The following is a 71,844-nucleotide window of genomic DNA, read 5'->3' on the forward strand; positions in this document are numbered from 1 at the left end:
TTTAAGTCCTCGGCGTCTCCTTTTCTTATGAATTAAGTTATTATTTGCGTTCTTCCAAGCATCTCGTACGGTCGAGGTCATAAGATATTGCTTATACAGGGTTGCTACTTTTTCTAGCACAATCTCTCCTCCGTTCTTCAACAGGTCTGCTGTTATCTGATCCTCACCAGCTGCTTTTCCGGTTATCATTGCTCCTAAAGCTTTATTCAATTCCTCCTTCGTTACTGGCGATTGACGCATTGTTCTTCACTGTTGTTTCTTTCATTAACGTTCAGATTGCAGTGGTTACTGCATATACTCTTCGGCTATTTTAACTACTATCCGCATTTCGATGACATTGCCCTCCTCGTCTTTTAAGGCATATATCTGAAATTCGCCTATGCCTAGTTTCCTCTTCCCCACTTTTCGGCTACCTCCGTTCTTCAGAGCATGCTCAAATGCGAACATACTAGCATCGGTATGAACTTATGTTGGTGTGGTGCGCTCGAAATTCCGGAGGACGGGTTGGGAGGCCAACAGAAACTTGAGCTCGCAGAAGGAGGCATCGCACCCGGGAGTCCATTCAAACGAAGCTCCTTTGTAAAGGCACGTCAGCGGATAGGCAATGTCAGCAAAGCGGTGAATACAACGCCGGAAATAGGAACATAACTAAAGAAACTGCGAACCTCTTGACTTTCCGTGGTCTTAAAATGACTTCACAGCCACTGTTTTGTGAGGATATGGCTTCACGCCCTCCTCATCGATGACATGGACGAGCATTAACGCTTTACGCTCGCCAAATTGCCACTTCTTCAAATTGAGGACCAGGCCGGCATTATGCAAAACACGAGCTAGCTAAGCGGCCGCTATTCTTGTCTAACGTTTTATCAAAAAAGATGACGTCATTAAGATACCACAGACAGATGTCACATTTCATACCGAGCAATACCGTGTTCATAGATCTCTCAAAATTCGAAGGCGGATTGCGAAGTGCAAACAGCTTTGGAAAGTCCGTGGAAGTATCAACAAAAAATCATTCAAGTTAACAGACGCTACCTGCAGAGATTTTTGGCAGGAGTCATGTGCATTACTACGCCATGCAGCAAAAATTATACGAAAAGGCTATCCATGACATCGCACAGCACACGGGCGCCTTGGCGTTTTTCCTCCATAAAAACGCGGCGGCTGCGTTTTTATGGAGGAAAAACGCCAAGGAGCCCGTGTGCTGTGCGATGTCAGTGCACGTTAAAGATCCCCAGGAGGTCAAAATTATTCTGGAGACCTCCACTACGGCACCTCTCTCTTCCTTTTTTCTTTCACTCCCTCCATTATCTCTTCCCTTGGCGCGGTCCAGGTGTCCAACAGTATATGAGACAGATACTGCGCCATTTCCTTTCCGCAAAAACCAATTATTAAATTATTATGCCTCATTTCGCGAGTGAAAAGGGAGATATCAAAGGCAATATTCATGGGCTATACACCTCATTGTTCACTTTTCACGATAACCTGAAATCTGTTAGTTCTTTACATGATGCGAGATTACGAATGAGCAGTAGATAAGTATGTCTCATGAGTAGCCCTTCGTGGTAAATTAGATTTCGGGTAAATTAGATTTTGTGCCATGGTAAACATTTGTGCTAATTTCCATACGTTGGAACAAAGCAGCACATGTCTGAAGAGATCCAAGCACGGCAGCTTAGTGCCTTTGAGAACAATTAGGGCACGCGCTGCACACAACGCCCATACTTTAACAATACTGTAACGCTCGCCAGAACCGCTCTGCCGCACTGAGCCCCCCCCCCCCCCCCCACTCCAAAAAAAAAATTTTTGAGCTCTCGTAATTATTCATTGTTTCATGAATGGTTTGCAGGAGCTAATAAGAGTAAAATAACCACAAGCGTACCTCTACTTATTGCTTACAGAAACGCAAAATCCTACTTGGGAGAGACCAAATATTGTAAAGCGTTGTGCAATGTATCAACATGCCAATTCATGTCGTTTCGCATTACTCCAACTGTTTATTCGTTCCCAAAACGCTGCGTGAGACATTTCGCACTGCTACTTGGTGCAGCTTCTTGGAATTCCATGATCTCAATCGAAAACGACGTACAAGAGCGGAAGCCCTATTTACATAGTTCCCGCTGGGTTGGGTAAGTTCCAGCTTGCTGCGTTATCGAAGGGGATATGTGACGCAGTTCTGGGAAAAGGGTTCGTTGTGGCTGTCCTAGCATGAAAGCGTTTATAATGGTGTTACGAGACATGTATAGTATGACGCATATTTGTGGTTATATTCTGCGCATCTCTCTATCGCGTGATTAGTAGAGTGAATAGCTCCAGAGGCTAGTAGCCGTTAGGAAAGTCTGCCTGATCACGTAGTTGATCAAATTCTAAGGTTGTTCATACTTTATTAGAGAAAACATACCTTCCTAAATACCTTCTAAGTAACGGAGAGTAATTTAATCGCTGGGTAATTTTTCAAGTCCCTGAGGTCTCCTTCCTTAAGAATGCTAGCGTTCTTGCAAGCTTCCGGCACGTTCGAGGTCATAAGGCATTGCATATAGAGGGCAGTTACTTTTTAGCTTTACAATTATCCACCCCCCTTCAGCGCATCTCCTATCATGAGTTGATCCTCTCCAGCCGCGTTCCCCATTCACTGCTGCTAAGGCTTTCTTTTCTCGCGCTTTCTTTACTTAGGGTTTGCGCGGCTGTTGGTGTTTTGCGCTGCTTCCCCTCTCATTGGCTCCTGTAGATATTTGTGCAGAATTTTTTGGCTACTAGCTATGCCATCCTGCGTCCGCTGCAGAGCACCATTCCTATTTTCTCCAGTCTTCACCATGCCACTGTTAACGCACAATACTGAGTCAATTTCATTTCTAGACTCAACTTTGTTGCTCTTCCTCGTCCCCTTACTCTTCTAGCGTTTACGGAAGAAGGCATTCATGATCCACAAATTATGTCTCTCATCGAAATCCAAAACTATGCTATACTCGCCCAGTTCCTGATCTCCGGCCTGCTCTTTCCTACCTTGGCATTGGAGCCACCCTTCAGTGCTGTGTACACTTTTTCCTTTGCTCTTACAGCTGCCGCGGAGGCTCCGTGGTTATGGTTCTCTGCTACTGATACGAAAGACGCCGGCTCGATACCAGCCTCGGTGGGTGCTTTTCGGTGCAGGCTAAATCAGCGCACGTTAAATAACCGCAGGTAGTTACATTTATCCTGAGACTTCAAATATGACGTCCCTCTTAGCGTGAGTCACTTTGGGACTTTAATCCCTATAAATCAAGCCAAACCATGACATTCAAGCTTACAGAATACACTTGATATACTGTCTTAAGCACATAGCAATATTGCCGCGCATCTTGGTTCTGCTTGTTCTTTCACGCTCACAGCCGACGGTAGGCGGCTTTATCATTCTGGTTTTGACACGAGATGCGACCAGGCGTATTTCGGTTGATCATGGCCACGAAGAACTGCTTCCACATTTTCCCAGAATGTTGTTGTTTCTTTTGCTTCCTAATCTCGAAGGTACCTTGCCAGTTTTAAATTTAGCGCTGCCAAGAAATGCAGGCCTTCTGCTTGACGACCGCCGAGCACGTTTGTTGCCACGCCGGCACCGAGTCATTCAATCCTTTGCGGGCGCAAGTCATCCCAATAAAGAATTTGCTTTTAGAAGCACTTTTCGATTTCATCACTGCCTGGACTACAGTCACCAGTACTTGATATGTGGTGGAGATGCTAACGGCTGTCCTTGTTGCCCTCAACCCCTGGGAGCCACCAAAGCATCCTGAGCCGTCTCGAAGAAGCAGATCACGAGAAAGCCACAGAAGCCGTCGCAACTGAAAACAGAGTACGAGGCAGCAGTCGTCTTCAGAGGCGTTCACCTGAATAACGACTGCTACCAGACCCCACGCGAGCAAAGAAGGACTCCTCGGCGCTGACGCCAACCATGGATGGCTACGACACCACCTCCAATTTCTTTTACCAGCCGCGACAGCCACCCACGTTCATTGCTTCCCCGGGCGAGGATCCTTAAGATTGGCTGGGCCAGTTTGAGCGCGTCGCCGTATTCAACAGTTGGGTGACCAGACCAATGTGAGCCGCGTTTTCTTCGTCCTGGGAGGCCCAGCTATAATTGGTTCGAAAACCACGAAGCTTCTCTGGCCACGTGGCCATCATTCAAATGATAGTTCCTGGAGGCATTCACAAGCATCCTAAAGGTGCACTAAAGAGGAATCGGAACTTGTATTTTTACCGAGCGAACTCTATATACACGTTACGGATATTCCTAAATACTTCGAAATGTCCTTTGCAGCCGATTGTCCCAATTAAATCTGATTAAACGTCCCGGCTCCCGCCTTTCTTTAACTCAACGCGGTAGGCAGGAGGAGTCAACCAACGGGTTAGTGTCCCGTGGCGGCTTCGCTTTCGCTTTTATTTTCTTTTCTAAGTTTCTGTGATTAAAAAGTTTAAGTCGCAGACAATATAGCCGCAAATTACACTCACGGAAATAAAAATACACGTGGACTCTTTGATTTACGTATCACTCCGCCGATGGCAGAGCGGCAAGCCGCCACGAGAATGGCTGACGCGTTGGTTGACTCCTCCTGCCTACCGCGTTGAGTTCAAAAAGAAAGGCGGTAACAGGGACGTTTAATTTGATTTAATTAAGGCAATATGCCGCACAGAACAATAAATCGAAGTTTCTAAGAATGCCCGGAACTTGTAGAGTTCCCGCGGTAAAAATGCGAGTTCAGATTCCTCTTTAGTGCACCTTTATGGAAAGAAAAAACGCAGCTGCTCCTACAGTCTCGCATCCAGCACCCAAATGAGACAGTGGGCGCATACGTACAAGACATGAAGAGCGTTTTTCGACGTGTCGACCTGTCATTACGGATAAACAGAAGGTGGAGCTTTTCATGCGTGGTGCTAAAAAGGCACGTATTGGTGTTCTGACCCGCAATCCACCGAGGACCGTCGCTGAATTCACCACCGAAGCAGCTACAATTGAGAAATCGTTGGTTGCAAGAGCCACCCCGTTATTTCCCTCCCCAGCTCCAAATGATCACAATAGCCCTCTCGGATCAAACAGCATTCAAAGGCTACCTGTGGGATCTCAACAGCTAGGTTTCACGGAAAGAGCTGCTTCGCCTGTTACCATCTTCCCACCAGCCTCAAGTAGCGACCCTTTAGGAATTTGTCCGGGAGAAAGTGCAGCATGCACTTGGCTCCCCATTATCGGCGCCTGCAGGTAATGCTCAAGCCATGACCTACGCCGCTGCAGTACGCAGTCCTCAGCCCCTACGACACATCCCAAGTCCTCCTCTTGGACGTGAACCAGCTGTTCCCGTTGGAAGCAAGAAATACGAACAACGCTCAAGGCCCAGGAAATGCGACGCCTGGACGTCTTCTGACAAACGCTCGCTGTGCTTCCCTTGCAGTGAAGCCGGCCGCATTCTTCGTTACTGCCCGCACCGACGTATCGGTCTTCATGGTTTTGCCGTTGAAGCACCCCGAGCACGCTTCGGCCAAAGCCAGCAAGAAATCGCCGATTTATGATAAATAACAAATCGACTGCCTGCGTCGAGAGGAGCATGTGCATAACCACCTTTCTCGCTCAGCGTCAACGTCAGCCTCGCGCTTCGCGTCGCCACACTGCAGCTACGTAGTGGCTCTTCGCCGAGGGTCCCCCAGCCTCGGCTGAAGAAACTAAAGAAAGCAATCTATGGGGGTGAGTTTGCTCACCAGCGAAACGATGAAGATCCTCCAGAGACCAAGGCTGATGCCGCACCAACTAGACATGGACCGACTCTAGGTTGAAGCTGCCAAAAAAAGAGCCCTTACTACACGCCCTACCCACGATTCACATGCTCGACGAAGCCGTGACCCGACGGCGAGGACGACGTGCAAGAGCCAGAACATTTAACTTGGAAGTGTCTATCGATGGCCTGAAAGTTACTACTCTAGTCAAGACAGGAGCGGATTATCCGGTGAGGAACGGAACATTCGCCAAGCAGGTGAGGAATGTCAGGACCGCTTGGGACGGCGCACAAATTCGGACTGCAGGGGGTCACCCCACTACGCAATCAGGACGAGGCACAGCGCGAGTGACTTTCAAAGGACACACCTATCCTGCGACCCTCCTATTGTTCCAGCAATGTTCCCGTGACGCCATATAGGGCATGGGTTTTCTAAATGAACATGAGGCGATCATCAACCTCCGATCCAAGCTCATCACACTTCCGACAGACGAAGCCATCTCTTTGATGGCAACCATGGAGCAGCATGTCCTGAGTATCCTGGATGAACAAGAAGACGTTCCAACCCGATCAAGCATCGTGGTCACCGCAGGTGCCATGAGAGCCACGAATATGGAAGCTCTCATCGAGGGGAACACGCGGTTGCTTCTAGAGCTGGGAATCCGCATAGCAAGAGGCACTGCACATTCCGCAAAGGCCAAGCTGAAGTGCGGCTGACAAACTTCAGCGAAGAATGCCGGCACCTTAAAAAAAGGAGCCACGATTGCTTTCTTCGATGAACTCTCCGAAGTTCGCGGGGCATTCGCCTTATTCGAAACCGAGAATATTCACTGAAGCAAGATCTCAAGCATGTCCTGGACATAAACCCAGGTCAGCCCTGGAACAGACAAAACCAGGTCAGCAATCCGCTTAGAAGCTACAGCGATAGCTTCCCGTCATCGCCAAAGGTCCGACATACGCTGACTGCCAAGCATTGCACTGTAACCAACCAGCACTCCCGATCTCTCCGCCAAAGCCCCTACCGTGTGTCGCCGCGGGAACTACAGGTCATCTGGGACCAAATGAAAAAAATGCTTCGCGACGAGGTCATCCAGCTATCTAAGTGCCCCTGCGCGTCACCGATTGTTCTACCGAGGAAGAAAGACGGCGCACTTCGATTTTGCGTCAGTTACCGCCGCTTGAACAAGATAACAAAGAAGGACGTCTACCCCCTCCCCCACATCAACGACACACTGTACCGTACTAGGGATCTCTGATCAGTTCATTCTGCACTTTCCAGTGTTCGGCATGCACACTGCGGCAGCCGTGAGAGTGAAGTCTAGCCGAATGCCTTAAAGTTAACGAAAGCGCGCCTATTTATGCAATGCCAATTTTGTCCATGCAGGCCAAGCTACGAAGGCATCCAAGAGGGACCGAACATATCAGTAAGGCTGAAGAAGAGCTCAAGGGGACTGCAGCGCGTCAAGAAACGAATCCAGTGAGGGGTGCTCCCCACACAAAAGAGAATCGCCCGATCGAGGCAGCGCTCAATAAACCCAAAATGACCAGGGGTGGCCAGCGCGCTCTTCAGCTGGACAAAAAGCGCCCTAAAGAGGAAGGGGGGGGTAGGGGGGAGGCTTTCCTTGTGTCACGAAAACAAGAAGCGCTACTAAGCTTGCTGCCGATCTAAAAGTACTAGCGGAAGAACGAGGACTCCCGTCCACTGGTACCCACTTCAAGAGTTTGGCTATCATCGTCTAGAGGTTATCTAGGCATGTCCTGCGCCCTGAGTGCATTATATTTCAAGAGTACAACTCTCAATGGCGAGAAAAACTCTGTCATTTTAACTGTACACGCATTCATTGTGTTTATTTCTCCCAGAATCGTGCAGCGCCCAACGGCTTTACTGCAGAAGGAATGACCGTGTATCATACGCTACTCAGGTCCGAAAGAAAAAATACAATGCCGCCAAAGTGTTAGCAGGAAATAACATGCAGGCAATACAGGATAACGGCATGCCACGTCACAATATAAGGTACAGAAACAATCCTCGGTGGAACATTAAACGCCATCAGGAAGTAACCTGTTCCAGTCATTATTAGTCAGTGAAAAAAACGGACTCCTGAAATGCGCCTATGCGACATTTACCGCTGCCGATATTCGGCAGAAACTCATGCTGTTTCCGTGATACGAGAAAGTGCCCAGACAAGTTTTGTAAAGCATTTCAGTTCCTTGTATGTTCCAGACGGCCAATAGTACATCATTTCGCGCATAATTCTTGACACGACTGAAGCACGGTTCGCTTAACACTGTTACACGCGACACTAAAAAAAAACGGACTCCTGAAATGCGCCTATGCGACATTTACCGTCGCTGATATTCGGCAGAAACTCATGCTGTTTCCGTGATACGAGAAAGTGCCCAGACAAGTTTTGTAAAACATTTCAGTTCCTTGTATGTTCCAGACGGCCAATAGTACATCATTTCGCGCATAATTCTTGACACGGCTGAAACACGGTTCGCTTAACACTGTTACACGCGACACTAAAAAAAAAACGACTTAGAAGCCCCGAACCCGTACTTCACCGCATAAAAGGGTTGCACAATTAAGAGCGATATTTTAAGTAATAATGGTTAAATAGAGTTCAAAGCAACCTGAAATTACAACAGTTTCGCGACCAATAATCAAACCATTTGAATTTTACTGTGAAGACACTCGTTTGGAAAACTGCTGGCAACGTTGAACAGAGACCTTAGCTTCCCAGGGATTACACCACGCAAAAAAATGAAGGTGCACTTAATTCTCCTTAAGTGCGCAAATTGAAAGGATGATTTGGAGTTGCGTTTCCTCCTCTGTTAGTAATGGAATTACTCATTGACGGTAAATATTCAATTAATAAATTATTTAATCAAAGAAGCCAATCAGGACTTGTGAAGTAAATTGTGATTATTCTTTTTGTTCACTATTCTAAATTGGGCGATTAGTTTGTTTAATTGGTTAGTTAATTGATTGAATCATTTCATTAGTTTCAATCATTAGTAATCAATTTATTTCAACATTATTCGATGAAATTTTAGGGGAACTGTTGTAATTCACCAATTTCGTGAATAACTCGAAGTGATTAACTGATCTATTTGCTTAATAGTTAATTAATTATTCTAATAAGTAATTTGGTATATTCAACTTTCCAGTAAATTATTTTGAATCATTACAAATCATAATTACACTCTTACTGGATGATCGACAGTTCATAAGGACACGCTCCGTCTACAGCCCGTGGTGACACATCCTATCAACGCCACTCACGAGGCGAAAAATTTTTTCGCATTCAAAAAGACGAACAAGAAGAAACTTTACTAACAAAACGAAATTCTGACAGAAATGCTTGATGAGGAAAAGCTCAGCTTCTGTGCAATTCATTCTCACGTTCCCGAATGTTAGTGTCTCAGTATCGTAGTTACAAAATGTAGGTGTCTGTAGATCAATTGCCAAACCGTGGATTAAAAAAAAGGAAGAATCAGACGTGACGGCTCTGCCAGAAAGCAGAGAACTCCTCAGAAATTTAAAAATTAGACTTATTGAAAATACCCCAAGAAGGACGTTATATAGCAAAGTATAGAAGCGAGTGTCCCTGATTTCCGGCAGCGTTCAATTTTTCAGTTTCGGCAGTTTGCACGCCGTGGTCAGCGGTTGTGGAGTAACAGCAAATCGGGAAGCGATAATCAGAGACATGGCGTAGCCCAGTTCACGTTTTGCTGGCACAGCGAGGCACAAATCGGAGCTTCACATGCTCAAGTCTGCAATGAGCAACATTTTTGTCTTGCACGTCGAAATCCAGTGGCTGACCAAGGACAACGTGATATCTCTGCAGAAGGAAGGTGACCATCAAGAAGATCTCCATGAGGGCGAACGGCTCTCCCGGGCATGACCTCTTCCCTGCGTAAAACAAAATTTGACATCAGCGCGCCGTAGTCCTGCTCTTAGATAATGAAGTAATCGGTTTGTCTAGACCAAAAATAGCAGGTGTACAACGCGCCATTCCAACGTACTAGAACATACGCTACATTATTTTTGTTGCCAGTTGACGGGTGTATTATCTTGATAGAGAGCAGTCCTAAGAAGAGCATCCAATATTGTCGACTGCCTGGGCATCAAGGAAAATATGTTCACGGCAGTCATTGTCAATAGGGAGTCTTGCTTCACAAGGTATTGCCTTTGGCGGGAAGAAATTCGATGACTTTTACATCTCATATTTAAAAACTAGGGCTGGCCCGTTTCGCAGGATAAACTTAATAGCAAAATAGCTTACCAAAAACGACCAGAACACTACAAAAAGACAACACGACACAATGATATTTGATCATTGGCGGTAAGACGCTGACTTTCGGTCGTTTCTTGTCTTTGTCGTCACGTGGGTGTTGTTATTACGCTACGTTACTTTTAAAGTCCGCTAGTCGGTTGAAGAAGTAAGGAGGAGATTGATTAAACTTTATTTGCTGGGGGAAAAGAAGCTCTTGCACCACATGCGAGTTCCTAAAAGCCCAGACGTCCTCTGGCTTCTGCTTTTCGCCTCACCCGGGTGGCGAGTCTTCGCTGGTTCATCAGGCCGGAACATAGCATAACAAGTTACTAGGAAGATAGGTATGGCTCCAGGATGAGGTCCACGCCCAAAGATACGGGCTAACTCGGAAGTAAAAATAACAACATTGGCTATGCGGCTGGTTTCGCAAACTTCCTTCTTTACCTCAACATAGGAGTTCATTCGAAGCGCTCAAAGGAAGGACTTAGCTTGATAAATTTAACCCAAAAAGTGGATTCTTGCGAACGGCCAATCTTGCATACTAATTATAATCCTTCCAGGTAAGGCAGTTAAATTTTAGGACCTACTACAAGTGCAACCACACTCATGTCGCTAACACTAGATGAAGGCCTCTCGGTCGTATCGTTCAATTATATAATTGTTTATTTGCACTCACGTTACCTCTACACCTTTCTTTCTGCGCGTCCCTGCAGGGATTGTTACGCTTTGTCAGATCCCATAGCTCTTCGTGGTTAGAGACTCTATTCTTAGCGCTCGGCCTGACATTAGGAATTGCACCGGGACTGCAAGGGCTTCGCTGCATGAATGTGAGGCAAACCCCTAAAGCTGTCAATTTTTGAAAAATGACATACGCGTGATTGTCGGATGAGACGGGGAAAATTTACGACAAATTAGATAAGACATGAAGTGACAAACAATACTTCATTCACGCTAAGTATAGCGCAATGAAAAATACTTCACATAAACCTCATAAACCCAAACGAAAAAACTGCATAAAAACAAAGTAGCATGTACCTACCTGATGAAGGCAGGCTATACAAGATGTTACTGGTATGACTGAATAAGAAGCACGAAAGTGTTGTTTGGAATGTACGCAACAGATTTGTTGAAGGTGTTCAGTGATATAGTGTATATATACTAAAACCTGGGCAGGGATAAGCATTAAGCTGCTAGTATAGAAGGTTTTTCAGAAGAAGTATGTGAGAGAATATCAAGAAGTATGTGCGAGAAAATCACAACAGTTCAAAACGTTATGCCACAACACAAAGCCTCATTTTACCTCACCTCCGCAAAAAAGGAGCCGCTATTTATTGCACAAATTGTAGTAGTATGGTCATACAAGTACCCCAACGCTATAGCGAAATAGGGACCAACAGTAAGCATTATAGAAAATAAGACCAACCATTTAGCTGCCTAATAAGCCCGTAGAAATAGCGATGACTTATTCTATCTTCTTGAGGGTCGCAGCGCTTAAGACGGGGAGGATGGATGCCGTGTTTCTCTGAAAACTTGGCACTAATTTGCAAAGCAGGTATAGTACACCAGGTCAAATTTCCGTTGTCCCCAAATTAAATTCTCGAATTCTCTGGGGAGCCCTGTACTACGGCACCTTTCTTCCGTCCTTCTTTCACTCCCTCCTTTATCTCTTCCTCTACGGTGCGGTTCAGGTGTCCGCCGATATATGGGACAGATACTGCGCGATTTCCTTTCCCCCCCCCAAAAAAAAAATACAATGTTTAACCAATGTTCTCTGCTGGTGTGGCCATCCTTCGACACAACCACTTATCAGAACGAAAACTGTAAAATGAAGCATGCTCTAAGGAAATATGAAGCAGCATATTCTTTTTACGATCACGATACGTAGGGAATGTGCCCGCTGAAGATTTTGGCAGACACAGTCGTAAGCATGAGAGAGCAATACTTCAATGACTTCTTTATTGCTGCCAATGTTGGCCCGTTATCGATGCAGTAAATATGTATCTTCTATATATCGAGAACAAACAATTGCGGTATAAGTTGATTTAACCATTTAAGGCACTTTATGCACAACTCTGTAAAGCGCGAACTCATGATCTTTCTAAAAGTGTGCTGCTTCGAGAAGTGATTTCTTTGTTTTGGGTGAATTTTCCGTTCTTAAGGTCGCAAATAATATGGTTTTAAGATGATCTTTATACAACGTAGCGAAAGCAGTAGATAATCGTTAGCGAAGCAACGGGCGGGGTAGCACAGCTCACGCCATTTTAGAGAAGAGAGGGTTTGGCGCATATATATTAGGTTAGGTCAACCTAAAAAGATGGAAAATAATAAGCCCGTGCCCGCACCACTGACGTATAACAGGCTTAATCAAATTTGAACATAAATTAGACGGCCCGAGGGCAATGGTATTACTTTACCACCCGTAGGTGATGAAATGGAAAAAAATAGAGGGGGGGGGGTGTAAAAAGCTGCGTAGAGACCCAGAGCCAGTGGAGCTGGCCCGGGGAGACTCCCCTGATCTCCTCTGGGACGTAGCGGAGAGGTTAGATAAAATGGATAGGTTGTATGGTTGTTGGGGAAGGGGTTATGGGCATAGGAATGGGAATGGGACAGCAAGTATTTTGCTCTGATGCTTCCAATGTCTTGACAACATTGCTAGCTTGCTAGCCTGCCTCGCCAGGACAGGAAGGGCGTCAAGATTGCCCATTGGTGCGGTCCTGTTCACGAAATGCCCTGCCACCCACCAAGCACAAGGGGCTCCGACTGCCGGAGACAGGGGAACCTAACCAGGGGTCAGCTACGTCGGGCCCCTTCACGACTTTCATGGTATGTTTCCAACCCACCAGCTACAAACCATCGAGTGTTTTTCGCATTTTTTCAGACACGGGAAGTATGTGTGCAGTGATCAGGCCAATAGAGGCTTAGGTCGTCAGCCTATCGGCCCTCCGGACCTCGGCACCATGGCCTAAGACCTCCGGGGGACTCCCCTGTGCTTCCAACCAACCAACCATGCACTTATTTTCTCCCGTAGCTTGATCCACGCCTACTCAGGAGGGAGTGTTCAAGGCTGGGCTTTTACCGGGCCACAAACCAAGGACGTGGCTTAGGGTGAGATGACCATGGCCTACTCCGTCGTCACTCCACAACATCGACGGTTTCTGCACTGGTTGTACTACGCACTCCTACGTCAACGTCCCGCAATGAACCCGATGACCACGCGGTCCGCCGTGAGACCGCTTCACCGATTAATCGCTTCCAAGGAGCCTTTCTGCTGTGAACCCGCTGCGCGGATCGTGTTTCGCCGTAACCAGAAACCGGCACGTCGGTCGCCCGAAGTGCGCACCCTCACGTGCAGAGGAGGGGGGGGGGGGGGGTAGTTGCATGTATTTGAAAACCTTTTGACGGTTCACATGCCTTCCGTGCCGGATTAGGCTTTGGCACAGTTGCAACATTAGTTTTTTTCGCAGTTTCAAGCGTAATATGCATTTTCCAAATAAAACCCATTACATTATAGTACGGAAGTTCCGTCGACAAGTCCTGGAATTTTATCTTCCCATTTAGATCAAATATCAAACTCTGCTTGATATCTTTCAGACCCCTGTAAAATATTCAACACCGGCACTTTGAGCAAAAAAACTAATATATTGTTTTTGTTGAGAACCGAATGTGCTATTTAGATATAAAATACATTTTTCGATTGAAACAAGAAATGGCACCTGAAAGGGTAAACTACAATGTGGAACTCTTTATTCTAGGAAAACAAGAATATTTTGCGCCTTGCACGGTGATACTGATGTATTAGGTAATACACCTCGTGCAATACGGGTTGACGGGAAAACGTAATTTCCTGCTCTCACACGTATGTAGCGCGACATTAACAAATATACGAGAAGCGAAACTACAGTTTCGGCAATGAAACAGTAAGTGTTGTATTAGGCCAGCTAGCGTGCGAATAAAGCACGTCTAATTTAAGAACACCGTGGCTTCTTTCTGCGCAACCGTTCTCTGGGGGATCTCAAAATTCTAGTGTCTGTATTTTGCAAGTCTCAAACGTATGCTCTGGAAGAACGAATCACACTTGAGTCACCGTTAAATTGTGCGCTACTATGGGCTATGCGTTTTTGTTTTGACTGAAGCCGTACAGCAGGCTTCCTTCGACGCTACTTGCAATTCATACGAATTTCAACGAGAACGAGGGCTGCAATGAAGACAGTATATTTGGGATCGAAAGTTATCATATCCGAAAACAAGTTAAGATTGTGCAGCATATTGTACCCAACAGGATGCTGAGCCACCTGAACTATTTGGTAAAACTCTGTGTTATATCTATTCGACAGCCATTGCAGTTTCGCAGCGGGAGATGTAGCCCGCCGTTCCCAATGGCCCATAGTAAACACGTGGATCTCAAATCTCCTCTCTCAAAAACAGCTTAAGGAACAAGCGTACTCAGGAACAAAATTTCTTTGCATTCTTCCGATACCGTCAAAAAGATCGATGAGCTTCAAACTCTTCTTGACCGACAGATGGTGATTGAAGGAATACAAAAAAATATCGGTGGCCAACTGTCACAAGAACAATAGCAATGCAGCGCCTCTAGCCAACCACACCGAACAGCTTTTGGTAAATGACCACATGATAAGGCCAGATGTCTCGCATGAACCAAGAGTAGTAGCTGTAGGATGCGCATATTCATCCACCCACACTGTTGCTATTTTAAAGGGTACTCGGATAACGCCCGTGAATATCATGGGCCTTCATTGTGATGAATTGAACGACACAGTAGCAGAAAGACAAGGGAGACAGTACAGGTACTCTCCCTTTCTTCTCTTTCCTCTGGGCAGGGCTGATGTTTGAGGAGCCACATAACTATATCACCTCGGTTTCTCTGCGCGCGTCCACGTGCACTTATTTGTGCATGTTTGCTGCACGAGCTGGTCGGCTTCGGCTGCGAAGTATAACCGGGAAATTTTACACCAATGCGCAAAACCCTCTCCTTGAGTAGTGGTGAATTCCAATCGCAGGCCCGGAGCGGTCTGCACGCTCTCTGACAGAGCGCCTGAATCCGGCGCCGAGCGCGCGACCTGAAATTCCTATGGGAGTACACTTGCTCTGGCCAGAGCATATAGGTGGCGTTCGCGAACTGCTGGAGGAAGTACCCGTCATTCCTTGCGCTTGCCCGCGCTTTTCGCGCGATTCACTTTTGAGTCCATAGCAGCCGCGAAGCTGATCGTCTGCTACAGAGCGCGGAGAGGAGCCGGCGCGGCGGACGCGACAAGCCGCCGGAAATGCAGGGTGCCGCCGAAAAAGAACGTCGCGCAAACTTCCGGTCGGATCCACCGATTTCTGCGGAGCAGTCCCGACTGTTCCACGGAGCAATCTCGGCTCAGCAACCGCTCCCTGTCTACGATTGGAAGACGCGATCCGTGGCTCAGATCTGCGTTTGGAATACAGTTGCTCCGAAAAGAGCAGAAAACGTTGCTCCCGAAGTGCTCCAACTCTGAGGTTGGAAGTCAGCATAAGACGCGCACGTTGTACTTGTGTACGTCTAAGTGCCGCGGTGATGACGGAGTGTGATGACTCTACTCTCTTCACCACGGTCGTTCAGGCAAGGTGCATAGGCGTAGTTTGCCAGGACAACCTAAAAAAATGACTGCGGTTTAGCTAAGCTCTGTGCTTATGAAAGCTTCCGCTTGCATGACCACGTGGGTCTTTGTGAGCTCCGCAATGCGAGAACTCACTTGCAGCGGCTCGCCAGTATCCGCCGTGGCTGCTTCCAAGGCTGGTCGCTGTCTTCTATCGGCATCTTTCGCTCGCTGTCGACCCAGGCGAAGCTGCCGCTCTTGATAGGTTTCGGCTGCCCGTTTGCGCGTTTACGCTCACTATCTAGTCCGAAACCCCTCGTACGGTTGGCACTGTCGACCAAGTGATCAGATTCGTCCCGACCTCTGCGAGTACGCACACTCGAGGACGTCGGCTATGGCTGACTGGCATCGTCCATAGCCTGACACTGGACAGGCAGCGCGCAGCGGCCACGGTGACGGCGGAGCGCTCGGCTGCAGCTGCTGCGATTCACGTGGTACGCAGCTCCGATCCTCCTGATCAAGGTCATTCGTGCAGACACTGAAATCGGCGCCGCTAGGTTAGTAAAGCTTTCGCTTTAAAAATTGCCTCAGGTTCAACCCGTCTGAACCTAGCTTACAGAGCGGAAGTTCGATGCGGAGTCGGTGGCAGCGCCCGCTACCAGCTTCTGTCGTTGTACACGCCGCTACTTCTCCAGACGAGGCTCTCGTTCTTCTTCGGTTTCTGCTGCAATCTCAGCACGTTTCCTCGGTCTATCATTCGCCAATGCAGTCTGTCGACGGTCTTGATCATAAGAATCATCATATTGACAATAAAAGATCGCAAAAGACAACAGACCAGAGAAAGGAGAACACTGGACAAGCGCTGGCTCGTAACTAAAGGTTTTATTCTTTAAACCTTCATATCGATAGGAACACAAAGTCATGAAACCGAAAACATAAAAACACAAAAGGTGAAGAAAGGTTGTGTATACTGTCCCCCTTTCCTGTGGAGCCCACTATATTGACCAGACAGGGTGGTGCTAGAACAAGCGCCTACAGGAACACAGGAATAATTTGCAGAATGGAAACTACCAGTCTTATCTGGTGAAACATTGTCAAGGGTGTCAGGTGATGAAAAAGAAAAAGGAAAAGTACAATGCATTGTTTCGTCACAAACCTGTATTATACACCCACAAAGACTAGACAGCACGTGGAATGGTAGAGGCCTATCATATCGCAAAAGACCAACAGAACTGCATAAGAAAACCTACTCTTTTCCTCGGTGATAATGAGGTTGCATTTCTCTACAGTGCTTGAGGGTGGGTGTGAGCAGCTTTGCTTGATGTTGGTTCTGTTGTGTTTTTGTGTTTTCTGTTTCATGACTCTGTGTGTTTAAAGAATAAAACATTCAGTTCTGTGTTCTCCTTTCTCTGGTCCGTCGGCTCTTGCGCGGTTTTATGAAGAATCCATACCAACTAGCCCAAATCAATTTTTTTGCTGAATCCTAAGATTCAATCAGTCGTCTACAATCCACAGCCGAAGCCTAGTTCCATCGCGCGTCTCCTCCATGGCTATCTGGGAACGTCAAGCATCATTTCACGCTCTTCGTTATCTTATCAGATAACGGCGAACCATGTAGTTCAGCGCAACTGCGAGGCCACCGTTGAATCACGCTGTGCAACACAGTTGCCAAGGCTAGCGAACGCCGCCGGCTCAGCGCGCCGCAGCTGCGCCGAGGCGCGGCGAGTCATATGGTATGACGGCACACCAACACCGTAGGCTCCACCGCTTGAAGGTCATTTTTTAGAGCGACATGACCTTGAGGTTTTTCATGGAAGCAATAGAGCTTCCGCTCTAAAAATGTCTGGTTTCACCAATGTAGCACTGGAAGAATTGGAGTTTGTGGAAAGGAAATGGCACAGTATATGTCTCACATATCGGTGGGCACCTGGACCGCGCCGTAAGAGATGGTTTGGTTTATGGTTTATGGGGGTTTAACGTCCCAAAGCGACTCAGGCTATGAGGGACGCCGTAGTGAAGGGCTCCGGATATTTCGACCACCTGGGGTTCTTTAACGTGCACTGACATCGCACAGTACACGGGCCTCTAGAATTTCGCCTCCATCGAAATTCGACCGCCGCGGCCGGGATCGAGCCCGCGTCTTTCGGGCCAGGAGCCGAGCGCCGTAACCACTCAGCCACCGCGGGCGCCGTAAGAGAATGGATAAAGCGGGAACTGAGAGGAAAGGAAGAAAGAGGGACGTAACAGGGGGCTTCGAAATATTTTCGACCACCTGGAGATCTTTAACGTGCACTGACATCGCACAGCACACGGGCGTCTTTGCGTTTCGCGTCCATCGAAACGTGGCAGCCGCGGTCGGATTTGAACCCAGGTATTCCGGATCAAGCGCCCAGCGCCTTAACCACTGAACAACCGCGGCGGGTTGTAAGGATGTCGTTTCGTTCATATTTGGCTATGTATTTCATCATTCCTAGGTAGTGAACTGATTGCTATTACTTGCGGTTGTTGATCTATGCTTGAACTCCTACTATGCAATAGTAGTGGTAGAGAGATCGTTTTCCCTGTTTATTTGGCTTTGTCTATATTGCGTATATCTGTGAACACAACCCTAAAACTGGCCACAATTTCTACATGGCTGTTCTCTGCTTCTGATGCAACTCACTGCGCAGCGTTGTGTCTAAAATTTCACGCAAAAACTTTACTCACCTACGGAAAATCCGACATGGTTCTCTGGCTTTTTGTAGAAGAGGGTCCCGTCTTTCATCAAGTATCGAGTTGGGTCGAAAAGATGGGGGTTTTTCCACACTGAGGGATTGTTGTTGACGGCCCATTGGTTCAAAATCACCACAGTTCCTTTCGGTATGAAAACATCGTCTACCAATATATCATGAGCACTCCTGTCACCGAAGCAATGAAAACACAAAAAACAAGTCAGGTACATTGAAGAATGAGCTCTGAAGAACACAACACTATTTCAGACATCAAAAAAGTATCGCTCGCGCACTTTCCATACTGCCAGCAAACTCACGACGCGGAGCACCGATATTTTTTTTAATGCACTTAAAGCATGGAGCGCCACTACTTTGCTTGCACGAGTTTATTTTAAGTGTTTAATTTTCAGAGTTTTATTTTAAAAAAAAATGTCAGTCCACATTGGTAGACTTGTAATATCTCATAAAAAGTCCAATAGCGACAAGGTCACTGATCATGTTGATGAATATGCTAATGTTTAATGACGCAATCGCCGCACTGCGTGAAGAACCACAAGCCGCAAGGTCTTTACCATCTACATAGGCTGAGGTCATACTCCTTGTCCAAGCATTTCTCCCCCAATAACTGAGCACCAGGCCAGAGGAAAGCTCACACGCATAATATCGCCGGTGGTTACTCAGAGGCTCTAGGGCTCGAGCGCGACATGGATACTGCAGTGTGGAAAAGCAAGTATATCTGCCGCTGATAAAACCGTCAAAAAAAGAAGCTCCCACAATTTCGGGATCGCAGGGCTTACTTCAGCCCAATTTTAGGAAGAACAATACGTGTTTTAAGTTAAATATTTGATGACGGAACGTTATAATATTGCTCTACGTTTTCGTAAGTTTATTAGGAGACTCGTTCAGATATCAGCTCTCTTATTTAACGTTTTCCCTTTGAAATAACGTGCTCGACATAGTATTCTAGTCGCGCGACGCTACCATGACGTTTGTGATTTAGTTATTGTGCAGAACTATGGAACCCTGTCTTATTTAAAACTGCTTTGATTCCCAGTGACGTAATACAAAAAACTATATATGCTGTGTCGAACGCTGGTGCTAAAGCATCCACGACAAATATACTTAAGTAACGTTTGTTCCTAAGTAGCTGGATGTCCATGTTACACTTCAAGAAATAAGGCGCTACAAAGCACGTAAGTGTTTTGTAGCACCTTATTTCTTGAAGTGTAACAAAAAATGCGCTTTGTAAATACGGAGTAGTTCAAACCGCACACTGTGAGACTTATCCCTTGTTAAACTGGCTCTCTTTTTGTCCCGCAAAATCTGTAGCAAATAATCTTTAATAATAGCAAGGATCAGCAAATAAGTGCTTCAAGAGTCAATCTTTTATGAGTAATTTCATGTTTCCGCGCGAAATACAAGCTTGAATTAACATAATACAATCCTCCGAAACTACTTCACAAAGATTTTAAGACAATTCGGCCTTAAACAAGCATATAAACAATATTTTCTTGCGTCTTTCGAAATGATGCACAGTGTTCAAAGGTGTAGAATATGCATCCGGATCTGTTATCTGCTATTAACTTGGCTTTGGCGCTCCCGAATGTATTCAATTGGTTCAAGTCGTTATTAATGTGCGCAATAATTTCGCGATGTCAGATAATTTCGATTGCAAAATATTTAACTTTAACGGTTTAGTTTCGGATGGAGATAGTCTGTACAGTGAACATGTGGCTTCATTATTGTCTGTGAAGCGTGCATTTGGTATTTTTTCTCAATATTGCAAATTGCGTTCACCTATTCCATGTGCACTTCGCTGCGGGCGTCCATAAACTTCTTAACTAAATATTCAATTTCAAGTAACTATTCAGAGTTTCCTCTACCTACACAAAAATTCGAAATCCTATAATCTCAGTTGTTTTTATTTGCTTAAGAACGACACTTTGACTTCTTCCTCACTTCTATTTTTATTCCTGTTAACTGTGGCATTGGGGCGAGGGCTTGGGAGAGAAATAGCTGTGTCTGGGTGTGCCAACTTTGGGAGTCTTTTTTTTCTCTATTGAATATGGAGTGCCTATCGAGGCACTGAACTCACCGGTAAAATGCCGCGATTGATTTTCAGTATGTGGTGTCTACTCGGGAACTTATGGCTATCTCGTCAGTGTACTCATGAGAGGAAGGTGGGTTGCTGGGCAAGTTGGTTGGTAAACAAGGAGTTGGTAAACAAATTTGTGAACAAAGAGGACACACAACTGCGTAGCTGTGTCTCCTCCTTGTTCTCGACCATTCTCTGCCGGCGCTTTGTTCTTCAGAATACTGGTGCAAGAACTGCTGGGTAACATAACGGTGTTCCGAAATTATGTGAAAAGACAGTGAGTCGCAGCATTTTATTATAACATAAAAATAAAGAAAATTAACAAAAAACATGTTTGCAAAGCATGGGATTTTCCTGCTGATTTTTGCGCACCTTTTCAGCCATTGGCTGTACTAAAATGTATGGCGAGAGGCATCGGTTGGCTGAATGAAGAGAAGAAAAATAGTAAGAATGAATAGCAGGCAGCATAACTGTGATATGAAAGATGATATTAAAAACACAGCTAAATAAAAATGAAAACAAAAATGCTATCGTGCTTCATCTGTTCACAGCTATTGTCTCGTGGGCGGGAGTTCATTGAAGCTGTACAGCGCCGTCGGGAGAAAGATCTCGAACCAGTCAGTTGATGATGATGATGATGATGACTTAAGCCTGCAGGCTCCCAAACAGGTTTTAATTCCTCATCATCCGAGTGCTATCTCGGAGGCCGAGCGCGGAGACCGGTAGCAGCACCATCTCTGGACGATTGGAGCGGCCAAAAAGACGAAGTGACGCGATCCGCGTGCTCGAACCTTTTGGTTCCGAGATGGCACTCGGAGGAGGAGGAGGAGGAGGAGGAGGAGGAGGAGGAGGAGGAGGAGGAGGAGGAGGAGGAGGAGGAGGAGGAGGAGGAGGAGGAGGAGGAGGAGGAGGAGGAGCTTTTATTGCTCTCTTAAGCAGAGGTGTTAGCGGCTTCCGGATGTCATCATCCTTTGAGCTGAAGTCCCGGTTGATCCGGTGGTTGGTTCCCTTATTCCAGGGCCCCATTCAGCCGTGCCTCGCATGCGTGCTGCACTAATCCTCTTTGGACCGACAGCTCGCTGCTGGTAAGCAGGCCCTCCCACTGTTCCGCATTGGGCTCTTTTAACTTATGGAAGGACAAGTTGTTCTTGACTTCCCATGTGATATGGTACAACGTGGGGGTTGCCCCGCACCACGTGCATGTGTCCGCGTATTGGTTCGGATACATTTTGTGGAGTGTGTGTAAGTTATGGAAGGTTCCTGCCTGCAGTCGTCGCCAGCCGACTGCTTCGTGTTGTGTTAAGAGTGGGTGTGGCACTCGGACAATGACAAGGAATTAAAACGTGTTCTGAAGTGTGCAACCGACTTGTTCCGGTTCTTCCTCCCGACGGCGCTCTACAAAGCATTAATTATCCTTTATACCTATGCCACAAGCTACACGCCGGCAATATGTCACCAGAATGGACACGATGTGGCTCAATGTTGTTTAGCGGTGTCCGGTCGTGACCGACCGCTCAGATGTTCATACGTAGATCCTCACATATCCAGAAATCCTGAAGAAATGCATTTTTTGAACAGGAAGTCGCTTGTGAACGAGACTTTTTTTTTTTCAAATATTGAGAGACTGCACTACAACAACCAAGTTTCCACAGATGCCTCCTCGGGACACGTTATTTTCTGCTATTTATTGTCAAAAATACTCCCAATTGATTGTCTACCATTCACTTAACTTCACTTTTTAACTGGTTTTTATGGGTTTATGGGTTTATGGGGGTTTAACGTCCCAAAGCAACTCAGGCTATGAGGGACGCCGTAGTGAAGGACTCTGGAAATTTCGACCACCTGGGGTTCTTTAACGTGCCCTGACATCGCACAGGACACGGGCCTCTAGAATTTCGCCTCCATCGAAATTCGACCGCCGCGGCCGGGATCGAACCCGCGTCTTTCGGGCCAGCAGTCGAGCGCCATAACCACTCAGCCACCGCGGCGGCTACTTTTTAACTGGTAGAGCAGTCAGTCATTAAATTTTTCGACATAGAAATTCATGACTGCAAGAACCACACGTGCTGGGTTTAGAAGTCCACAGGGGAGAAATAAATTCTGAGATACGACTCTGGACCCTACAAGTTGACAAAATGATCCATCGCGCATGCCTACATGAGCCAAAGCTTAAGAAAATCACGTGTGCACAAAGTGCACTAGAGGCTTACTCACCAAAATGCGAGGTTAAAGGAAATTGGTTACCCTAATATCCCCTTGGCCTCGATATCAGAAAAGTTGCTTAGAGTCATAACTGCCGAAAAGCGAACACACTGAGACGAAATTAAGAAAAAGATGCGGCCCGTATTACCGAACATATAGTATCGAATGGTCTTGAAAATATTGCAGGCAGGCACGATGTGCGAGCGGTATTCACGGCCCCCAGAAAGCTATCCTGTATAGTCGCAGCAGCCCTGAATGATCGCGGTGGTATCCGCAGAGCTTATTCCGGTACCATCAAGCAGGAGACCAAACATGATCAATGTTACTCGGGTGTTGTATGCTGCATAGCGCTGTCTTTTGGAATGAAGTACGTTAGAGAAAAAGGCCGCTGCATAAACAAAACACTTCGTGAGCATGCCAACAACTGTCCTCCCGACATTCAACCATGAGAGTTTGCCCTTTAATTGTAACCGTTGCTTTGAAAGAACCACTGTCTTATCCCATTCAAACAACAAAACAGAAAGGGAAATAACCGAAGCCTGGGAAATCAAATCAGCAGGTGCTGATAGGTGCATCAGCAACGTGTTGTCGCTGTCAGCAAAAAAAGTGGAATTGCTTAGGCTATCCAGGTGAGTTTATTCTGTTGTGTAGACCTGCCTGCGCTATTTGTCGTTTCGATTTTTTATTCTGTTTTCTTTCCCCTTTGATCTTTTTTGCGTCCCACAGGGAGAGGATTGTGTGCCCTATGTATAAAAGGAATCCTGCTTCAATAAGAATTAGTTCTCAGTTCGCGCTCTTTGTTTTTGTTGTTGTTGTTGCCTTGGTCACATGGCACTTCTGTCAATTACCCTTGTTTGTGCTATCTTCGATTTGATCGTGATAATCATCTGATGGAGCTGGCAGCAAAGAAAAGGCTAAATCACTGATTTTCAAATGAACTAGCCTTGCCGTAGGTCTGGCCATAACCAGTATTTTGCTCACATCTCGCTGGCTTTTTTTTTGGCATGCCCACATAATATTGCTACGGACGCTGGGAGGACGACGAAGTGGTTGGTAACGAAGACGACGCTGAGGTGCGCGCTTGTGTGCTGAGAGTCTACTCCTAGCCATCGGTTCCTTGCGGAGCAGGTTACCTCTGCTCTTTCTACTGCTGCTTTTAGCCGCCACGTATCATTTGGTGGAGGTTGCTAAATTCGATCCCCGACCTCAAGCTGGCTCTCCGTCATGGCCGCCGTCTCGCCAACATGTCTACCGAGTCCGAGCCATCTCCCTCTCCGTCCACACCGCCAGCGGTCGTCGTCGCCCACCACCGCGAATCGGGCACGTTCTGCGGCACAGACGACGTTGATGTGGACGACTGGCTGGCCCTTTACGAACGCGTCAGCACGCACAACAGGTGGGATCCAACGCTGATGCTCGCTAATGTGATATATTACCTGATCGGCACCGCGAGAGTGTGGTTCGGAACCCACGAAGATGACTTGACCTCATGGGACATATGTAAGCAGAAGCTCCGCGACCTATTCGGAAAACCCATCGGCCGCCAACTCGCCGCCAAGAAGGCACTCGCGTCCCGCACCCAAACTTCCTCCGAGCCATACATAGCCTACATACAAGACGTCCTCGCCTTGTGCCGTAAAGTTGATAAAGACATGGCCGAAACAGATCGAGTTGGCCACATACTGAAAGGCATTGCCGACGATGCCTTTAATCTGCTTCTATGCAAAGACTGTTCCACGGTCGCTTCTGTTCTTGAGGTGTGCCGCCGTTTCGAGCAAGCCAAACACCGGCGCATTTCTCACCGTTTTGACCGGCTGCCGAACACTGCTGCTAGCTCCTCCTGTGAAGATCTGCCAACATTGCGGCAGCCTTCTGACCCGGCTAACTTAACCCGTATCGTCCGCCCCGAACTGGAGGCGATGACGCCCGCTGTTTCTTCCTTGCCACTGCCGGACAACACCTTGGCCCTCATCCAAGCCGTCGTTCGCCAGGAGGTTGCGAACTTGGTCGTCCCTTCTCCTCGCGTCGTGGACAACGCTCATGCCAGCCCGGACCCTCCAGTGATCGCAGCTGCCACTTACAGTCGCAGCTTCTCGCCTCGGTACCGATATCGCAATCCTGCCGAATGGCGTACCTCTGATGACAGGCCGATCTGTTTAACCTGCTTTCGCGTCGGACACATCTCCCGTCACATCTCTCGCCCCTACTCCTTCGTCGACCGCCGCAACAACTACGGCCCGCACCGCTTCACACCACGACCCGATCCGCTCCCTGACGAGCCCGCTCCGCACGCTCGTGGGTCCAGCCGCTCACCTTCCCCATTAGGCCGCCGCTCCCGTTCTCCTCCCACACGGCGCAGCCCTTCTCCTTCGACCTCCCGCCATTTCTCGGAAAACTAGCCGATGCAGCCCCCGGAGGCGACGCTGCATCATTGACCCGGCCTGAAAATCCTCTCTTGACCCCCCGCTGCCCAACGTAATCTCTTGAATGTTCTCGTGGATGGTGTCCCGGTCCTTGCCCTCATTGATAATGGCGCCCAAGTGTCTGTCCTCAGCTCTTCTTTGCGCCGCCGTCTGAAGAAAGTTTTAACGCCTGCCGCCATGTCCACGGTTCGCGTCGCCGATGGCAGCCCCGCTGCCGTGATTGGAATGTGCACTGCGAGAGTCAGCATTGCCGGGCGTCATATACCCGTTCTGTTCACCGTCCTGACCCGGTGCCCTCAGGACATAATCCTTGGCCTTGACTTTTTAACCGCCCATTCAGCTCTTATTGACTGTTCCTCAGGCCTTCTTCGATTGGATCTGCCCCTGTGCAATGACGACTCCACCAGCTCACCTCGCCTTCAATCCACCGAGTTTGCTCGTCTCCCGCCACAAACTGCTGTTTACATCCCTCTGTCGCCTTCTCCTCCCGTCCCTGATAGATACTACGTCGCCTGCCCTATCGCCGCTGTGATTCTGAATCGTAATGTCTTCTTTCCCCACACCATTGTCCACATCACCAACAACTGCACCTGCCTCCCTGTCCTCAACTTCAGCCTGTCCCCTCAGGTACTTCCGACGGGCATTTCCCTTGCTGATCTGTCCCCATTGACCGATTGCACAGTTTCTGTCCTGGCTCCTGACCCAACGACTGCCGTCTCCAATGTCCCTACATCACAACCCTCCCGTGAGGACTCTATTTCCCGGATGATCGCGGCCGATCTGCCCTCTGCTGATTCTTCAGCTCTTCATAGCATTTTGTCCTCCTACAGTGATATTTTTGACTTTGGGGACCGTCCCTTGGGTCAAACCTCTGTTGTCGCCCACCACATTGACACCGGTGAAGCCCGCCCTATTCACGGACGGCCCTGTAGGGTCTCCCTTGCAGAGCGCCGTGTTATTCAGGCAGAGGTGGACAAGATGCTGGCCCGCAACATCATCGAGCCTTCGAGTAGTCCTTGGGCGTCCCCTGTCGTGCTTGTTAAAAAGAAAGATCAAACCTGGCGTTTCTGCGTCGATTACCGCCATCTGAATGCCGTCACAAAGAAAGACGTCTACCCTTTGCCCCGAATTGACGACGCTCTCGACTGCTTGCACGGCGCCAGTTACTTTTCCTCCATCGATCTTCGCTCAGGGTACTGGCAGATCGCTGTCGATGAACGGGATCGGGAGAAAACCGCCTTTGTCACCCCGGACGGCCTGTACCAATTTAAAGTCATGCCTTTCGGCCTGTGCAATGCCCCTGCGACCTTCGAGCGCATGATGGACTCCCTCCTGCGCGGTTTTAAGTTGACGACATGCCTCTGCTACTTAGATGACGTGATTGTTTTTTCGTCCACATTCCAAAGCCACCTGCATCGCCTTTCAGCCATCCTTGCCGTCTTCCGCCGCGCTGGTCTTCAGCTGAACTCGAAGAAATGTACCTTCGGACGCCGTCAGCTCAAGGTCCTTGGCCACTTGTTCGATTCTGCTGGGATCCAACCCGACCCACACGAAGTCCGCGCCGTGCGTTCATTTCTTACTCCGCGCTCCTCCGGTGATGTGCGCAGCTTTCTTGGCCTATGTTCCTATTTCCGCCGGTTCATCCGGAACTTTGCGGAAATAGCCCGACCTCTTACCCCGCTCCTCAAGAAGGACATCCCGTTCTCTTGGGACCCCCCCCCCCCCCCAAGCTGACGCCTTCAGAGCCCTTATCAGTGCCCTCACTGCTCCACCTGTGTTGGCGCACTTTGATCCTTCAGCCCCTACGGAACTTCGGACCGATGCGAGCGGCATTGGCATTGGTGCCCTACTTGCTCAGCGGCAACGCAACAAGCTTCGCGTTATTGCGTACCGTACGCCAGCCGTCTCCTTTCTGTGTCAGAGTGCAACTATTCTATCACCGAGTGGAAATGCCTCGCTCTGGTTTGGGCTATTGCAAAATTCCGCCCTTACTTGCTTGGGCACCCTTTCTCTGTTATCACGGATCACCAAGCCTTAGGCTTTCTTCGCTCAAAGACCCTACTGGCCGGCTGGGGCGCTGGGCTCTTCGCCTTCAAGAGTACTCATTTTGTGTCGTCCACCAGTCCGGCCGCTTGCACCCGGACGCGGAATGCTTGTCCCGTTACCCTGTCGATCCGCCTTCCTCCAACGAATGCGACGCTGACGCCTGCGTCTTATTCATCTCGGCCTTCCGCAACATTGCGCAAGAACAGCGCTTGGATTCGTCGCTACGTTCCCTCATCGACCGCCTCACTGCCAACCGCTGTGATGCGTCCCTCGCCCCGTTTGTGCTCCATGAGAACGTCCTCTACCGGCGCAATATGCGGCCTGACGGCGCTGACCTCTTGCTCGTGGTCCCTCAACACCTGCGCACCAGCGTCCTTGAACAGCTTCATGACGTTCCCCCGGCCGGTCATCTTGGAGTCTCCCGCACCTACGACAGCGTGCGCCGCCGCTTCTTTTGGCCCGGTCTATACCGTTATGTGGCCGCTTGCGAACTGTGCCAACGGCGGAAGACGCCCTCGGTTCTCCCTCCCGGGCACCTTCAGCCGATTCCCATCCCCGTAGACCCGTTTTCCCGTTTCGGCCTCGACCTGCTCGGCCCTTTTCCGGTGTCTGCTATGGGAAACAAATGGATCGCGGTCGCGACGGACTACTCCACGCGCTACGCTATTACTCGAGCGATCCCAACCAGCTGCGCAACGGATGTCGCTGACTTTCTCCTGCACGACGTCATACTCCACCACGCTGCTCCCCGTCACCTCCTCACCGATCGCGGTCGCTGCTTTCGTTCCAAAGTGGTCGCCGAACTCCTCCGCTCCTGCTCAGTCCGTCATCAATTCGCCACGGCCTACCATCCGCAGACGAACGGCCTCACTGAACGTCTGAACCGCACCCTCACCTACATGATTTCCATGCACGTCTCCGACCATCACCGCGACTGGGATATTAGCCTCCCATTTGTTACATTCGCCTACAATTCTACGCGTCACGATACAGCCGGTTTCTCCCCTTTTTACCTTCTCTTTGGCCGCGATCCTTTGCAGCCCTTCGACAGTGTACTGCCCGCCACCGCCTCCACGAGTCCTTACGCTCGGGACGCCATCGCTCGCGCCCACGCTGCCCGTCTTGTCGCCCGCCAGCGGCTGTCGGCCCCCCAAGTCAATCAGAAACGACGTCATGACTGTCACCATCATGAAGTCACCTACTCTCCTGGCTCCCTTTTGTTACTCTGGATCCCTTCCCGCCGTGTGGGCCTTTGTGAAAAACTGCTCCCCCGATATACAGGCCCTTATCGGGTCGTACGTCCGGTGACCGCGGTGACGTACGAGATCACCCCGCTACATCCGCCATCTCCGGCCGCTGCACCCCGCACCGACATCGTCCATGTGTCCCGCCTCAAACCTTACAACTCGCCGTCTAGCTGGCCTGTGTAGTGCGCACCGGGACGGTGCTTTTGCCGCGAGGGGGGGTCATGCTACGGACGCTGGGAGGACGACGAAGTGGTTGGTAACGAAGAAGACGCTGAGGTGCGCGCTTGTGTGCTGAGAGTCTACTCCAAGCCATCGGTTCCTCGCGGAGCAGGTTACCTCTGCTCTTTCTACTGCTGCTTCTAGCCGCCACGTATCAATATGAAACATATTCGAGTATTCCTCACAAAATGGGCATTTGTCTGATCACAACGTGGGATGTATCCTACGCAGAAAGCTGAGACGTGGGTATATATTAGTTTCTAGTTTGCGCAACACTTCTTCCTCCTTAGTAAGTTCTTTGTTAGTCTGTGGGTATCTTTACCTTTCTAGTCTGTGATACTGTAATACTTCCCGATATGTGGTTAGTCGTTCCTTCGTTTCCTCACCAACCTCGCATAAGCCCTTTGAGCAAGTTCTCGGACTGCAACTTGGGTACATTGTTACCTCGAAGACTCTCGTGAGCAGGTGTCTATATTTCGGTGACCATTTCTACCGTTTTAGAAGTTTGCTTCAGCATTGTTGCTGCCTTCTTGGCAACTATCCCTTTGACGAGGTTTTTGCAGGATGCGAGTCTGTTATCACCATCTGATTATTTGGATCTGTTATGGCAAGTGCAATTGCTATCTCCTAAGCTTCCTCCGGTTGAAGGGTTACAGGCCTTCCGATGTTAAGGCTGTTATCTACCACTATCGCAGCCATGGCCTCTTTCTTTTTGTATTCTACCGCAACCGTGAATGCACCTCCTGCCATTTTTGTATGCCTCCTGAATGTATCTCGCTCTTTCTGCTCTTCTTGATTTGTGCTATTCGGGATGCATGTTTTTTTTTTGTATCTGCGAGATTTTTATTCTTTCCCTGAATTTCTTGGGGACGTCCTCTTTCTGATTCTGCTATAATGACTTCATGCCAAGCGTTTCCACTACTTTCTTTCCAGTTCGTGCTGTCGGCATCCTCTCGATTTGTGGGACAAGATGGGCCTCCATTAGTTCCTCGAATGTGTTTTGTAAGCCTAGTGCTAGTAGCTTCGATATTTACTTACCTGTAGGTAGACCGAGCGCCTCCTTATATGCTTTGCTGATGAGGGCATTGATATTCTCTCTCTCATTGGTTTTTAGCGCCATTTACGGCATTACGCACGTGATTCTGGTAATAATAAATGCCTGTGTCAACTTAACCGAATCCTTTTCCTTAATCCCATGTTTCCTGTTCATGCTTCGCTTTATCTGTCATTATACTTGATGTGTGGTGCCGGTGAGTTTTTTTAGTTACGTGAGGTTTCCTGCATCCGCTTGGATGTGCACGCCCAGTATCATAACGGTGCTGGATATTCCTATTCGTTCTCCTTTGATTTGTACCTGAATATTGATTTCGTCTTCCTGCGTGCGTTTACCTTTTCTAATAAGTATTAATTCGGACTTTTGTGGCGAGCACTCGAGTTCGCATGTCTTTGTGTACTGCTGCACCACGTAAACTGCTTGTAACGTTTCTTGGATACCTGCGTCGTACCGGGTACTCGTCCAGATTATGATGTCGTCGGCGTACAGTACGTGTCTAACCGACTCTTTTCGTACAAGTTTAGCTGACAAGTTCCTCGTCGCTATATTGCGTAGGATGGGCGACAGAACTACCCCTTGCAGTTTGCCCCTGCTGCCTAGCTGGATTTGTTCTCACCTCATTTCCTCTATGGATATATTTGCCGTTCTGTGGCTAAGAAAATCTATAGTGTAGTCACATATTCTTCTGTCACATATTGCGCTTTCTAATTTCTGCAATATGGCTTCATGTTTGACATCATCGAATGCCCCCTTAACGTCTAATGCCAAACTTTGCCTTGGTTGTTGTTTTGTTACCTTTTTTCAACTATTCTTTAAGTGTTTTAATATATCCTGTGTGGATATTTGTGGTCGGAATTCAAACATCGTGTCTGAAAGCATGCCGCCTTCTTCAACGCGTCTTTGCAGTCTTCAGTCCTTTCAGGGTGACGTGTTCTATTATCTTTCCACGCATGATGTCAGTGATATCGGCCTGAGGTTTGCAATTCCTAATTTTTTCCTGAGCTTCGGTATCCGTTTCACTTCTGCCTCCTTCTATGCTTGTGGGACCGTGCCTTCATTCCAGCATTTATTAAAATATACAGTCAGCTCCGTTACTGATTATTCATTGAGATTGGTTGGAGCCTTGTTGGCTATTCTATCCTTCCCCAGGATCATGTTATTCCGCAGCTTAACTGCGGTAGGTGCTCCTAAATTGTAGTTGCAACCTTCGAGCTATACTCACGTGCGTGGCAGGTCAAAACCGGAGTTCTTATTCCATCGTTCCATCTCCCAGATGCAGGCCATAGTGAACGGCATTCTTTTTCGGTCTTCCCACGTGGGTGTTCTGCTGGCACCTATTACTTCGTCGATTTCTTGCTGCACTCGGTCTTGAACTCTGTGTCGGAGTGCCCCAAGTAAAACCATGTGCGCTACTATGGAGCGGGTCGGGCCAAATATGCCGCCAAGGATTACGCTATTTATATTCCCCACCAGATACCGGTCTGCAAAGAAATGGGACATCACGTTGCGAGCAGCAAACGCTACTTAGCACAGTCATCGAGTAAACCTCCTGCAAGCGCGACCTTTGAATTGAATACGTGTTACATTCAAAAGCAACGTCGACTCGGTCTTGTAAAATGTAAAGAGAAAAATGAATTTTTCTTAATCTGGACAAATCTATCACAAAAGGTGACAGTGATCAGGCCTTGCTTTAATACTGTCTCAGTGTGCATGTAGGTTCACAAATGTGCAATATTTGTCATGGGTATTGATAATAACACTTATATCTGTTCTTTAGTACACAAAAAAAAGTGTTAAAATTGCTTACTTTGCCCTCATTATGAACGTCGAACTGTACTTTATATCGTAGTGTTTACCGTAGCAACAAAGCTTTGGCAACAGAGCGTAATGTTCGAGCCTTTTCATTGAAGGTTGCGCGCTAGGGTGTTTTCTATGTCTTCATCTTGAAAAACGGAGTTTGCATTTTGGCCTTCACCCGCCGCGGTGGCTCAGTGATCAGGGCGCTCGGCTTCTGATCCGGAGTTCCCGGGTTCGGACCCGACCGCGGTGGCCGCGTTTTTGTGGAGGCAAAACGCTAAGGCGCCCGTGTGCTGTGCGATGTCAGTGCACGTTAATGATCCCCAGGTGGCCGAAATTATTCCGGAGTCATCCAATACAGCACTTTTATTCCTTTCTTCTTTCACTACCTCCTTTATCCCTTCCCTTACGGTGCGGTTCAGGTGTCCGCCGATATGCGAGACAGATACTGCGCCATTTCCTTTCCCCCCAAAACCAATTATTATTATTATCATCATTTCTGGACAACAAAAGAAATCAGTATCGAAACGTTTAAGACAAAGGTACAGTGTAGTGAAATGAGCCGTGCATATGCAGACGCTCACCGTTTTGTGTCAGTACCATAGTGCATATGTTCCACATTGCACTATTAAAAATTATTATTATTATTATTATTATTATTATTATTATTATTATTATTATTATTATTATTATTATTATTATTATTATTATTATTATTATTATTATTATTATTATTAATATTATTATTATTATTATTGTTGTTATTATTATTATTATTATTATTATTATTAATATTATTATTATTATTATTATTATTATTAATATTATTATTATTATTATTATTATTATTATTATTATTATTATTATTAATATTATTATTATTATTATTATTATTATTATTATTATTATTATTATTATTATTATTATTATTATTTGGCCTTCCTCTTAAAAACTTTTTTATCGAACTCACACATTGTTTAATAGCAGCGGTATGATAATAAGATCAATCTCGCTTATGCCTACAAAAATATCCAGGCGAAATGACATAGTGCAGTGGAGGCTACCAGTAACCGGTACGCTCGACTATGCCACACCAGTCTCGAATCACATGATGCGATGCGACGCGGCACTCATAACTGTGCAGGAAAATTTGGCTCTATCACGTAGCGAACATACGGCTGCCAGTGTGTGCCCTTAACAGATTAGCTGCCGAGCTATGAAATCTCCCCATAATTAAACAGTATTCATAACTGGCTCTTCCAACTATCATACTGATATAATTCAGTAATCGTACAAGGTCTCCCTTCAAAGCACTGTAATGCTAAAGAATGACAACCCTCAGCTAGAAAAGTAAATTTCCTTTACTTTTAACCACTGTACTAAACGTGTCTTGACATTATGCAATGAATATACCACAAGTCAATGCATTATCGCCCTGAAATAAAGGTATTCACAGGTATACATTTGGGATTTTGTTGCGAGAAAGAATATATTTACAGTTATTTCAGTTATTTACACAAGTGAAATAAGTAGCACTCAAAACAAAGCCAGAACTTCGTTGTCGTCTTCGTCTTCGTCCACTCATTCACTCGTTCAATATCATCGTCGTTTACCCGCTTCAGGACCCCCGCCTGATAAAACGTCGTCGGGGCGTTAGAATGGCGACGTATGAGCGTCGTGATGAGGCTTAAGGCGGCATACGTGGACGACGTCGGTGGAGGGGCCGGAGGACGATGGCGATCACGCAAGGGGAGCAAGTTCATAGTTCACGTCGGTGACACGGCGCACCACACGGTAAGGGCCACGGTGCTGAGAAAGGAGCTTCTCGGAGAGACCGACGCTGCGTGACGACGTCTATAGTAGGACGAGTGATCCGGGGTTATATTCGACCGCCCGGTGATGGCGGTCGTAGGCGGACTTCTGGGAAGCTTGTGAGGCACGGAGCCGAATACGGGCTATTTGGCGCGCCAGCATGGCCTGGGCGATGGCGTCCTGAGCGTAAGCAGTGGTGGGGATTGATGAAGGCAGCATGAGCGTGTCCAACGGCAAGGTGAGGTGCTTACCAAACAAAATTTAGAAAGGGGGATAGCCTGTTGTGTGATGCCGTGAAGATTTATACGCAACCGTCACATAAGGCACGGCTGCGTCCCAATCTCGGTGGTCTGGCGAGACGTACATTGCTAATATGTCGGTGAGCGTGCAATTTAGCATTTCCGTAAGCCCATTGGTTTGTGGATGGTAGGCTATCGCGAGCTGGTGCTGCGTGGCACACGAACGAAGAATGTCATTAATTATTCTGGACACGAAATAACGCCGCAGTTTGTGAGCAGTTGACGAGGGGCGCCATGGTGAAGAATGACATCTTGTAGGCGAAAATCGGCGACATCGGTAGCGCAGCTCGTAGGCAAAGCACACGTGATGGCGTACCGAGTCGTATAACCATTTGCGACCGCGATCCACTTGTTGCAGGATAGGGACGTGGGAAAAGGGCCAAGAAGGTCGAGGTCAACACAGTGAAAGGATACCGGAGGTACGTCGACGGGTTGTAGAAGACCGGCAGTCAAAGTGTAGGGCCTTTTCCATCGTTCACACAGGTCACAAGCGGCAACGAAACGCTTGACGGAACGATGCAGAACAGGCCAAAAGAAGCGGTGCCGCACCCGAGCGTACGTGCGGTACACGCCAAGGTGGCCGGCTGTCGGCAAATCGGCCAATTCTTCAAGGACAGAAGAGCGTAGATGTTGGGGTATGACGAGGAGCAGCGGAGAAGCATCAGATCTTAGGTTGCTCCGATACAAAATGCCATGCTGGAGCACAAAGTTCCATAGACGGAGGTCGGTTTTCAGAGCGGAGGCCATCAAAGATAGGTTGTAAAGATGAGTCGTAGCGCTATTCGTTGGCGATATCGCTGAGATCAGATATGGCTAAGTGGCAGTGCAGGGTACAAGCGTCTTCTAGGTCAGGTGGCTCCACAGGGTATCGGGATAAACAGCCAGCGTCCTAGTGATGACGCCCTCACTTGTACACGATGGAGTATGAATATTCTTGGGGGCGCAACGCACAGCGACCAAGGCGACCAGTGGGATCTTTTAGTGAAGACAGCCGGTAAAGAGCGTGGTGATCATTGACAACAGCCAATTATCGGCCGAACAGGTAGGGTCTGAATTTAGCTACTGCCCGGACAAGGGTGAGACGTTCGCGTTCAGTAATGGAGTAATTTTGTTCTGCGGAGGAAAGTAGGCGGCTGGCATAATCTATGACTCGATCTTGACTGCGTTGACGTTGGGCTAGCACGGCACCGATCCCATATCCGGAGACGTCGGTGCGAGCCTCTGTGGGACACGACGGGTCAAAATGGGCTAAGATGGGCGGAGTTGTCGATCTGCAAATGAACGAGGGAGGAAAATGAGTGCTCTTGAGCAGGGCCCCAGTTAAAGAGGGTATCGTTGTTAAAAAGGTCGGTGAGGGGGCGAGCGACGCCGGCGAAATCTTTGATAAAACGAAAAAAATACGAGCACAAGCCGACAAAGCTGCTCACATCCTTCGACGACTTAGGAAGACGAAAGTCCTTCACGGCTTCAATTTTGACTGGATCTGCGCGTACACCAGAAGCGTCAACAAGAGTCCGAGAACAGTGAGTCGGTGGCGACCGAATTTTCATTTCGATGAGTTCAGTTGGAGTCCGGCGTTACGGAACACTGTCAGAATGCTGTGCTTTCGAGGTGCGTTGCAAAAGTAGGCGAGAAAATTACAACATCGTCTAGGTAACAGAACTATTTGGTAAGAGAAATATTTGGCGCCGTGGAGGCAATCTAATGCATCATCGATCCTCGGGAGAAGATATACGTACTCTTTTGTGATGTGGTTGAGATGCCGGTAATCAACTCAGAAGCGTCAGCTGCCGTTCTACATTTTTTACCAGGACAACTAGTGAAGACCAAGAGGTTGACGAGATTCGTTGATGTCTTTTGCGAGCATCTTGTCCAGCTCTTCATTTATGACTGTGCGTGCAGCGCTGCACACTCGGTACGGACGTCTATGGAGAGTAGCGGCATCGCCGGTGTTTATGCGATGCGTCACCACAGAGGTACGAGCCAAAACAGGGGCAACAAAGTCGAAGTTTCCCCGAAAAGATGATAAGAGGCACCTAAAATCGTGAGCTTGCTTAGGCAGTAGGTCAGAAGCGACCATTACGGCGTAATCGTCAACCGTTCTTTTGTTGCTCTGCTGATGTGGCCGCAAGCAACAGGCATTCATGAGTGGAGGTAAGCAGCTTTCCACCACTGATGTGACACATTCGGCAGCAGAGCACAGCGTGGTGAGTGAGATGCCTTGCGGAAGTGGTTGGATAAACGAGCCAAAGTGAAGGACCGGAAAGAACGCACGGCTTGTCGACATTGTAAAGACAGTGTGCGCAAGCTTAATACTTCGCGTGAGGGCGACGTCAAGGTCCGGAGTGGCTACGTAGGACCATAAGGGACAGGGGGAACAGATAAGAAATTTAAGTTGCGGCTTGAGGAAAACGGACAAAGTCGACAGCACAAAGACGAAGTATATCTGGGTACGGCGACTCAGCAAAAAGGGCAAGGTCAAGCTGAAGGACACTGGTGGCGCAGTTGAGGAGAGCTGAATGCTCAGACAGGAAAGTTGAGGCCAATAATGATTTCATGAGGGCACTGGTCCGGAACAAAGAATAGAACCGGTGTATGGCGGCCGGATATGGTCACACGGGTTGTGTATAGTCATACCACAGGAGGCGTTCCGCTGAAGGCAACGCTGAGAATGGCTGTAGGATCAGGGGTCAGTATTTTCATGAGGCGGCGTCGTAGAGTTGATCTCATGACAGATACGTGTGCGCCCGTATCAATCAGGGCTTTCAGAGGGACTCCATCTACATGAATGTCGAGCAAATTTTGGGGTGCGCGGAGGGCTAAGCAAGGATTTTAGGACTAGGGCTGTACTGCAGCATCACCTCCAGACACTGCAGCGTTTAGTTTTTCGCTTGCGAGCATCCGTAGGGGCCAGGAGACAAGCGACGGCGTTGGGGCAAACGAGCCTGCCGACGCAGGGAGGACGGGGAGCGGCTGGAGCGGGAAATCTGTCCGTCAACTGCAGCACTCTGCTGGACTGGAAGGGCGTGAAGTGGCTGGGCTGTTTCTTCGTTGCGGTGAGAGCTTAGAGGACTAAGTGCTACGACGGGAACACGGTGTAAGATATATAGGTGAGGACACTGTGCGGGCGACGCACTGGCCGCAAGCGACCAGATAAAGTACCAGCCGCGTCATCCGAACCGGGCCGCTCATCGCAGCGTCCGTGTCGATGAAGCGGTGAAACATCGCCGGAAGAAAGAAAACATAGATGAACTATCCCATGGTGATAGCAACCATGCAGATATCGCACGGCTCGTTTACGTCACAACAGCCGTTCGCATGGCATGATCTGTTTTTTGCGCTGTCGTCAGTAGCATCGTCGTGGCACTTTAAGCAAGCTGAGTGCGGCACTTATTCGTGAACCGGGTTCAAAAAACCCGCAAGAACTATCGCCTTCTTCGCCTTCACCTAAACCCACTGATCTCCACAGGTGGCTGGATGCCGCATTTCCGCTTTCTCAAGTGGGCGCAAGTGAAGCCACCGGAAGTTGGATGGCATGTCCCGGAAGTTCGGTGTCTGCTGCGTATTTCAATGCAAAAAGTCTCGTCTTTCGTCCTTCCGTTCTCAATTTTTCGCGTCGTTTTCGTGTAAAGTGCGAGAAATGCGTGCATTGCTTAGGGAACCCTGTAATTTCGGAGGAACCAAAGAAAACAGGCATGCAGGTCTCACCAACCTGCGGCAAAGGGGTACGCGCATTAAACACTATTTTATGATATGGTTCTTGTCTTACGAGCGTAATTCGCGTAAGTAGTGGAACGACGATCAGTCTAGGCCATCTTAAAAACAAATTTTCGTGTAGCAAAGAACAGGCAATGGCGCACAAATCCAGTCACTCGAAGAGCACCTCGTTATACAGCTGCCGCTGTTTCAATTTCGGGTTGGTGGCGGACGATGTCTCTTCTCATCGATGACATGTGATGTGCATCGCTTTAGTGTGCCATTTGCCTTCCATGCGTGTTTTTAATCTAACTGTATCGCACAGCGACATTTCTACACAGCACGAGAGAAACGACTGACGAGAAAGACGAATGCAGCCGCGCATGTGACAAGCGCTGTGAGAAGTCAACTGCACCAAGCACCACGAATAAAAACCATTCAGGCATAATTTGCGGCAGTTCAGAACAGTACTTGATACGTTCCGTCGAAAAAGCAGTACCGATATACCTTTTGGACGCGCTAATTTGAACCACCAGAACACCGACGGCACCTCACCCGATTGTGGCCTCGCCCTCAGTGCGGTTCGGTCTAAACATAATTCGGTATAAATGGCCACGTTCTGTCGTCTGCTAGTGTAGTCCCATAGCGATGCAATGGACCCTTATTTTTGGAACGTCTTTCCAGAATACTTTGCTGCTCTCCTCATGCAGTTGACGGCGCAACAGGTAGTCATTGTCATGAAAAAAGACGAGAACGTCGAAAAGACAAGGTGCTAAGTGGAAAACGGAAAATAAAACAGAAAAACCGTGCTGAGGTCCGTTTTCATGCACTGCCAAAGGCTGACTTCCGGAATATACTGCCCAACTTCCGGTGGCTTCACTTTCGGGCGCCCTATGCGGCATCCAGCCCCCTAGTGGAGATCAGTGCCTAAAGCAGCGCGAAGCCGCCGCTTCACAAAACTGCAGTTAGCAACGAAGGGGTACAGAAAGAAAGCGGCAAAAGTGTTCTTTTTATCAGCAACAGGTTTCGGGAAAATGGCGTTCAGAAAGCGCGCATTCCTCATAGAAAAGCGACGCCTCTCACTACGGCCCGGGCCGTCTAGCGAGCAACCATCTCGTTGCACTTCTGTAAACTAGGAGACTCTATTTGAGAGCGGCGCGGGCGCTGTTTACTCACTTAATATCTTCCATGGTGGAAGAGACCAATAAGTGCGACAGTGACGGGAGATGTGGCCAATGCATTGGCAGAGGAATTAAATGGGCCTGTCGTCGGTTGTCCTCCATTTGTTGCGGTTACGTCGACGTGGCATGAAGTACGAAGGTCGTCCAGGAGCAAGTGCAGTGATTTCAGGTGGTGGTGAAGGACGTACGGGGCTGACGGGCTTGACCAAGGGTTGCACGCTCTTGGTGGACGATGGCTTGTACCAGAGAGATGGGGGAAAGTGGTTGTCACCATCACGTAGATGCAGGGAGGCAGGGGACACAGCTTCAAGTCCGCGTCGAATGATGTGGGTCACATTTTCTGGAGACGCTGGACTTTGCCAGCGCAGCAGGTATTCACATAAGAAGGTCGCAGCCGTGATGGGGAGGCGTGTGTACGGCTGGCTAATACGCCTGCTTTTGGCTTCCTCGAAGAGGCGACATTCCTTAGTAATGCCGTCGACATTAGTGCAGTTCTTGTAGACGAGCAAGTTGCAGGCATCGTCGGCGATTTTCTTCAACACGTGGTCCAAATTGTCAGATTCCGTCATGTTATTATCAACTTTTTGGCAGATGGAAAACACGTCCTGAATGTATGAAACGTTAGGATTCTGTAGAAGCTTGAACTCGGGATGCAAGGTCCCTCTAACCGGCAAGTGTTCGGCCGAGCGGCCGTACAAACAGTTCGAGCAGTTTATGCTTGCAGACGTCCCAGCTATTGAAATCATCTTCGTGAGTTTCGTACCAGACTCGGGCGGTGTCTTTCAAATAAAAGATGACATTCGCGAGCATAAGGGTCGGGTCCCAGCGGTTGTACATGTGGATTCAGTCGTACACATGAACGTTGTCGGTGCCAGAAAATGTACCAGGGTCACGAGGGGAAGAAAGAAAGAAAGAAAGAAAGAAAGAAAGAAAGAAAGAAAGAAAGAAGGAAAGAAAGAAAGAAAGAAAGAAAGAAAGAAAGAAAGAAAGAAAGAAAGAAAGAAAGAAAGAAAGAAAGAAAGAAAGAAAGAAAGAAAGAAAGAAAGAAAGAAAGAAAGAGCGATGGTATGGCCGATGGCGATATTTGCTGGAAGGCGTGTTGGGTCACGGTGAGCGAAGGCAGCTGGCGGCCGCTCCGGAGCTCCGTCGTCAGCAGGCGCAGGAGAAAGCCTCACTTCCACCAAATATGTTGCGGGAAAGACTGTATTTAGTTATTTACGCACAAGCGAGGAGAACAGTTGCGAGCAGCACTGACAACTACTTCTACTTCTCCTTAGTAAGCATGGCACATGGCACCGAGAACGTCTTCTTCTTCTTCTTCTTCTTCACCCCAGGTATATGGCACATACCGCACCGAGAACACAGTCTTCTTCTTCTTCTTCTCCTCAAGGAACTTCATTGTCGTCTTCGTCTGCTTCCACTCGTTCAATTGCTCATTGTCGTCGTCTACCCGCTGCAATATGATTTAAATGGGTACAAACAAATAGTATTGGACGAACAAAATTGAAAAAAAAGAAAAGAATATGCCCGCCAGTCAGAAAGAAATGAATATCACTTTACTCCCGTGAAACCTGATTTCACCAAGCTGTCCTCCATTTCACCACACAACCGTCAAGAAAAACTAATAGACCAAGACCTAAGGGTGAAAACAAAAGATGGCTAAAAAGTAATATCCAGAAAAAAGTGAAAACAGGAACCCTATTTCGAAGTGCACTTTTGTTGCTGCTTCTGTTGTGCCTTTTGCCGGTGCCCCAATATAGAACGAGAAATAACAGCACACCACGCCCTGCAGACACGATCGCTCATATCATCTCTTTATAGTGCCTGTCTATGAACCTGACAATGCGTTTGTGAACAATATCTGACGCTTTTCGAAGAATCCCGCGTCTCTCAAGCGAAGAGACGCATGCTGTCTCGTTTGCACATGTGCATACAGCCAAACATCAGCCATTGGAAGCTGACAGTGCTCTGTTAATTGTGGAAGTGCGCCCTGGTGAATAAGCGAACTAGAAATAGAATCAAAGAATTGCGCCACAGCTCAGTCAAAAGATTTGGCGAGCGCAGTCATTAGTAGCAAACCTCACGCGTAGTCGGCGGCTCCAAAATGCTGATTCTCCCTAACGGCCTACCTAGCACGAACCTTGTCTGAGATGGCAGTTCGACGTTCGCCCCCTTCAGCGAAGAAGCTGTAATCTGTGTGTATGCGTGTAAAATTCGACACCGATACACGCGGGAAAGCTACGGAAAATGAGTAGGTGGATGGCTGGCTCTTCTGGCGAATGGCGTAGTGGTTGTTTCGGGAGGTAGGTGGTTAGATGGGTAGCATATCTTGTGGGTCTAGGTGACCGCAGCGTATTGAGTGAAATACCGGGGCTGGAGGGTGGCTGAAACTTCTTACAGTCACCAGACTGTGCACCGGAAGAGGCACATTCCGGACCTGAAAGGTGCAAGAGCACTATGCGGAGTGTGCACTTTTGGGCGCCTACAATTTATACCGATAACATTTACACGATCCCAAGGTAGGACCTCGTGTAACTCTATAACGGCTCTAGGTTAACCAGCGAGAAGCATATGACATGCACCGGACATTTGTGATGTGCAGCACTTGTTGTGGACGTGCCCAGCGACGGCTGCTATCAGAAAACGGCTCCTCAGGGAGGTGGACCTGCGGTGGAACCGCGAAAGTGACTACGTGAAGTGGACAATGGACAACCGTTTCATTAACAACCCCTGCGACTACCTCAGCGCAACGGTTCTTCACTCCTTCTTTTAACTTTCAATGCCGTGTATTGCTTCCCCCCTTTCCTTTTTCAACTTATGCCTCATGGCACACTTCTCGAATAAAAAAAAGCGTATGACGGTTTGGTTTATAGTTTAAGGAGTTAAATTTCCCAAAGCGACTCGGGCTATGATGTATGTAGTAGTGGAGGGCAGCGGATAATTTCGACCACCTGGGGTTGATTAACTGCGCTCACATCGCACAGTACACGAACCTATAGCGTTTCGCTGCCATTGAAATGCGACCAGCGCGGCCAGGATCGAGCCCGCGACCTTGAGGACAGCAACCGGATGCCAAAGCCACCGAGTCATCGCAGCGGGTATAATAAGAAGCTTCCTATTGCAAAAATGTTCACTATATTGTCATGAATGCATATCGCATTCTATAGGAATTATTTATTATTATTATTATTGAAATTGTTTTAGCAAATACAAGTTTGCCATGGGACCGAGGCTAAATGTGACGTAAAAGTTACCTGACAGGGCCTTCGGCACCACAGATTACATGTGCAACACAAGATGGCGGGTGGAGCAAAACAAAAACTGTCAGCCATGTGTCGTGGATACATTGCACATACAAACTCATTTAAAAAAATACAACATTTTATGTCCATCAAACGAACAGATACAAAATCAGAAATGCGAGGACACAGCAGAAATAGGTCACAAATAATCACATATGTTCCACAAAATATAATTTAGTTTTTTTTTTCTGAAAGATGACAAGAATGATGATTGTTCAAGAAGATTATATATGCAAGGGTAACTGCTGAGAAGGTTCGTGATTTGCCAGTGATTAACTGCTCACCATACCCGGTTCTTATACGACGTTTTAGAAAGTTGACTTTAGTGTATGTATTGGTAAACGTATTGAAAAACGCACTACAATCAGTTTTGTATTGCGTGTATATATATTCGGACAGTCGTTGATTATAGAGTGCTGTTACACTTAATATCTGACTTCTTTTAAAGTACGCTGAAACAGAGTCATATCTTGATAGATTGTGAATGAAACGCAAGCCTTTTTTTTAAGAATATACATCTTTTCCATGCTTGTTTTCGGGCCTACTGCCCATACTAACAAGCAGTACTGCACGCGAGACTGGACCGTGGAAAAATATAGTTGCTTCCTCAAATGTATTGGGAGAAGGAGGCGAAATTTGTTTAGTATATCATTGTATCGGGTGGTTTCGCTGGTTACAAGGTCTACATGGTAACACCAACGGGGGTTTTCGTGAAACATCATGCCTAAATATTTATGCACTGAAACACGTTCTAAGGGACTAGCCTGGAAGGAAAGTGGAATAGAATTAATTATTGGGTTATTGACAGCTGAAAAAAATTACTGACTGAAATTATTGACTGAATTCGTGGACTGCAAACAAACACAACATAAAAAGCTTACACTGAAACACCGGGTTCGGATCACCTTTTGCTTCCTCTACCTTCTTCAAGTAAGCTCGAATGAATTCACAATCCGGCTTTTCAGATGTGGCCGCCAGGTAGTCGTTGATCTGCTTGCTGTGAAGACATTCGCACATAGAAAGTGACTGAGCCAAAACAGTAACTCACCGTTTACCCGAATTTTTCGCGCATTATTATAACTAATAAAATTAGACATGACATTCGAAAAGAGCACACAGCACTATAGCATCAACAGAACTTTTCCGTTACTAACTCATTGCCAGAGAACAAATTCGCGCTGGTTAGAAAGCATTCGGTAACGAAATCACTTTTCCTTCTTCCGAACTAAAGAGAATGTTTAGATATTCGTCTGATGAAACAATGCTACTTTGGGCAGGTGTACCAAAATTCTGCACGGTGTCCTTGTTCTGCACAGTGTTCTTCAATTATTCTTCTATCCAACAAGCCCTTTTCGCTATATTATAAAAGTAGTGCTAGAACAAATCATCTTTATCCAGACATTCGACAATTTGAAATGCTCGTAGTAACGGATTGATATATAAGGCTAACAGACGTGCGCTGGTTAAAGTCAGTGGCACTGCCTGACGGATATCACTGGTCATCAGCCTTGTAGATTCCTACAGCCGGTTAGCCTTCAAGTCATCGCTCCTTTTGGTGCGCTGAAATGAATGAAATACTGCTAGCTTGTTTGTTAGTATTATTTGTTTCTTTAAATAACTTTAGGATCCGGAGAGCATTATAATACAGTACATAACAGCATACTTCACTGATTGAAAAGCTCGGCTCTGTGGGCGAAGAAACTCTGGCTAATTATTGCACGTACAACTTTTGCCTGAAGCAGGTAAATCTTGTGCTTATTAAATGCAGTGGTATTTCCCCACACAAGCTGGCAGTATTTCAGGTGTAATAGGAACATTGATTGATGACAGAGAAGTTTCACAATGCGTAGAAATAAGACGTCTATGCCGATTCATTATGCTTGTGATACGAGTAATACGAGTAATACCACTTCGTCTCCCAAAATCTTCTGCGCTTCTGGACGTTAGAGTTCATTAGCTATAAACCAATCTTCCTTCAAGATGCAAACTTTGACCAATAAACTGCTTCCTCCGCAGACAGCAACTATTTCCGAAGGCCACTGTTAATTAGTAGGGTGCACCAAACATGCGCAATTCGGGCGGTTATTTTGAGTGTCCAGAGAGACGCGCCAAAAGTTAAAAGCCGTAGAAAAAAAACGTTTTTCTAGGTTTTCTAGACTTTATATAAATTTTCCACAGCAACGTCTAGAATTTCTTAAACATCAAACTCTTACTAGAACACTAAAAAAATTCGTTTCCTTACATTGTGAATCCTTCTAGCTCCTTCAGTGCCGCTCTCACTTTACCGTTCAATGTAAATGGCAAGATCGTGCAAAGTTTCACCAAGAGGCGCGGCCAGAACTGGTATAGCGGCCCTTTTTGGATAGCTTTGTGCGCTCTCTTGACTATGCTTCTCAGCTGATAGCTCTCGGTGGTGTCTCCGGTCATGTGTGCGCCGTACACGAGCGAGGCCTTGATGTTCACGAAGCTGTCCAAAAAGTATTCCTCCACCAAGAGCGGCTCTTCCTTCGAGGCGGCAATGCGCTGCGACAGGCGACGCAACTCCTCCTGGTGTATAAGGCAGCAAACAGAATAGAATCCATGTCAAGAATAAAAGGAATCCCAGCGTGATGACTTTGTTAAGACGTCGTTGGCAGTGGTGCTCACAATGCGCATCCCCACACATTTGCAGTGACACACTATTCAACGTGGTAGCACTCCACCTGCGAAGAAACCATTGCGCAACTACTTTCCTACCGCTCTCGATTCAACACTGAAAGATTGTGTCTTGAAGCTGTGCCATGCCGCTTGAACACAACTCTTTCGTCCCTCCCAACCAGATTTTCACAGATGCGTCGGCAGCTTATTGTTATTTACGCCAGCGTGATGCTCGGTTAGATGTGGTAGACTTGGTCTCAAGCTGCTAACGCGGAGGAATAAAGGCGGCGTTTCGCTTGTCTCATTATGTCATTTGTGTACAAGAGCCGAATAATGTATCCGGAGCTTCCCGTAGGCGGAGGAAAAGGAACAGTTGCATTTTTCTGGATTTATGATGACATTAGGAGGTTCGGAGCAGTCGGGAAGGTAGCTCATTTACGTTTTACTGACGACAAGGCTATCAGTCAGTAAAGCACGACTACTTAACGAGAATAGCGCTGAGGAACAGACCGCGTGGTTGCTAGCGATCTGCATATTCAGAGCAGCACTGTACAAAATATGGCTAGGAAGGGTAGCAAATGGTAATGGTGGAAGCGGTTTGTTTGGGAAACGCTAAACACGTCTCGCACGCTGACTTAACTACGTTAAAAGCCTACCACTTTTACCTGACACCGTGGATCTAACGCTCTCGCGTTAAAAAGGATGGCTCAACAGCTTTTACCAGGGAAATAGTATTAAGGGACTGCGAACTTAAATCTGATCCTCCCTTCAGTCTCCTCCTCTTCTATTAGCCTGTATTCGCTGGCGGTGCTATAGTAGCACCTTTTCAGGATGGAAGTAAGAGGGAAGCGCTTCGATGTGAACTCAGTATTTTTGTGGAAGTGATCCAACACCATTACGACTCTATATTCGGGGCCCCTTTATTTTCTTGTTGAAAGGAAATTGTTCAAAACGCACAATTACAATCATCAACAGCATAATCAGCCTAACTGCGTGCACTTCCAGAGCAACTGCACTAGTGATAAACCCATTATTCTTGTCCTAGGCCATTTGACTCGTTTTTTCCGTCGAAGGCTTCATTATCCAAGCAGCCCACTATATTTCCTTCCGTTCCCGGCTAAGTGTAGCCTCCCTTGACATGGACTCCGTTACTTTCAGGAGCCATCAGTTATCTTTCTCCTCATTACATGTCCGGGTCTTTCCTGTATACACTTCTCAATTTTGGGTAGAATATAACTAGCTTTTATTTACTGCATAAACTCTTCTATTGCTTTTATATCACTTAATCTCACCTGTGTTATTTTTTCATACTTGGCTGCGATCTCTGCAATTATTTCTGAAAGCGTTGGTAGCTAGGTATTGTTGTGTGGTACTTTACTTAACGCGCAGCTTAACAAGAGAACAACAACGTCTACAGTTGAAATGCTGAATAGAAGACAGCGTTTTTTAAGAACGCGCGCATGTGAACACGAAGCCAGAGAGAGTTACAAAGTCATCCAATCTTTTCGAGTGTTCGTCATCCCGATTCCTTATCTTTTTGTTTATGCTTCAAGAAAACGCCTCCTCTCTCTCCTCTTTTAGGAGCGATTGCTCATTCCGTAATCAGATAACTGAGTGGCTGATATATCCTGCACGTCGAAGAGGCAGATTTCTTCGTTAACAGCTCCGAGCAGAAACGACATGATAGAGCAGCTTAATTTAAGCCGGTCTCATGCATTTCACCCCGCAATAATATGACACTGTTTCAAGATACACATTCGCGAATCCTGTATTTTTTTTGTGTGGGCAAGGCACACAAGCGATCGCAACCCTTCAAATTTTCCAGCGAACGCTGTCGAACGGAGCCCCACCTGACCAACTCCGGGCAGAGACTGTGAACATAAGTTAATGTAAAGGTCACGTGACTTGGTGTTCGCGAGAGCAGATAAACAGTCGCGCGTGGTCGCGCGTCGTCATGGGACCAACTGTAAAGACAAAACCGCGCATCCGTTGCTATCGCTATGGTAGCTTACGTGTAAGCAATCTCGCGCATTATGAAAAAGCAGGCAGCAGCAGGGAGACAGGTTTCGTTGATCTTTGGGCGTTAAACGGCAGAGTATAAACATTTCGCATTTTTTTTAGTGTCTTTAAGCTTGAAGGTACGCAGTATGTTTCCCAAAGCTCTCGAAACAACTTTCATCGCAGTTTAAAACTTTTTTAAGGTCCACAAAATATACACACTCACCGCAATACGTTTCTCCATCGGCTTGCTGAACCAAATATTACGTTGCATTTTCAAGAAAAAACTTCTGCTCGCCGTCCATATATCGCCAGATTGATTCACCAACACTGAAAAATCACACACATGTCACTGCTTCTTTTACACTCAATGTTTTGCAAGTGTGCACTGCCTCTAGGACGTATTCGAACGCACTTACAAGGATATCTATACTGTGGTGCCTTCAGCACTCGGTCGCATTCGGCGGCCATGGACGCACGAATATTCCAAAAATTTTTCAGCGACTGCACTAGCGCCTGACCGGAATGACCTACATTTCGCATGTCGTCGACAGGGGTGGATAGATCAGATAACTAATAGCGACGACAGCCTCCAGGCTTAACTTGGCCTGCGCTCACAGTCACGACGAATGTGTTTTAATAGTAAAGGTGAGCAACCTCATGGCGGCAAACAAAGGTTAGCTTGGTAGTACAGAACAAGCTTAGCTTTCGCTGCCGCACCTATCTAGGCGCCTCGGTGAGCGAAGTAGTGTTTTTTTTTCTCTCTCTTGAGACTACTGAAAGAGCCGTAAATTGATAGGTACCTCGACAGGAGCCCAGCTGAGCATAACTAATCGAAAACAACCGCGGCGGGTAACTTCCGGCAAAATGTTGTAACCAGCCCACCGTCTCAAATTCTTATTGGTTGAAAAAAAATATATTCGGATGCCAGGTGATCAATTTTAATTGCCCAAGGCCGCCTTTGGCCAATTACGCCCATGGCAGAAAGTTCACTCTACTTCAAGTGAAGTAAAAAACCTATTTCTTACGTATTTGGTCCGAGATAAGCCGAGCAACAGGCAGGGGGAAACCTGTGAGCATAGTATCATCATTGAGAACCCACTGGTACTGGGGATCGAACCGATTCTTCCTTAATACTCCTGCCACATGTGAGGCGCATTAAATAGATGGGAATCACATTTTGCTCTCCTATTTTCTTATGGTTTCAAAACACTAAAAGGTGAGCGATCTTAATGCTTGATAAGGGTCGACTGGTGGAAATGGTTAAGATTCATATCGGTCGCCCAATACTGCCAACTCCGCTCAAATCCAAGCTGAAATAGAGGGGGGTTTGTGTCTCTTCTAGCTTGAGTTGCTTTGGTACTTTAAACACCTATAAATCAAATGGAAATAGAGGGACAACAGCAAGGTCCCGAGGTGGGTTCATTTTAAGACTTGAAAACAAATTGAAAATTTCTTCTACGTCCCATTCGTTGCGCTGTAGTCATGAAATGCCAATAAAGACGTCAGCTCTCACCATCTGTGTGAGCAAGGTCGTTCACTCTTAACCGGAACGCATGAGAGTGCGCCTGCGTCACGCGCAGCGCCGTTACATCCGACCTGATGGCGCATAAAAAAGAAACCGCATATGATGCGAACGTAGGCATCCAGGAATCTCTGTGCTATTAGCAAGAAATTAATCGCGAACAAGAGAAATGAGGCGCGCAGTGAAAAATGAGCCTTTAGTCAGACGAAACTTAATAGGACCGAAAGGTAATTTCAGTGCAAAGGGACGATGGCTCTTCTAAAGAAGTGTTTGTCAGCCTCCAGCGTATTTGCTCTCTAAGAACTGACACCCTGGTGCTTTTCAGTTGCTACTTCAGTGTCCGTTTTCGCGTTTCATTCGTTGCTGATAGTACCTGCCCTAATGTACTTTCATGCTAGGCTGGATGTGTTGCGAAGGTGCTCAGCGATTTCCAGCTACGCGCTTGCTTCTTCATGCCAAAAACGGTCGACTTGAATATGCGCGTTGCGAAGCAGCAGCAGATTTAACATCCTCGGCAAAACGTATATCCCTTACTAGAGGTGCTAGTGACCGTAACAAGAATTTACCACTGCGCATGCATCGGCTGCCCTGCTGAACCCTTCTGCTCGTCGCATTAAGACGCGCAAAATCAACACCGGGGACGCTGAAGACATGCGGTGCATTCTGGAGAGAAGCGTTCGCACGCAGCGCGTTTCAGCTTTCTCCTAGCCTGGCTACGTGGCGCTTAGCAGCACAACGCACAGAACTTACGCGCCCATTCGATTATGTCTACAACTGTAGACTGCGCGAGAGTTTAATATAGCTTTTATTTTCATACTTAGCAGCTCAAATTCGACTGATGTGAAAGAGGCATAACGTGGAATCATGAACAGCGCAGACTTACTAAAGTTAACTTGTAGTTCGAGTGTCGCGTCAGGATTGTGAATTAGACCCATTTATATAATGGGGACTCCAATCTACAAGGTGAATTTGAAGCGATAGCGCTTCTTGACTTTGTTGAATAATTAATGTGATCAGCTCTCAATACGCATGGCATTAAAACCACTTTTGACAACAGTGATTCGGCACTAGTCGCGATATTTAATGAGAGATTGTACAAATAGCTAAAAAATTTGCGCGTGCTATTTCTCCTGACAACAAACTTTAACACATACTTTAGAACGCCCATGCACTAGTAGTGATACATTATATTATAGTGCTTGTCGAACTCTATTTCTTTCGCTTATAATTTACAAAACTGCGTGGAATGGCGCTTTTTATGATCCTCGGCGCCACTTACGCTGGTAGTAGTCGCCGCCGATGGTCATTACATTTGGACGGTGTAATAACTGGTTTTTACAGAAAAACTTTTTCATGCTGTCCCAATCGTTAATGAGCACCACGTCTGTGAAGTATTGCCTTAGTCTGCAGAAACAGGAAACAAAAAAAGAAAAAGTTAATCCAAACTTATTCACCCCGCTGAAGCTTTGTGTTGGAGCTGTCAAGGTGCGCTGTGAGAACAGAATCTTACACCTATTTTATGTTTGGCAACTATATTCTTGGTTTTCTCTATTTTTGAAAAATTATCAGCAGTAGGAGCAGAAACTCAGCAGCTTGGAGGATTAAAAAAACCTGTTTACATGAAAGGAATGGCTACTAAGTCTTGGTGAGAAAAATTTCCTGCCCTAATCGGACGTAACTTCTGCGGGGACTGTGATTAGAGCCTTCGACACTGGATTAGCCAGGCGAACCAGCAGACGTTAGTCCTCCAGGGGAAAGAGTCTTCTCCCAGAACGCTTCACTTGGCATAGGTAAACGAGGTGGCACTTGAATAGCACGGCAAGCCCAGATGATGTGATACAGGGTTGCTAGGCCCTCACAGAGTGAACATTCAGGGCGACAGCGCGCTAGGTGAATTGTGCGGAGGTGAGCGAGGCAGGGGAAAGTCCAAATCTGGAGCATTTGAGGAGATGCCGAATCGGCAGATGAGAGGAGGATTTGAGGACCAGGAAGAGGACAGGTAGCCGTGCGGTAGAAGTCCATGTAATCCCGGAGCAGTGAGGGCACGGGGTTAATGGTCGTCAGCGCCGGATCCGGTGAGCCCGGCGGTGAATTAGCTGAGTTGGAAACAACCTGAGCCCAGGCATGTGATTGCTGATTGCAGTCGAACACATCTTGCCCCGGTGTCCAGCGGAGCGTGGTCGGTGGATTGGGAGTGAAGAGACGCCGAAGAAAAGCGGTCGTGCGGTCATTAAGTAGGTCGCAGTAACCACGACAGCTGCAGGTCAAGTCGATGAAAACAGTACGGGCGCACAAGTATATCCGGGCATAGCGGTAGCCGCAACGATGGCGAAACGCTCGGCTGACTGAAGGGTATTTGTGCGGAGCGAGGCGGCAGTGAGAAAACGACCTGCATCCCACTACGCCTCCACAGCACACGTAGTGGAAGCAGGGAAACAATGATTTTGCTTGGAAACGACGCCGCTTCCATGGGAGCGGGCCAGAAAAATAATGTAGCGCGCGGAGTGTCACCGCTACTGCTTGGACGACCCGAAATTCTGCGCAGGTCCACACGGGACTGAGAGGCATAGAGACATCGTTTGACTTATTTGGGACAAAACAAATATGTTCAAGAATTACATATTTGCGAGTACATGATACGGACGCTTGGGTGCTCAAGCTTACAAGCTACAGCGTTTGCGCCGGACTCTTCGTCAGAAGGAACGGAGCGGAAGCGGAGTGGACATTGTTCGTTCGCTCAACCTTGTCATCTTCTCAATGGCCTGGGTACTTCGGTCGCCGTAGGACCGACTTCCAGCGGTGTCGTCTCGAGCCCTCCTCGTCACCCCCGCTGACTAGCTCCTTCTTCTCTCTTTTCCTGTCCAATCGGGCGATCTTTCTTTCCAGTCTAGAGCGTGTCCCTCGCCCTCCTCTCAACGCCAGCGGCGGTGGCAATCCCTGTCCTTCGCCGCATTTTCCCACTGGCTCGGGCCTTTTCTTCGCCGGCCAGCGTCACTGTCACTACTGCGGGGGCATGCTTTATAAGTTGAATGCTTATAAAGATGACTTCCAGGCTGTCACCTGTCGGACCCATAATGAGCCTTGGCCCGCGACACCCAACGATTCCTGGCACCATACTGTCTGTTGTTCAAGCGTAGCCGGGTTCCCACGAAGGGAGGATGTAGCCGGAAATAGCGACCCTCCGCAGACGCGACGCGCGCTGTCACGGTGCGCGTGCGCGAGTTAGCGTCATGCGTCGCTTGCGTCGCGCCACAAGCTTAATCGAAAACACATACGAACAAAGAGTAAAAAAATCTAGCAATGCAACAAAGCGCTTGTGGCGACCAATACAGTGATCATAGCTAGCCACGCTCACCCAATGTCATAAGATCGATCAATCCATTGCCTGTGAATTTGTTTTATCCAATTAGCAGTAAGTCTTGTGAGGGCAAAAAAGCCGCGTTTTCGGCGTGTGTGTGGGCGCCTGCCGACGTGGGACCAACGAGGCCCGGAATCTGCTCCCTTACGGAGCACACTCCGATGAATTCACCTCCGGGTACTTAACATAGTAAACGTAGATCTTTCGCCCACCAGTCACCCACCACCAAATTCCCCGTACCTCATCAACGCAAAGGCCCAGGTTAGTCTCCGTATAGCGTGTCACGCCGTGAAACTCCATATAACTCCACTGCATTGTGTTAAGGTGGTGAGACCCGATATCGCACTCGGAAAAGTCGGAAATTGTACCTGTTGTGTACTGTGAATTTTGCAAGAGAGTTATCTTATAGGTCGCGTGCAAAAGGAGAGGAAAAAGTATTAGTCACTGACCAAATCGAAGTAAAACCAATTTCACGTATCGGAGCCTGTACGGGCTCCTTGTTCATAATGAGGCTAAAATGGCAAGTGGTCGAAACTTAAATACGAAGAATATCACGTTATGATTATATGTACAGTGGTGGCATCGTCCCTTTCTTCCGGTCCATGGTATTAGGCGTCGTTTTGATGAATGATGACTCGAGCAAAAGCTGTGTCGCCAGGCTCCGCTCTTTGGATAGAATTGCGGCGTTGTCCCAGGCGATATCATGCGTTTTTTCGTGTGCGTGCTCGGCAATCGCATTGGAAGCCACTTTATGGTTATCAACATCGCGCTGATGCTCTTTCAATCTTCTGGGGAATTTACCCATTTCGCCTATATAAACCTGGTTACAATCACCGCACGGGATTCCGTAGACAACTCTGGAAATGCGGTTATCTGGCAGGGGGTCCTTGACATTCACCAGTATACTTCGAAGTTTGCTGGAAAGCACGTGTTCGACGCGTAGGATATAATTCGCGAAAGTACGGAATAAAGCTTCGCTTATACCACGTACATACGGAATTCCAGCAGTGGAGGTGAAAACCTTACGATAGGAAGAGCTCGGTTGCAAGATATTTTTCTAGACCTTGCCACAAAATGGTCGGGATAGCCGTTAGACGAGAGCTCCCGGCGTATCAGTTGATGGTTTCTGGGGTTTTAACGTCCCAAAGCGACTCCGGCTATGAGGGACACCGTAGTGAAGGTCTCCAGAAATTTCGACCACCTGGGGTTCTTTTAACGTGCCGACATCGCACAGCACACGGGCCTCTAGAATTTCGCCTCCATCAAAATTGGACCGCCGCGGCCGGGATCGAACCCGCGTCTCTCGGGCCAGCAGCCGAGCACCGTAACCACTCAGCCACCGCGGCGGCTTGCGTATCATTTGAAGTTCGGCTTGAAAATCGTCTTTTTTTTGCAGATTCGTGTCGCACACGTCACCAAAGACGACACAACGAATTTTTTGTGGACAACCGGGTGATTTGAATCAAAATCTAAGTACTTTCCTGTGTACGTTGGTTTCCGGTATGCTTTTAAGGAGAGTCCATCGCCCTTGCGTTGTACCAGTACGTTGAGGAACGGGAGGTTGCCTCCTTGTTCATATTCGACCGTGAACTGAAGTCTCTGCTCGAATGAATTCAACTATTGCAGTAACCGGGAGACGTCCTCTTTGCGTAGGATGCAAAAACAATTATCTACGTAGCGGTAAAAAAGCTCGGGTTGCGGTGTGAATTTACTGAGAACTTCCGATCCTAATGCTTCCATTAAAATATATGCGGTCGTTACGGAAATGGAGCCGCCCATGGCAGTGCCGTGTGTCTGCGAGTAAAACTTCGAGCAATGTACAATACGTATTGCTGAGGCAGAACCGGAATAAATTAGAAAGGTCTGGGACGTGAAACGGAGTGCGCTAAGCGAGAGCGGTGTCCCTCAGCGAAAGCTGTCCGCGTTTCGGAACCCGTAGGCGTTCCGAAACATCCAACATCAAAGCCGTGACCTCCCTTGGATCAACGACGCAAGCCTCCTGCATTCTCTGCAAGCATGGATGTGGCAGCCGATGGACTGAGCGTCCGTGCTGCCAAAGGCACCCTTGGACAGCCAACTATAAGCCTCTAGCGTTTCGGGCTGCCGTCGATGGGATCTGGCTACGATTCTCCTACTGCTGCCTAGTTCCTCGGGCTCTTAACGGGAGACCACCGGCGTCTCCCTGTGTTCTTCTCCGCTCATACCCCCACCTGGCTCCCTTGCGCCGCTTTCTTCGACGCAACGCCAGCAACCCATCACACTACAACCGCCCGCGTCCGCCCTGTCTGCAAGGCATCCCCGCTTCACATGGGACGCTCTGTACCTGGTGAACTTTCCTTTTATTCTGAAGTGTTGTATGCGTATTGAGTGATAATAATAATAATAATTGGTTTTGGGGGAAAGGAAATGGCTCCGTATCTGTCTCATATATCGTTGGACACCAGAACCGCGCCGTAAGGGAAGGGATAAAGGAGGGAGTGAAAGAAGAAAGGAAGAAAGAGGTGCTGTAGTGGAGGGCTCCGGAATAATTTCGACCACCTGGGGATCTTTATCGTACACTGACATCGTGCACACCGCATGGGCGCCTTAGCGTTTTTCCTCCATAAAAACGCAGCCGCCGCGGTCGGTTTCGAACCCGGGTACTCCGGATCAGTAGTCGAGCGCCCTAACCACTGAGCCACCGCGGCGGGTCGTGTTGAGTGTGCGTTTTTCGTGTTTTCGTTTCGTATCGGCTCTTTTCCTTTAAATTATACATACGTCTTCGTTTTGTTTGGTCTCCGTGTTGTCTTGTAGTCTTGTTCGAATCAGCACGCGACAGCGTTCCCCTTCGGAAAGTCGGGGACCCGCTACAAATTCGGGACAGCGACCAACTGCAGAGCTTCATTTTTGCTGTAAGCTCTCTGCCGCGGTGGACACCTATACGTAGTGGGATTTTCTTTTGAAATAGGCGTAATGGAATTCATTATAGGTCTGTTTTACTTTACTTTGTCCACACATCTTTGTTTGTGTTAAACGCTATAAGTATGCTGGGGAATATAGTAACTAGGCCGAAAAACACTATCTTCTGAATAAAATTTTAGCACACGGTATTTCGGCAAGCAGCAAGCAGCGCACTTGATTTGCTCCCTTTCGTTATTTCGTACTTGGACTCGCTAGACACTGCAAGCATTGATAAAAAATTTTGAGGGCACTTAAGTCTGCTTAAGGTGCACCCAGACGGCGGGCCACGGACTGTTCTGCAGACCGGTCACGTGTGGTCGACCGTGCGTGGCCCGGCTGGGCCTGGCCGGCGACAGCATCCGCACGACGCACCAAAAGAGCAGGCATCAAGGCAGGCCAAACTTCCGTGATTTAGTTGTAGCAACGCTCGTCTCACGCTTCGACATTCGGCGGCGAGAGCAAACGGAATCCGCCCCCGCAGCAGATATTCCGCCTGAATACCCAGCGGAAAGTCCGATCGGTCCGCAACAGACGGCTGCCGAAGTTGCATTCCCACGGCGACAAACATGGCGGCACGCTTCGAGGCAGGACCGCTCGCTGCGGACTCAATTAGTCGTTGTTACTGCCTTTTATATTGCGTTCACTGGCCATAAATGGGGCGCCCATCCTTTGCTTGGTCTCACCTCGCCTATAAGAAGATGTATAAGTGAAAAATTTTCTTTATTTTTTATTTAAAGTGACGACACTGCTCCTTCTAGGTTAGTTAGTTTTAGGTTATCCGGACCGCCAGATGGCGCTAGTAGGCGGAGCTTCTCGTCGGGTTTGTGTTTGCATATGCTGATCCAAAAGTGGGAAATTCGATAAATGCTTTGAAGACCGGGAAAATAATTGCATTTAGCACACATAAGTGTGCATACACTTATGGTGCGTGGACAGCGTCAATTTGTAATTTTTTTTCTTACCACATCTGTTTACGCCCCGAGCCCCGACGTTGCGACGAATTTCGCTCGCGCTCGCCGCCGAATGTCCAAGTGTGAACGAGCCATAAATCTGTACTGAGGCTAAAAAGTAAAACGTAGCGTCGTCTGGCCACATTCATGTGTTGCCAGACTTGATGTGTGCGAGTAAGCTAAAATGTCCATGGTCCGCAGCCAGAAAAATAAATTGCTCGCATTTCTCGCGCAATTTCGTCCGCGGACCGTGCGCGGACCTCATAGACCGGAAGCGAAACCCCACGTGACCGCTACTCCGCGGACAAAAACAGGTCCGTGGTCCGTCATCTGGATACACCTTTACGTGCAGGAATGCGAAAGCATAGAACTTTCTACAGCGCGGGTTTTCTTTACACGGTGACTGTAGGTATTCCTTTTTGTTGTTTTTTGTTTTTTTACCCTCCCTGCTTATCCGTTCGTTTCTCTCTCTCTCTCTCTCTCTTGTTTTTTTCGTTGTTCTACATTTCATTTTTTACTTTTTATTTAATTCTTCTTATTTTATTCTTCTCATTTACTAATTACTAATTACTGAATAATTAATAGATATTGAATAAAACCTAATCAGCCATACCTTAATAGACCCGCCGCGGTGGCTTAGTGGTTAGGGCGCTCGACTACTGATCCGGAGTTCCCGGGTTCGAACCCGACCACGGCGGCTGCGTTTTTATGGAGGAAAAACGCTAAGGCGCCAGTGTGCTGTGCGATGTCAGTGCACGTTAAAGATCCCCAGGTGGTCGAAATTATTCCGGAGCCCTCCACTACGGCACCTCCTTCTTCCCTTCTTCTTTCACTCCCTCCCTTGTCCCTTCCCTTACGGCGCGGTTCAGGTGTCCAACGATATATGGGACAGATACTGCGCCATTTCCTTTCCCTCCAAAAACCAATTATTATTATTATACCTTAATAATCTCTAAGAACATATGGGTTAGAGCAATTTTATGTCATTGATGACGTCAAAATGTGACAGATTTCGCGGACGGAGGGATGGACGGACAATGAGCATTAAAGGCTTTCGCCTTAAAATATAGCACTACAAAAGCCATATTACTGGCTAATTAAAGTATGTTCCACAGATGACTGAGCTATCTCATTAAGGTTCCTATACACGGAAGTAGTGCTGTGTCCTTCATTTATTATAGGAGCATTCACTGCAGAAGTTGCTATATAAGCGCGAAACAGTGACACACTTCGCACTCAGTGTATCTTCAGACTTCAATAAAGTTCACAGTAATACCACAAGAGTGTCGCGTCCGGCTTCGCTGCCGACGTGCGTGACGTCATGTCAGTCTCAGCAAGCGAGAGTTCCCACCGAGGAATAGCAGCGAGAACAGGAATGTCAAGGGAAAGTAGAAGCGCCACGAAACGGCAGAAAAAGACGTGTGTCGTTTACTGTCAGTTCATGTGCACTAATGCATGACACATTGCAGCATGCATGCTTTAGTGTAGAAAGGTAGCAGCAGCATCGATTCGTCTGTCAGTTATTCTGTGAGGTTGCCATTCCTGCTGTCACAAATTACGCAACAGGAAAAAACATTAGCGGTGGTTTAGCTCTGGTTAAACCTGGTAAAGTAGCGAATGCTTGTTTGTTTTATTCCGCCTCGAAAGTACACCAAGTATAGCCTCGAAAGTATAGAAAGTTCAGAGATGCAGAACTCGATTGGTTGTCCCCGGCCGTTGTGGATGTGGTGTCGGAGGCTAAGCGAGCCCATCTAGCCGCGTCGTCCTTGCGCCGCTTATCGAGACCCTTAGCGCGATCTTCCTTGGTTTCTTCGGCTCGCTGCCTCCACTTGGTTTCATTCCGACGGTGAAGCCTGGGCTCTTGCAGTCTCTCTGCCATCTCTGCCGACGGCTCCACAGAACCGCCTTCTGTATATAAACAGCGGCGCCAACACCTCTCCCTCCGGAGAACGCCGCGCGCCCCTGCGCGCGCGTTCTTCCTTCTTCCTCTGAAACCCTACCTATCCTTCTCTCTATCTGCACGCCGGCAGTGGTGGTGGTGTTTTAACACCAGTCACAGGCCCGTGCATTTTCCTTTCCTCTTCCCTTTTCATCCACTTACTACTACTACCTCTCCCTCCTACGACGCATGCGCGCGGCTGTTGCAACTCCGTTTCACCGGCGTGCCGCGGAGTTGGCACCTGCTATGACGTCATGCGCATGCGCATAGCTGGCGCAGCGAGCGGCGGCTGCCAGCCGTCGCGGTTGCTAGGCAACGGCTCAAGTGCGGCTACGCGGACCTCGCGAAGCGGCTGCCGGAGTGTAGATCTCGCTTCAAAACATCGAGCTTTAGCGTCCGTTTAGAAATTGCTATGCGCATCCTGTTTCTTATGTGGTTGAACTTGCAATATGCGACCAATTGGCAGCTGCGAAATTTTCATACGCTATTCTTCCCCTGTAGGCATTAGCTAAAGTTACAAGACGCGGTGCTTGTCAACACATTGCAATTGTGAGCAAGATAAGCATAAAGAAAGTACTGAAATCAGATCTTAAAGTTATTTCAGGGTTTATGCGGATAACAGTTAAGGTGGCCTTGTATACAACTGTGCACAAAGTGAGCACGAAGCACCTAGCAGTGATTTTCTTGTTTCATATAACAACCTTCATTTGAAAGAGTAGTTTTAATGGCGTATAGCGAGTGCAGCAAATAATATTTTACGGCGAGTTTGTGGGGTCGCAAGTTCTCAGCCATTTTCCTGCTGGCTAATTTTGCACTTCCAAAATTTTTTTCTAAATTTCCAGCGTAATGTTCGCTTTAAAAACACGAACTGGTAACATAACCCTTCTGGCGTGTACTTGACAAGTCTTCAGATTTCAGCTTTTGCTATGTCCATCAATTAAAACTCTTTGCACAAAACATTGAACACCTGAGTAAAAAATTGAGTAAAATAACTGCTGGTATTTTCCGCGGCAATGCCTTATTTTGCTCCTGGCGTGAGCATACATATTAGAGCGGGAAAATATATTTTTAGTGGCAAAAAAAGAGTCCTGACGTGGTTAATGATTGCGAATCTGACTACGGTTCGGACAGTAATCTGAGGGCATCGATTTTGTGAGCATTGTTTCTCAGGCGGTCCGTGCAGGATGACATTATATTTAGTTATTTTTTCTTTCGCCTCATCCAATTCAGGTCAGCTTTTTAAACAATTAACAGAGAACGTAAATATCGTATCTCCCATGTTGTGAACCCCGCTGTGTTTCGTAAGTAGCCCGGTTACAGCTCCTTGATTATTTTTTGCCGCACATTTGTAACTTTGTGCCTGTTTAGATAACATTCGAGCTAAATTTATGTTTCGCAGTGGTCCTCTCTGTTCCCAGACTAATTGCCATGCGTTGTTGGTAGTCAAAAGAAGAGAGACACCAAAATATTTCACTTGAATCTCTGAAGCCACCTAAGAAGCTATTATCCAGTTCTCCTAGGACAAGCATTGGTTCTCCAACATCCCACTGCTAAGAACTCCAAAAACTCGCTGCGAGCGATCATTTCGGTTTGTAAAATATGCTTTCCACTTGGCTGCTGTGAATGTGCAAGGCAGTATTCTTTCTACGGGAGAACAATGATTGTCCGCGAGTTCCGCAAGGTTCCAGCATTTCCTGTGAGGCTTACCTGAAAACAGGTCCATACTGCGATGCCCATTCCAGTGCCTTCTTGCTGGGAAAATCGGGCTGGCTTAGCTCCATATGTCCGAGAAAAGAACTTGTCGGCGGCATGGGCGGGAGGTTAGCGCCCGGCGGGAGCTTTCGAAGGCGCAGCGATTTCCGCACCAGGAGCCAAACTAGCAAATAAGTAGTTGAAGCCACCAGAAGTGTACCGAAAGCCATGGCCTGAAGAGCTGAAGAATTCTTGCCTTCCGCTAAACTTAGGTGCTGCGTTGTAAACGCTAGAGGGCACCTCCTGCAAACATCATTGTGCAGGTCTTTGAACGAGATCCAGCTGCACCCTAGGCACACCTAAAGGACTTACAAGAAAAGGCATATCGTTGTATCCAAAAGCTGTGAAATGCATAGTACATGCCTTCAAACGGAAATATAAAAGTCAAGGCTTTACGCACGAAGACAGTAAGCTACCACGCACTTTCATCAACCTTACCGATACCTTTATCTTTTCGTTTCTTTCGCCAGGACAGCACGGTTATTCGACGTGGAAAGAAGAAAGAGATTGATTGATTGATTGATTGATTGATTGATTGATTGATTGATTGATTGATTGATTGATTGATTGATTGATTGATTGATTGATTGATTGATTGATTGATTGATTGATTGATTGATTGATTGATTGACGGACGGACGGACGGACGGACCGACGGATATTCGCAACCCTTGTGAATAAGGGTGGTAGCCAGTGAAACCATGCTTAGTAGATTAAAGTCGATGTTCTGTTTATTCCCCACACATTCATTTTTTTCTAAGCAGCAACTTACGGTAAGTTATATTATTTTCATCTTCGCGATGATTTATGCAACTTTTAAAATCTGCTTTTACGCCACCACTCCCGTCGTGTTGTATTTCTTGTCCTCCTGAATTTTATCACTTTCGCCGTCCCTTGATAATTTCGTTAATTATTTGAAAATGGTTGAGCAGCGCCACCCCCAACCATAGCAGCGGACCTGGTACATCGAGCAGTTCCTCAACTGTCGCGTGGAACGTCTTGAATACTGAGGGCTCCGACTTGGCCAGAACCCTGTTATGTTGCATGCGGCACAAAGACTGCCAGAACATTTGAGCTCGTGAGGGAAGAATAAAAGGGGCATCTTTATGACGTACCTTCACTGCCAGATAACACGCGGTGCACCACCGCCAGTAACCACCGGTTTCTCGGTGCAGTGGAAAATTTATGGCACCTTTTTTATAGCATTTTTTTACCTTTGCATACAAAACAGTATAATCAGTGCCTCGGTTCTGGCAGTCTTAATGCCATAGGTGTCATAAAGGGTTCTCGCTCTGCTGCACCCTCAATGTCGACCACGTAGCACGTGGCACTTGCGGTTTAAAAGGGAGCTCCACATCCGTTCGCACCGTCAAGGGTGGAGCTGGAGACTATCCAAACACCATCAGGCGCTATTTTGGGTACACGCTCCAAAAGCACACTCGAAAGTATTAGTTCGGCCTTCCCCTCCCATGGCTGAGCTCATAGAGCACGTGCGCGAAATGCGGACGTCGTGGGTTTTTATCCTAGCGACGCCGCGCGGTTCTCCTTTCTTCTACTTTCTAAGAAATTGTCTTTGAACTAAAAAAAGCTACAATAATTTTACTGACAAAAATAAAAAAAAAAATTATGTATGCTTTTCTTCCTTTCAATCAGTCTTGGCTTCTTTCCGGAATATGTGAGAGCAGTGTCGTCGTATGCGTCCATACGCACGCACTGGAGTCTGAATGACAGCCGAAGTCATAGCTGATCAGAAAGCCCTGGTGCGGTTTGGCTCTCAATAAAAGGCCCCAGTTGCCTTATATCCCTGTCACACGGGCATGGCAAGGGCCTTTGAAAATCAGGTCCTTGTGTCCAAAGGCTTAAGGAGTGCAGCTACGCGGCACAAATGTTGCGCCTTTACCGCTAAGGGCCTTGGAGGCGAAGGCGCCAGTCCGAGACCTTTAGAGCCCAAAGGCGCGGCCTTCGTGAACATGCGATGCCAGTGCCATCCAACGTCAAATAGTAAAAGCAATGAAAAAAAAGTAGATGCAACCAACAATGTCTGAAAATATTTTTTTAAATATGAAAGGTGTGTCTGGCTTTGCTTTTTATATTGGGTGTTTATATTTTATGCCCCGATATGAAGGCAGTACATTGTTGCAGCAACACCGAGTGCCCCTGGTGGCCAAAGCAATACACAAAACCTGCTGCTGCTGATGAGAGCAGCTGTTGAAGTTCTTTCAAGCAAGCAATTAGAATGAAAAAAATGTCTGAGCTCAAATAATGAACAGAATACCCCACTTTAATTATGAAACACTCACTCCAGCCGGCTCGAGCACAGCAGCGGGTACTAAAGCCTCAACGACTGTTTCACCCTTGGGCTGCACCGTCTAGAAGCGCCGCTGCTCCTTTAAGCTTTCGCTCCTTTGGTGAAAAGAGGTGCATTTGCTGGAAAGGCCTGCGAGAAATGCCGTGTGACAGGAGTATTACTCTGCACAACGCAAAGGCGAGACCTCCGCACGTTCGAAAAGCATCGTTCAGATTAGATTATGGTTAGCTCTACAAATTAAACACAGTGTTTACAACCATTCGCCACAGTGAAAATGTGCTATTAAGGAATCAGTATACCTAATATGCCCGAGTTCGTCATCTAATTAGCTTGGTTTGTAGCCTTTGGTTTGATCAGTTTTTGCCGGTTGTGAATTTTTGCAATTTGTTGTTTTTTTTCTATTCATGAATATAATTCGGAGACCTCTAGATATGCTATCCATCACGCAATTCAAGTGTATCCGGGATATTTGTTTTTGTTTCAAATATAATTATCGCACCACACCCACTGAAATCATCCAGTGTAGAAGTGACAGTTTTCACGGCCTTGCTAACAGAAGATTTAGAATGACTATAGATATTCGAAGAACCTTCTAGCTCTAGTTGTACATTTATTAGGAGGGAATGTCGCGACAGTGCCCTAATTAGTTGCAAAATCTCACACGCAAAAATTCTTTATTATATTTATACCAGACAATTCTCGACAAAAGTATTTCTCAGAAGGAAGGGGTTCATGAACATAATTTTTTCATAACTTATAAGATTTTACTACAACAACAAACATACCAGCATATCTCCGGTCGTCATGAGTGCATTTTTTGCTATTAACTTTTTGATATCCTTATGAACGTTCCCCATAGGTTTTCAATGGCAGTGTTAACTGCTCGACCCAAGCTATTGAAAAGATTTTTCGGCGCATAGCAAAAATTCACCATTATCTTCATTGTTTCTATAACAAGACAATACAGAACTCCAATAATAAAATATTATTTTTTTCCCAAAAAGCAGGGCATGAAACATGTGAATACACGGTGTCCAATTTTATTGCGAATCATCATGGACTCTCTGAAAAGCTAGGCGTTTCATGGAAGTCCGCTACTAAATTTAAAAAAAAATCTTTATTCTTGTAAACGCAATCTTTCTGCGGCCTAGTAATACCAGTACTGGCGGACCTCTTAAAACATTCAAATCATGTACCCAAGTAAAATGGCTAATGAAATTCTGGTAGTTACCTTTTAACTATTACCCATAGACGCTTCAGTGCAATTAGAGATCTGTTGCCGAAAATTAGTATGAGCCACGTCAATTTTCAAAATTTGACGTGAGACCTTGCGCTGTGGCTGAATAATTTGGGAAATTTGGGCTATTTCTCTCACCGTTCACAAATCGAGGGCCCGCGGAGAGCGCAGAACAATGTTCTTGAAATGACGTCAGTCCGCTCACCTCCCTGCACGCGAAAGTCTCTGCCCTGCCCGCGCTGCTGTGCTCCCCGCTCCTTGCTACTTGGCTGCTCCAGAGCGGTTTGAGCTGAATCTCAGGTGTGCCGCGGATTGACTCAGTCTGATTGACACGATCTCAGTGATGCGCTGTAATTTACTGGTACTCTAAGATCTAGTGTTTACCGGCTCAAAATTGTCAATGTCGGACATCAAGGACATTATAAGTAATGTGCAGTGAATAGAAAATCTCTAAAATTCTTTTTATTAAGTAAAACGACTTTTATCCGTTCTGCAGGAAGTTTTCCAGAACATTTTTTTTTGCTTTTTCCCAGAATCTCACTCTAACGTGTTGGTCTGAAAGTTTAATAAATATGGTAGGAATGTAGAACTTGTATTTTATCGCTGTAAATGCGAAGTGTTCTGCATCTCTTAGCCTTGCGTGTTTTCAGAATTTCAAGATTTTATTTTTCTTTACCATTGATGTACGTGGAGTAATTCCGTAATTCTGTCATGTTTTCCTTTTTTCGCAGCTTGAAAAATACTTTGTACAATTTCCTTGTGAGCAAAACATAGTGACTCAACTGCTTTTCTCAAAAAATATTTAATTTTTTTATCCGTTTCCTTTTTAAATAGTATTCTAGATATATGCGCCATGTCCTATGCTTCTCCCGCATTTATGAAATACATCCTCTGTTTTTTTTATTGCAACGAGAGACCCGAGCCAAATTAATGTTCTAGCGTACCTTATAGGTGATTCGCCCAGGGCACTGAGCATCATGTTCCGCAGTCTGACAGGTGTAATATTTCTGGCGGAGAAAAGCTGAACTGCTACATGTTTTATCCTTTCGCAGACTTAATGAACATAGAAATTCCACATCACTGACTAATACAATTTCATACCCAAATACCTGGTGTGGGTGCTATATTTCATGGGCTCACACTATCAAAGACTAGAGCCAGCGCCTCCTCTATTTTTACAATGCCAGTCGCATCGCCCGCTTCGCAATGGCAGCCGCCGGTACGCGCTGCGGCGCTACCAAGACGGTTGGACTGGTTGCGTCATGCTTGCCAATGGTCGCGCGGTGCTGGCGCTATATCTCCTACTCCTATACAACAGGCCTATACCACGCGTCTGTCAGATTCCTGCTTCGTACCCCTTCTTGCGTAGCTCTCGATTCATCCGCGGCGCAGCGCTTTTTCCAACGCCAATCGGCTGGATCAGCAGCTTTGCTCAACATTTGCGGAGGTGGGCTCGGGCGTTCGCTCCGCCTATCACTTGAGGATGCTGTTCTTTGCCAGACGGATAGAGCGTTGTAAGTTGTTAAGTTTGTTCGTTTCGTGGCACCATGATTAACGAAAATGATTTGCGCGGATAAATGGTGTGGTCCGCGACGCTGACGAGGTGTCGAGCTCGCAGCAGCACTAAAATGACGCCAGTTAATTATGGCAAGCACGGCTGCTCCTTTCAGTTTTGTGTAAAGTGTGCGAAATTTTAAGCTCATTTGTACGAAAGAAGGGAACGTTCAAGTGCATTTATTTACATATATTTACAACTCTTTACATCAATAGCAAAATACAAGAGTTTGCGTTTGTCTGCTGCTATATACATTACAACTCTGTGTTTAAGGCCATTTACATTTCTAGAATTTATGTATTTGCTGGTATTGACACTTATTTGCAGACATAACAAATATGCATTGTAGCGCAACCACATTTGTACGCTCGAGGAGGACAAAGCATCTCGTGCGTTAGCGGACAAACAGTGAACGAAACAAAACACACCTAACGCCCGCCTGGACAACCAGTTCGTACGTCCTCGTGTGTTTGATCGCCCTCTCATCGGGCCTGAAGCGACAGCGACGGTAAAATAAACGCTGATGCTGCGCCGAAGGAACGCTTTCTTTGGTTCGGCCTTTACGGTGACTGCGCCTGAAGGCGTGCTCAAGAGGACTTGATTTCAATTTTATCTGCTTCCTTTCCTTCAAGCGTTTTTTTTTTAGTTTTCCATCGTTCAGTTAGCGCCTGGTTACAGTCAAGACCAGCCAGAACGTCCGAAATACTTCGGCAACAGCTGCTCCGCCGTGCATTTGCGTCAGGAGTTTTTTTCTCGCTTCTTAAAGCAATCGTAGCTGCAGTCTGCCACGCACAGAGAAACGTTTTTTTCTAGTTGTCGTAATGATGACAGCTTAGCCTGCAAAAAGTAGCGCTACGACTTGAAAACTACTGCTGCTTGCCAGTTTCGAAAAATGCCTTCTCGGGACGATATATCATTCCTTCTTTATTTCATTCTTCCATTTCTCTTACTCAACATGATTGCATCGCAAATCAATAGAGTGAAACGTATTACTAGCTACCTTTACCCTCTGATTTCATATTTCTGCCAAGCAGTTTCAGTACCTCTCCAGGAATGTTTCAGCGTTGTAGCTAAAAGACAAACATGATTCGCACAAGTTGCCACAGCCTTTAGTTAGAATGCCAACGCCGCTGCACCGCACTCTCTGTGGCTCCTTTTAAAACCAGCGCCTGCAGCAGCTTCACGGTGAGTAGCGCCACGAACGGCGCGCTCTAGACGCGTCAATACCTGTCAGGCAGCCTGATAACGATGAGGGATGCAGAGTGCCGCCTCACGAAGAAAGAGAGAAGGTTTAAAAAATTATCTTTGTCCGCTTTCCGTCATCCAGCACCACTAAGACGGCACTCTCCCTCACAGGCGTAGAGCAGGCGCGAAGGGTAGCCGATGGGTGAGAGCAGGAAAGGAGGATAGGAGAGGGTGTCGGACGGTCGGCATCGACCGTACTCGGCAGGCGTTGTAAAAATACAGGAGGCGCTGCTAGAGCACTGACAGAAACCTGGAAAAATCAACATCTTTGAGTGGATTTCTGAAACTGATCAGTGCAGTTTTCATAGGTAGGCGAACTCACTCATGGGTGGACTCACCTGGACGCACTCACGCTCATTTCAAATCATGATCTGAGCCGTGAGTGAGCCCGGTCTCACATTCACATCATGATCTGAGTCGAATGAGTCCGAAGTCTATTCAGATCGTGAGCTGAGTCATGAGTCCGGGCTCACATTAAGATCATGATTTGAGTCATTGTGAGTTCGGGCAGATCGTAATCTGAGTCGTGAGTCTGGACTCATGTTCAGATCGCATTGTGAGTCATGAGTCCGGGATCACATTGAGATCATGATCTGAGTCTTGGTGAGTCCGGGCTTAAATTCAGATGATTATCAGTCGTGGTCAGTCCGGTCGAGTTTCCTGCGCGCTCGTAATACTTATTAAGCTTCTAATCGAGATGATGATGCAAAGCAATTTCATTGTTTCTTGATATATAATTTATGTGGCCGTCTTACTCTCGGGTATTAAAACACGAGAAAAGTTTATTGGCCGGCGCGCTTGGGTAATATTACCTATGTCTGGCGGTAACGCGCTTGCTGTAGTTTTTCTTTTGCTGTTTTTTAACTAGTTACAAAACGCATTCAGCGGCCTCGGGTCTTTGCGTCCGTCAGGGGCAGCTACAAGCCTCTAGGCCTCTCACGCAGGCCTGCCTACAGGCTAGCTGCAGTTAAGAGCTCATCGCATCGCAGTGTAACTTTTTTCTTTTTGCTTTAACTAAGTCAGTAGGTCTGAACTTTACCCAGTTTTGTTACCCAAAGCACGATATTTTGGACCATTAATTATTTCTTTTTTATGCATGCAATGTCACAAAACATACTCCGTCTGGACGCACGGTCAGAAGGCTAGACCTTATCTTGCAGAAAGGAAATCATACATCCAATGTCCAATAAGTGCGTGTTTCTTTTTTGTTTAATTATTCCTCGCCATACCATAGTAATGAAAACGCGAAACAATACTAAGACAAGCACGGGCAAATATTTCTTGCAAAGCCTTTATTCGCTCACTTCTCATGTTCCTCAGCGACTGGCATATATTTAAAATTCCATTGTAGGGCGCAAAGTGACCGAAAGAAGGAAAGCGATGATGTGAACGTGCGGGAAGGTCGATGTTAAGTTTTTTTTTATTCTGATTAGGAAACGTTTGAATGTGCCGAGCTTCGAGTAAGAGTGTTTTTTGATGATCTGCTACGGTCCTGAGGATGGTGCTTTCGTTAAAGTTGTTTCTATGGTCTGAGCCCTCGGAGTGTTCGGCTCTCCGATTGTGCTCACTTGCGAAGTCGCGAACGCAATTTTTGTGTTGCCCCATGCACAAGATCTAGAATATTGAGAGCGCTCCAAATGAAAACCCTCGTTCACACACGAAATGTTCACAGTCTTGTTCTAAATGAAATAGGGGAGGTGCCGCTTTAGCTTTATGAAAGGGAAGCTGTTAAAAGGACACAGGAGGGAAGCCCAGATAGCTTTACAGTGATATTGAACGCACGTGCCGCATTTTGCGAGAGATATCACAGTATTATTATCGCATGCAACCTTCCTAGCGTGCTGGCGGCGTCGCCTTCCATGTCACCCTTAGCGCGCCGTGGCCCCTTGCTTGCTACGCGTCCCAGAAAGAGGGTGATTGACTGTTTCGCTTGAGGAAAACTGCAATAAACTGTCTTTTAAAGCTAGCGCAATACTTGGCTTGTTCGCAAACCGGGCCATAGCCAGAAAGCCGTGGCAGGCACGCGTGGAAGAAATGCGTGGCAGAGACGCTACACGCGGGTGACGTCGTCACCATTAGTGCGACTTTCTCCTTCCGGGAAGGGCAAAGCGACTTCTGCGATGAATGGAAACAGGTCTGGAGGCGCTCCTCCTCCTACCTGGGGTACAATACCCTCTCACTCAGATAACAAAGCAGACCAAGCTCAAGCAAAGTTCTCCAGAGGGTGCTGGCTCAAGATGGGAGCGGCTGACAACCTCAGCAGCATGAGCGAGATACCATGTCCCGCATGACTTGAAGTTCAGGGTTGATCAAATGTCCCCAGGCAGTAGGGTCTGCTTTCGAACACTCTAGTCGAGCAGTTGTAACACTCCCGGAGCATGAAATCTCTAAAAAGGATAGAAGCATAATTCTTACCTCTGAGAACCTCGATAGCTCTATCACTTTCATAAGTGGCAGGATGTACCGCTGAAAAATGGACCCTGTGGCCTGAGAAATTTTGACCAACCCTGTACATGTAAACACGGGCGTGTCGCCTCCGCGAGATGCACTAGGAAATACGATGCACCCCTGTCGTATTCATGTATTCATGTAAATATTGCTAGAGATTACACAAAACAGAATATACTCGCCACCGCGGTGATTTGTACTTCAGTTAAATCGCTCACGTCTACGCCATCAGGTGGGACAGCGAAGTGTGGCCGGAGGCAGCAGGTCATTGTCGATTAAGTACGCAACCAACGCAGTGAAATAATGTTCCCAAGTCCCCGACAAAAACTCGGAGACAAGCAGGGCTCTCGCATTTACGCATCATAATAAGAATTCCTTGGGTACCCGCAAAATCTTTGTGAACTAGGGGGCCTGTTTTAAGAGGTGAGCATCGCCTCTCTCCTACCTGCAGATGTGTGCGAGTCGCACCACTGCACAAGCGTTTATATGTCCGTGGTGAATTGGTGAAGCTGGGATCCAAGGTGTTTGGTGGGCGGATCACACCCTAGAAGGCACAATTTTCGCTCACGTTCATGAAGTGTGGATAAAAAAGAAAATGGCAGAGGATACAACCCTGACAATGAGGCTAAACAATATACTCCACATAGGATCCGTTAAAGGACAATAAGGGAGAAGGGTCGTAGAGGAGAAAAGCTGTCTAATAGAAAAAGTATATTATAACAGCTGTATATAGCAGTAACGTAACTGAAAGTAACGTAACATTTCTGAAGTCCTTACGGGAGGCTCTAGCTCCTCTGGAGAGGGCCGTAATAAATGGTTAAAACACAGAAGCAGCCCGATTGAAAGGCTTGACAATAGGATTAATTTTGGCGAAAGGGTAGCACAGCACAAAAACAAAAAAGACAATAAAGTCAAAAATATTGAAACACCAAAAGCAGTGTTTATCTATGCTCTAAATGTTGCCAAAAATCGTCAGTGAATTTTAGAGCACAAAACCATAAAAGAGTACAATTACAGGTGCAATAGTTACCACATGTAAATATTATTTCAGACGTGCAACATGGGCAGTTGGGCGTAAAGCACATTCCGCTGTTCGTTGAGTGAGCTTATAGAAGTCGTGAGTCAAGTAGACCCTGGCTGAATAATCAGTTGAAATGGGTGAGTGAGCATGAATGAGTGATCGCAGATAAATCGTGAGTCAAGATGAGTTGTGAACCTAATGAATGAGCCCAGATGAGTCGTGAGCCGAAATGAATGAGCCTAGATGAGTCGTGAGTCCATTTGAGTCGTGAGTCGAAAGGAGTGAGAGAGTCCAGATGAGTCGTGAGTTGAAATGAGTGAGTGACCGTAGATGAGTCGTCAGTCTGAGTGAGACGTGAGTCGCGATTAGTGGTTGCCCGCCGATGAGTGGTAAGTCTGAGTGAGCCCAAGTGAGTTGTTATCACAAATGAGTTTGAGTTCATAAGTTCGATCGAGCCCAGACCTCTGTGAGTGGGAGTTTCAGTGAGCTCGTAGGTTGACCAAACGTTTGTGAGTGAGCCTCAGTGAGCAGTCGCGATTTTGCCGAGGTATGACTGTTTTCAGTCTACTATCAATTATTAGCCATAAGAGGGTTCACCCGATTGAGGGTTAGGAAAAGCGAAACACTAAAAAGATCTATGCTCGACAGGGTACCTGAAATGCTATCATAGGAGCGAGCTGCATATATTGATATCTGAAGTGAGCGGTTTGCTGCGTAAAGGTCAATCAGAAGTAGTAACTGGGCACTTTCAGCAGTTGGACAAGTGTGTTGGAAGCATATTGTGGATTGTATCGGATCGAGAACGCATATAATAAAAATAAAACGAATACTGCTGTTTCCAGGCATTCCCTTACTGATTGACGCATGAACCTCAAGAATATTCAGTCCAGCTGCCGCCACTGCAGCAGGGCGGAAAATGGTTACCTGTTCATTCATTCCAGCACGAAATGCAAACGTGCTTGCAATTATCGAAACTGCTTAATGGGATTGTAAGATAATCCAGGTAAACCAGAAAGATACTTTTTTTATGCAGTGTCGGTTTACATTGGGATATATATAGGACCACAAAATCCTGCCCTCCTTCTCAATTAATCTAAACACAATCAAATATCCCAAAAAAATTCCAATGCAGACTTGGCCATTATTTTAATGTATTTTGAAAGTTTGTTCAAGTATATTCGTTAACGTAGAGACCAAGCAATGGTTGCCAGGTCAGTGCAGTTGCTGCCCGTCACGATATATATTTAGAAATGCAATCCAAAGACGAATACCATTATGTTGCTGTTATTGCCTCTACTACGCACTACAGAGCATAATATGTAGCTCTCAGTAGTTTAGGTGGATAAGGCTGCAGTTAACCGCTAGGTGAGAGGAGGCGGGCGCTCTCAATTTGCATATATGGTTGTAAAGGGTGCAAAGGGCCCTATATGGTTGTAAAGGGTGCATATTTAGAAAATATTCAACTTACCGGTGGTTGCCTTCCAGTTGGCTACTTCAGCTGCAAGCAGAGCTTAATTCCGATCCCGGAGAGGGTTCACAATGCTCGACAAAAAATCGAAAGCTCCTATAGCAACTAGCACGCTTTGCGCTTGCTTCTCACCTAGCGTTTTCAGCAAAGCATTGCGCAGAATTACAACATCCTTTCGGAGCTGCAGTACCTTTACTGTTAACCTCAATGTTTGTACCCAGACCGGCGCATTTGCTGACAAAATCGGAAAGGAATAATTATGCTGCAAACACGCACAAGCGCCAGGCGCGTGTCCGGAACCACTGGCCTTATGGCCTATGCGTATGCGACAGCAGCTGTCGCCTGTCAAGTACTGCGCGTTCTCCTGAAGGCCATTACGTCCCCCATTTATCGCGGTGCTGGCGGTGCAGCAAGCACTACTGCAACATGCGCATACTGCGCCCTAAAAGCATTACGGGAAAGAATCAATATGCCCATTTCCTGCACACAGTGCACAGTAGGTTCGATCTGCATGAGTGCAGCTCTGGCTGCATGCCGCGCTCGTACCTCCTGGTAAGTTAGCTACGCAAACAAAGTATGCAAGGCAATGGATGCTGTCTTGATAGATAAAAAGAAATATCACGGGATAAATTCATTCGGTAGTCATATTACAGACACAAAGCCAATCCTCTTGGCTTGACTGGAAGTGCTGACTGAATGCGAAAGCACCTATACCGACACCCACGTAGACGGTCCACACAGACCATCGAACCGCATAGAGCGCATTGCTATGGCCGCGTACTGCTGTCCCAGCTCAAAAAAGTCAGACATCAGCCTCAGGTTAATGAGGAAATTTTCGCTTAGGATATGTTCCGAAAGCAACGTTTCTCTCCTGAGAAAAGTGCTGGATGGATGGATGGATGGATGGATGGATGGATGGATGGATGGATGGATGGATGGATGGATGGATGGATGGATGGATGGATGGATGGATGGATGGATGAGTGGATGGATGGATGGATGGATGGATGGATGGATGGATGGACGGACGGACGGACGGACGGACGGACGGACGGACGGACGGATGGATGGACGGACGGACGGATGGATGGACGGACGGACGGACGGACGGATGGATGGATGGATGGATGGATGGATGGATGGATGGATGGATGGATGGATGGATGGATGGATGGATGGATGGACGGACGGACGGACGACGGACGGACGGACGGGCGGACGGACGGACGGACGGACGGACGGATGGACGGATGGATGGATGGATGGATGGATGGATGGACGGACGGACGGACGGACGGACGGACGGACGGACGGACGGATGGATGGATGGATGGATGGATGGACAGACGGACGGACGGGCGGACGGACGGACGAATCTTAATTTTTAAGTTATATTGTTTTTTGTTCGGAGACCCTCCGCGCAATTCTGTTCTGCTTTAACGACACCACTGCTGTAGTCTTCCTCACTTGTTTTTACCACTGAATTGTTTATTCGATTTCACTCGCCCTAAAATCCTTGCAAACAAAATACTCACCATATGGACGCTGTTATCTGCATGTTTATCATTATTTTTGTATGCTGCCACCACATGCTGTTCAAATATTATCTTTCAGTTCATACCTGATTCTGTATTTCCTAGTTCTAAGACAACATGAGCTCACCTTCTGAGTCACCAAAGATCTCTTCCTTGTGGATAATGTTCTTGCCAGCTCAACAAATACGCAATAATTTTTTTTTCTCATTTTGGTTTCCATTTAGCAGGCTCTGTTCCGAGGACCTTTTAT

The 71,844-nt window shown here is 47.1% G+C and overlaps 2 protein-coding genes across 3 annotated transcripts; one reads left to right on the forward strand and one right to left on the reverse strand.

The window, feature by feature from the left end:
• Positions 1-8,058: 8,058 nt before the first annotated feature.
• On the reverse strand, positions 8,059-59,021 carry LOC144132605 (cytochrome P450 2D15-like). Of its 2 annotated transcripts, none has more exons than XM_077665136.1 (8): positions 58,733-59,021; positions 49,118-49,242; positions 46,540-46,643; positions 44,119-44,225; positions 42,560-42,675; positions 30,814-31,072; positions 18,301-18,491; positions 8,059-9,651 (listed from the first exon to the last, which is right to left on the reverse strand). In XM_077665136.1, the coding sequence occupies exons 1-8, from the start codon at positions 58,945-58,947 to the stop codon at positions 9,461-9,463; spliced, it is 1,308 nt and encodes a 435-aa protein (XP_077521262.1). In that variant the 5' UTR covers positions 58,948-59,021; the 3' UTR covers positions 8,059-9,460. The 2 variants fall into 2 exon arrangements, with proteins under 2 accessions (XP_077521262.1, XP_077521261.1); XM_077665135.1 differs by having other exon boundaries at positions 8,061-9,651; positions 43,921-44,225.
• On the forward strand, positions 23,847-25,794 carry LOC144133641 (uncharacterized). The gene is made up of 2 exons (XM_077666813.1): positions 23,847-24,662; positions 25,708-25,794. The coding sequence occupies exons 1-2, from the start codon at positions 23,847-23,849 to the stop codon at positions 25,792-25,794; spliced, it is 903 nt and encodes a 300-aa protein (XP_077522939.1).
• Positions 59,022-71,844: the final 12,823 nt, after the last annotated feature.

This window comes from Amblyomma americanum, chromosome 5, assembly GCF_052857255.1.
Source record: "Amblyomma americanum isolate KBUSLIRL-KWMA chromosome 5, ASM5285725v1, whole genome shotgun sequence".
Classification (NCBI taxonomy): domain Eukaryota; kingdom Metazoa; phylum Arthropoda; class Arachnida; order Ixodida; family Ixodidae; genus Amblyomma; species Amblyomma americanum.

What these genes read in the sequence shown, in the direction of transcription:
- LOC144133641 (XM_077666813.1), top strand. Translation starts at nt 23,847, where the DNA reads ATGTCTACCGAGTCCGAGCCATCTCCCTCTCCGTCCACACCGCCAGCG. An exon ending in ATGCCAGCCCGGACCCTCCA is followed by an intron (nt 24,663 to 25,707) that starts GTGATCGCAGCT and finishes CCGATTGCACAG; the next exon opens with TTTCTGTCCTGGCTCCTGAC.
- LOC144132605 (XM_077665135.1), bottom strand. Translation starts at nt 58,947, where the DNA reads ATGGCTTTCGGTACACTTCTGGTGGCTTCAACTACTTATTTGCTAGTT. An exon ending in CGATGGAGAAACGTATTGCG is followed by an intron (nt 44,226 to 46,539) that starts GTGAGTGTGTAT and finishes CTTATACACCAG; the next exon opens with GAGGAGTTGCGTCGCCTGTC. An exon ending in TCCGAACCCGGTGTTTCAGT is followed by an intron (nt 31,073 to 42,559) that starts GTAAGCTTTTTA and finishes ATTTCTTTGCAG; the next exon opens with ACCGGTATCTGGTGGGGAAT.